The sequence below is a fragment of the Zea mays genome, chromosome 1 (genome assembly GCF_902167145.1).
Source record: "Zea mays cultivar B73 chromosome 1, Zm-B73-REFERENCE-NAM-5.0, whole genome shotgun sequence".
NCBI lineage: Eukaryota > Viridiplantae > Streptophyta > Magnoliopsida > Poales > Poaceae > Zea > Zea mays.
The window spans coordinates 47,894,260-47,955,207 of NC_050096.1; the positions used below are offsets into that span (position 1 = coordinate 47,894,260).

General features: G+C 46.0%; 3 protein-coding genes across 5 annotated transcripts; all 3 read right to left on the bottom strand.

Moving 5' to 3' along the window:
- Nucleotides 1–29,551: 29,551 nt before the first annotated feature.
- On the bottom strand, nt 29,552–35,052 carry LOC103634535 (myb-related protein P-like). The gene is made up of 3 exons (XM_020546172.2): nt 34,471–35,052; nt 34,221–34,350; nt 29,552–30,414 (listed from the first exon to the last, which is right to left on the bottom strand). The coding sequence occupies exons 1-3, from the start codon at nt 34,601–34,603 to the stop codon at nt 29,670–29,672; spliced, it is 1,008 nt and encodes a 335-aa protein (XP_020401761.1). The 5' UTR covers nt 34,604–35,052; the 3' UTR covers nt 29,552–29,669.
- Nucleotides 35,053–41,214: 6,162 nt separating this feature from the next.
- LOC118473584 (myb-related protein P-like) lies at nt 41,215–47,439 on the bottom strand. The gene is made up of 3 exons (XM_035963466.1): nt 47,095–47,439; nt 46,845–46,974; nt 41,215–42,261 (listed from the first exon to the last, which is right to left on the bottom strand). Exons 1-3 carry the CDS (start codon nt 47,225–47,227, stop codon nt 41,517–41,519), a joined length of 1,008 nt encoding a protein of 335 aa, XP_035819359.1. The 5' UTR covers nt 47,228–47,439; the 3' UTR covers nt 41,215–41,516.
- A 4,914-nt stretch (nt 47,440–52,353) lies between these two features.
- Nucleotides 52,354–60,565, bottom strand: P (pericarp color 1). 3 transcript variants are annotated; one of them, NM_001398257.1, is made up of 3 exons: nt 60,117–60,565; nt 59,867–59,996; nt 52,354–52,688 (listed from the first exon to the last, which is right to left on the bottom strand). In NM_001398257.1, exons 1-3 carry the CDS (start codon nt 60,247–60,249, stop codon nt 52,487–52,489), a joined length of 465 nt encoding a protein of 154 aa, NP_001385186.1. In that variant the 5' UTR covers nt 60,250–60,565; the 3' UTR covers nt 52,354–52,486. The 3 variants fall into 3 exon arrangements, with proteins under 3 accessions (NP_001385186.1, NP_001278607.3, NP_001385187.1); NM_001291678.3 differs by lacking the exon at nt 52,354–52,688 and adding an exon at nt 54,231–55,275; NM_001398258.1 differs by lacking the exon at nt 52,354–52,688 and adding an exon at nt 56,575–57,186.
- Nucleotides 60,566–60,948: the final 383 nt, after the last annotated feature.

Below are 60,948 nucleotides of genomic sequence, written 5' to 3' on the forward strand. Positions count from 1 at the left end.
CCTTTGCCATGAGGCAGGTGTGATGCTCATTGGAGAAGAGGGACGCTTTGTTGAAGGCGGTGGCGGCGAGTCCTTCGTTGTCGGAGTCGGACGACGAACAATCCGAGTCCCACTCCTTTCCAAGGTGTGCCTCGCCCTTAGCTTTCTTGTAAGCCTTCTTCTTTTCCCTCTTGTTTCCTTGTTCCTGGTCACTATCATTATCGGGACAATTAGCGATAAAATGACCAATCTTACCACATTTGAAGCATGAGTGCTTCCCCTTTGTCTTGGTCTTGTTTGGATGCTCCTTGCGACCCCTTAGCGCCGTCTTGAAGCGCTTGATGATGAGGGCCATCTCTTCCTCATTGAGTCCTGCTGCCTCAACTTGTGCCACCTTGCTAGGTAGCGCCTCCTTGCTCCTCGTTGCTTTGAGAGCAACGGTTTGAGGCTCGTGGATTGGCCCATTCAAAGCATCATCAACGTATCTAGCCTCCTTGATCATCATCCGCCCGCTTACGAACTTTCCAAGTATCTCCTCGGGCGTCATCTTGGTGTACCTAGGATTTTCACGAATATTGTTCACAAGATGCGGATCAAGGACAGTAAAAGACCTTAGCATTAGGCGGACGACGTCGTGGTCCGTCCATCGCGTGCTTCCATAGCTCCTTATTTTGTTGACGAGGGTCTTGAGCCGGTTGTATGTTTGGGTTGGCTCCTTGCCCTTGATCATTGCGAATCTCCCAAGTTCGCCCTCCACCAACTCCATCTTGGTGAGCATGGTGACGTCGTTCCCCTCATGTGAGATCTTGAGGGTGTCCCAAATCTTCTTGGCGTTATCCAAGCCGCTCGCCTTATGGTATTCATCCTTGCACAATGATGCTAGAAGAACAGTAGTAGCTTGTGCATTTTTGTGAATTTGCTCATTGATAAACATGGGACTATCACTACTATCAAATTGCATTCCACTCTCTACTATCTCCCATATGCTTGGATGGAGAGAGAACAAGTGACTACGCATTTTGTGACTCCAAAATCCGTAGTCCTCTCCATCAAAGTGAGGAGGTTTACCAAGTGGAATGGAGAGTAAATGAGCATTTGTATTTTGTGGAATACGAGAATAATCAAAAGAAAAGTTTGAATTGACCGTTTTCTTTTTCTCGTAGTTGTCGTCGTCCTTTTGGGAAGAAGAGGACTCGTCGCTGTCGTCGTAGTAAACGATCTCCTTGATGCGCCTTGTTTTCTTCTTCTTCCCGTCTTTTCTCTTGTGGCTTGAGCCCGAGTCAGTAGGCTTGTCATCTTTTGGATCATTGACGAAGGACTCCTTCTCCTTATCATTGACCACCATCCCCTTGCCCTTAGGATCCATCTCTTCGGGCGATTAGTCCCTTTCTTGAAGAGAACGGCTCTAATACCAATTGAGAGCACCTAGAGGGGGGGTGAATAGGTGATCCTGTAAAAACTTGAAACTTAATCCACAAAACTTGATTAGGAGTTAGCACAATTAAGCCAAGTGGCTAGAGAGGAGAGCTTGCACAACACGATAACCACAAAGAGATCAACACAGAGATGGCACAGTGGTTTATCCCGTGGTTCGGCCAAGTCCAACACTTGCCTACTCCATGTTGTGGCGTCCCAATGAACGAGGGTTGCAATCAACCCCTTTCAAGCGGTCCAAAGACCCACTTGAATACCACGATGTTTTGCTTTCACTTTACTATATCCCACTTACGAGGAATCTCCACAACTTGGAGCCTCTCGCCCTTACACTCTGATGTTCACAAAGAAGCACGGAGTAAGGGAGGGATGAGCAACACACACAAGACACTAAATCAGAGTACCAACACGCACACAAGTCACAACAAGAGCTCACAACACAACCCGACGAGTTCACAACTCAAATGGAGCTCTAGTTGCAATCACAAAGAATCAAATGCGCGGAATCGAAGTCTTGGTGCTTAGGAATGCTTAGAGAATGCTTGGTGTACTCCTCCATGTGCCTAGGGCTCCCTTTTATAGCCCAAGACAGCTAGGAGCCGTTGAGAGCATTTCAAGAAGGCAATTCTTGCCTTCTGTCGCCTGGCGCACCGGACAGTCCGGTGCACCACCGGACACTGTCCGGTGCGGATCTCTTTCCTTATTTGGCGAAGCCGACCGTTGCAGATTTCTAGCCGTTGGCGCACCGAACACTGTCCGGTGCACACCGGACACTGTCCGGTGCACACCGGACAGTCCGGTGCCCCCTTCTGACCGTTGGCTCTGCCACGCGTCGCGCGCAGATTACGCGGCCAACCGTTGGCCCGGCCGACTGATGGCTCACCGGACAGTCCGGTGTACCACCGGACAGTCCGGTGATTTATAGCCGTACGTCGTTAATTACTTCCTGAGAGCAGCCAGTTCGCCTGAGTCGGCCTGGCGCACCGGACACTGTCCGGTGCACCACCGGACAGTCCGGTGCACCCAAACTGAGCTGACTTCGACTGAACAAAGCCATCTTTAATTCCAACTTGATTTTTCCTGTTTCCAGCACTTAGACATAATACATTAGTCTTCAAAACAATATACTAAGTCTTAGAAACATACCTTTATACTTGATTTATACTTTGTCCACCATTTAACACTTGGACACTTGTGTTGGACACTAAATCACCAAAATACTTAGAAATGGCCCAAGGGCGCATTTCCCTTTCAGCGTTACGGTCATGCCCTTTAATATCTATTCATGAACTCACTAGAGAGAAAACCCCATTCTCTCCCGGACTGCGACCCCACAGTCAGCTCATATAGGTGAAATCATTAAGGAAATTCTGTAGGACAATTTCCCTGCTTATAGCATTGACTTCATTAAGAGCATATCGCTCAACCTGCCATATAGACAGAGCACAACAGCTAATGAGACTCTTTGTCTTTTGTGCTCTTGGTTCCACAATGCTTCGTTTCCTAGAGCCTGGATCTCGGGATCTTCGGTCACACAGGACAGTTATCCGTAGTTGAAACCGCTAACAGGGTACGAGTCCCATTCCCATGCACGCTGCTTGGATTGGCTTTTGAGCCAGTCCTTTGGTGAAAGGATCAGCAAGGTTCCTTTCAGACTTGATGTAATCTACGGTTATTACACCTGTCTCTCTAGCATGCCGACATGAATCAAGTCGTCTTCTGATATGCCTCGAGTATTTTTGGTTGTCCTTTCTACTGTTCACTTTTAGCAACACAGAAGTGTTGTCACAGTATACTAGGACAGCCGGTATCGGCTTTGCTAGCATTGGAAGGTCTGACAACAGGTCTCTCAACCATTCAGCCTCCAATGCTGCTGAATCAAGTGCAACTAATTCAGCCTCCTTGGTGGAACGTGTCGACACTGATTGTTTAGACGATCTCCATGACACGGCCCCACCAGCTAAAGTGAACACATAGCCACTTGTAGACTTCATTTGATCCGAGTCAGAGATCCAGTTTGCATCACTGAATCCTTCAAGTACTGACGAAAATCCGGTATATTTAATACCAAGATTCATCGCTCCCTTCAAATACCGAAGCACTCTGTACAAGGCTACCCAGTGTCTATCTCCTGGACTGGCCGAATAACGAGCCAGTCTGCATACTGCATATGAGATATCTGATCTAGTTGCACTGCTCAGGTACATGAGAGATCCGATGATCTATGAATATAGTAGTTGGTTCACAGGCTCGCCTTCATGTTTACTGAGCGTGTAGGATGGATCATAGGGCGTGGTGACTGGTTTACAGTCCATATGTCCAAAGTGAGTCAGGACTTTTTCCACATAATGGGATTGTGACAAAGTAATCCCATCTTCACCCTTTATCAGCTTGATGTTCAGTATAACATCAGCTTCACCCAAGTCCTTCATATCAAAGTTCTTGGAGAGGAATACTTTTGTCTCCATGATAGCCTCCAAATCGGTCTCAAATATCAATATGTCATCAACGTATAAACACATGATGACACCTTTGCCCCCAGAGAAGCGATAATACACACACTTGTCGACTTCATTTACACAAACCCGGCAGTGGTCAGAGTATTATTAAACTTCTCATGCCATTGTCTGGGAGCTTGCTTAAGACCGTATAAGGATTTAATCAAGCGACACACTTTGCTCTCTTGTCCTTTAACCACAAATCCTTCTGGTTGTTGCATATAAATTTCCTCTTCCCGCTCTCCATTTAGGAATGCTGTCTTTACGTCCATTTGATGGACAAGAAGTTTATAAGCAGCTGCCAGCGCTAAAAGCGCACGGATTGTGGGCAATCGAGCCACCAGAGAATAAGTATCAAAGTAATCCTCCTCTTTCTTTTGAGTAAAACCCTTAGCCACAAGACGGGCCTTGTACTTTTCAATAGTACCATCGGGTCTCCTCTTCCTCCTAAAGATCCATTTGCAGCCCACAGGCTTGCAACCAGCTGGGAGATCAGTTATCTCCCAAGTTCCGTTCGAGATGATTGAATCCATCTCGCTACGGACAGCCTCCCTCCAGTACTCTGCATCCGGAGATGTATATGCCTCTGTGAGGGAGCGTGGTTCTTCATCCACTAGATAGATAATATAATCATCACCCAGAGACTTTTCAGTCCTTTGTCTCTTACTCCTCCTTAACTCCAGATCTGGAGTCTGGTCATGGACACTCGAGGGCAAAGAATATGTCCGAGATGGACCATCTGGGGCTACTACTTCCTTATCCCGCATAGGGAAGATGCTCTCAAAGAATGTCACATCCCGAGACTCCATTATTATGTTTATAGTGACTTCGCTCGTCTCGGAACGGACCACTAGAAATCTATAAGCTGCACTGTTATGTGCATAACCCAGGAAGACACAGTCTACGGTCTTAGGGCCTAGCTTTCTCTTCTTCGGCAACGGGACATTCACCTTTGCAAGGCAACCCCAAGTCCGAATATGCGAAAGATTTGGCTTCCTTCCTTTAAATCCTTCATAGGGTGTGGCCTCACGGTTGCGAGGCGGCACCCTGTTCAGGACATAGCATACTGTGAGTACTGCCTCGCCCCACCAGATATCAGGCATCCTCGAACTTTGCAACAAAGCATTTGCTAAGTCACACACTGTTCGGTTCTTCCTTTCAGCTACCCCATTTGACTGAGGTGAATATGGAGCGGTGGTTTCATGAATGATTCCACACTCTTTGCAATACTCATCAAAAAGGTTGGAAAGGTATTCGCCTCCTCTATCAGACCGCAGCCTTTTAATTTTCTTGTCTAACTGGTTTTCAACTTTAGTCTTATAGATCTTAAAGTGTTCTAGTGCCTCATCTTTAGTTCTGAGTAAGTAAATATAACAGAACCTGGTAGCATCATCTATCAAGGTAAGAAAGTATCTTTTACCGCCTTTTGTGATTATACCATTCATCTCACAGATATCTGAGTGAATTAGTTCTAAAGGAGTAGTACTTCTGCCTTCAACCGTATGAAACGGTTTTCTAGGCTGCTTAGCTTGCACACAAATACCACATTTTACACCTTTAACATGTTTATATTCAGGAATTAAAGACATGTCACTTAATCTCTTAATGGCCTCAAAATTCACATGACACAAACGAGAATGCCATATATTATTAATGGAGTCGTTATTACAGACCACATTAACATGGTAAGAAGAATGATTGTTCAAAACAGAAAGACGGAACAAACCGTCTGACTCATATGACTTTCTAACAAAAGTATCAAACTTAGACAGGACCACTTTATTAGACTCAAACACTAATTTGAGACCCTGTCGACATAGCAGCGACACTGATATGAGGTTCCGGCTCATCGATGGCACATAGAGTACGTCCTTCAGCACGAGCGTCTTTCCTGAAGTTAACTTCAGGTAGACCTGTCCAGTACCTCGAACCGCTGCCGGAACACCATTTCCCATCAAGACTGGTGCGCTGCTGTATCCCTGGAATGAAGAGAACATGGATCGATCAGCACAAATATGAACAGTAGCACCGGAATCCATCCACTAGTCATCTGATGGACTTGCCATAAAGGCCTGAGGTGCTGTCACACCCAGTTTTAGAAGGTAAACCGAATGCGAACCATGTACGTGCCAGGATCAGAAATTCACGTACACGGCGATTACATAAATGACTCATCATAGCACAATGCTTCGAATAACAATAAAGATAAGTAATAATATGAAAGACTAGAGTCATTTACATAATATAATCAAAGTACACAGAACAGAAACGTAGCCAACGTAAATAAACCCACCACAGGCAGCTGACTGGGGGAGGTCGCTAGCCTAATCCTCGAACTCGTCGAAGTCCTGGAACTCCTGGAGATTCGCCTCGACGCCTTCTTCTTTACCTGAGCATATATTGCACCAAAGGCAACCTGGTGTTTTGTGAAAGCAAGGGTGAGTACACATCAACGTACTCAGCAAATGTCCCGTTTGGCTGTAGTGGACTAGCTTTATTTGGGGTTAAGGTCAAGCAGTTGCTTTTAGTTGGTCAGGTTATTATTACTAATTGAGAGCCAGGTTTTAACATTGACCCAAGTTATTAACCCAAAGTACCCTTTCCAAACGAAAAGAATACCACTTACCATTACCATAGTCAAACCATCATCCTTGTCACCACCTGTGAACCAACCATCTCTGATCAAGTATCTCTAATCAAAGAGGATCCCAAGGCCGCTCATAACCGTGAGCACGGCTGATATATCAGTTTCTAACCCTCTGCAGAGGTCACTTTACCCATGAGCCGTGATTCCCGTTTTGCCCGGGGATCATGACTCCCCATTGATCACTTCCTAGGTGGTCCGGCCGGGTATCACTACGTAGCCTTTACAAAGATTCTCTAGAGGTCATAGCCGCACGTTAGGTTTCTCCAGTTTGATAAACACAGTACCTCTCCCCGCAGGAGGGTGACTAACAAAAGCAAAACGAAAGAACCTCAGCACTCAGCCTCGGTAGAGCAAGCACTGTGCCTGGACCCCATTGACGGCACGACGGCGAAGCAACTACACCTCTAGTTCCTCTAATTAATTAGCTAAGGGCATCCCATTTCACCCTCATGGTTGCACTGTTATCCCGGGTGGTCTCTCAACGAACAGGTCCTTACGGAGAGGTACTCGGGAAACAGCCCGAGTCCCCTTAAATGCCACAAGTATATCATCATATCCAGAATAAAATCATAGTATCATCATTGTATCTCATCATGTTCATCGATTAAAGTAAAGCTCTAGCATGTAGCTAACCATAGTAACCCAAAAGGTAAATCAAGGACAAGGTAAATAGAAAGCTAGTAAATCCTTAGGTTTCAATTAAATAGTGCAGGACAGTGAATTATAAATAGATAGGACATAATGGGTCAGACCGTCAGAGGACACTTGCCTTCACCAAACAGATGCTCAGGGTCTTCAATCTCGTAGAACTCAAAGAGTTTTGATCTCTTGGTCACCAACGCTTGATCATCGATTCCTGGAAGCTTGGAGATGGATCACATTCTAATCGCAACGCGAAGTGAAGACGAACAGACACAAGCAAGCAAACACATACATATGCATAAGAACATTACACCATACAAGATAAAACATCATAAAAACGAGCAATATAAAGTAGAGAGCGCTTCTCCGGTTACGTGAGGAAAAGAAACGCGACGGTCGAGGCTACAGTCGAGGAGTTATCGTGTTTACGTTAAACAAATGTTAAAAATAACATTTAATTCGACATTAACAAACATAAATGTTATATATCAGTTAGTTCGATTAATCTGCTACACTAACAAATATCAGTTAATTAAATAATTTAATTAAAACAAGAGATCCTAAGCGAGATGGATTTATGACGCGTGAAACATCACGATAGCATGCAAACGACGCGCGGACACGCGCGACATAGCACGCTAACGACACACGAAAATAGCGCGCGCGACGAGCGCGAATGCGCACGAACCAGCACGCGACCACGAGCCCATCACGCACGAACAACGCGCAGACAACACGTGAACGACGCACGAAGTAGCACGCAACCGTGTGCTGAACAGCACGCGCGATATACGAGAAAAGCTAAATCGGTGACAGGTTTATACTAAACAAGTGTTAGTTAAATAAAAAAACGAGTTAAGCTAATATTAGCCCGGTTAATGTTTATTATAAAAGCGCGAGATAAACACTACACATTTAATTTAATTGAAATGTTAGTCTAATAAATATCAGTCGAGCGAACTATTGGGGGCCTTCGGCTTCCGAAGGTCCTCAAAAACATAATTTAACAATGTTTCTGGAGTATAATGTGTGAACATGTATCTTCGGACTCGAATCGGCACCACAGCCGAAGCCCAAAGAATACGAAGGTTGATACAGCGCCGAAGATGTGAGCAGGAAAGCTTCGGCGTGATAGCAGAAAAGGAAACCGACTTAAAGATGAAAAGGCTATTCAGACCTCGGTGGATTACTATAGAATTACTACCAAATGTAAAGGGCATGGGTGTAATTTTACATGGGCTGTGTCCCGCGCCTATAAATAGGTGAACAGTGCCCCCGTACTGTTCACGCTGACTTGGCATTTGCTCTTGCGTCACGCTTGTACTCTTACCTTCTTTTAAGCCGAAGGTACATTTGTAATTTGATATCATTTCTATTTTTCCATAATAGTAATATAAAAATGAGTTGATAATGATTGTTTATATTGTTCCTTATATTTCATATGCTTCTTCTTTTATTAACATATACTGCGATCGTGAAGGTATGTCCTTCATAACCTTCGTCTGAAGATCATTATATCCTAAGGGAAATAATGCTTCGTAGGACGAAGGGCAATAGCATTTAACATTATGTGTTGCCTTGTTCTCAATTCATAGCATTTGAGAACAAGTCCCCAACATTGGCGCCCACCTCCGGTGAACTCACTTCCACTCTTTGAGTTTTGAACACCTTCGGCAATCATAAACCTTCGCTATGGCGCCGAAGAAAGCTTCAGCAACTGGGGCTGCAGCTCTGCAACCACTGGACCCCAATCAGGAGACTCTCTCCCTTCGGGAGGCCCGAAGCCAGAAGAGGAAGGTTGTCAGCCCGACACCGCCAGAGGATAAGCTAGACCAAGAAATTAGAGACATGGAGATGCTTCATCAACAGGTGCAGAGGAAGAAGGAAAAGATGGCCAGGCTAGCTGAACTGCAAAGGCAGATAGACGAAGCCTCTGAAGAAGTTCGTCATCTTACTCAGGATGAGCAGAACCGAAGGCCTCAGCATAAAGACCTTCATCAGGAGGATTTCTTCAACGAAGATGACTGGTATGAGAATTTCCATCATGGAAATTTTGCTTTTGATGATGCTTCTCCTCTGTCCGCTGAGCTGTAGGCTACACCTTGGCCTCCGTCCTACAAGCCACCTCAGCTTCCCATATTCGACGGCCATTCAGACCCGAAGCAGTTTTTGATGAGCTACGAAGCAACAGTATCTTCGTATGGTGGCAATACTGCAGTCATGGCAAAATCTTTTGTTATGGCTGTCAGGAGTGTTGCTCAAACCTGGTATTCCTCTCTTCGACCAGGAACGATCACTTCATGGCAAAAGCTGAAGGACATGTTGTTAACCAGCTTTCAAGGGTTTCAGACGAAGCCGGTCACTGCTCAAGCTCTATTCCAGTGCACCCAGGATCACGAAGAATACCTTCAGGCGTATGTCCGGAGGTTCTTGCGTTTGAGGGCGCAGGCACCAACAGTGCCCAACGAAATTGTCATTGAGGGCATGATCAAGGGACTTCGGCCAGGACCTTCAGCTCAGTACTTTGCCAGGAAGCCTCCTCAAACTTTGGAGAAGCTGCTCCAGAAGATGGACGAGTATATTCATGCCGACAATGATTTTCGTCAAAGAAGGGAGGAGGCTTTCAGGTTTTCCGAAATGACTAGGGGCTTCGGAGGAAGATTTTATCCGAGGCATGTTAGGTCAATTCACAACTCTAATCAAAATGATGATAAGGGGAGTCAGCAGCAAAGGCCACAGTGCTCCTCACAGGCTTCGGGGCAACAACAAAGCTCCTTCCGGCCGCCAGCTCCAAGAGGCAGAGGCGCCAGGGGCTTCGGCGGAAGATTTGGAGATCAACCAAGGAGAATATTTTGCTTGTTCTGTGGTGAAAACAAGGGCCATACCACCAGGATGTGCCATGTTACCATCCAGAAGCAAAAGGAGATAGCCGAAGCTGCAGCACAACAGGGTCAGCTGAAGCAGGTCATGCACACTGCTTCGTATCATTCGCCTTATATCCCAGAATATGTAGGCAATCACCCTGCAGTTTCTGTTGCTTCGGCGAGTCAACCTCAAGCTTCCTGGCAACAGCCTCCGCCTCCACCACCGATGCAACAAGGCCAGCAGCCAGAAGGGGGCCAATATGCTCAACAACAAAGGGACTTCAGAGAACAGTCCGAAGCTCGCACAGTCAATAGCACTGTGCCTGAGTCGAAGCACATTTATTGACAAATATCCTACCTTGATAGTAGTCTTTTCCATTCAGTTTTATTTTCTGTGTAATAAAGGACACTTTTTAAATCTCATGTAATAGTTTCATTGTTTGCCACAAGGAAAATATATCTTCCCCACAGGCTTAAGCTGTTGAAGCTTAAAGATTTGCGATAGCAAGGAGGACCTTCGAATTATCAAAAAATTATTTTAAAAGGCACGGTATGAATTCTTCGAAGCAACAAAAAGTCGTTCTAAGGAACGCAGAGTAAGTTTGCTGAAGTTACAAAAAGCCGTTCCAAAGGGAGCGCAGTGTAAGTTTTCTGCTCCAAAGTCGTTCCAAAGGGAATGCAGAGCTTACAGCGAAAAATAAACGCTGATACCGCCTAAGTAAAAGGCTAAGCGCGAAAAGTCAACGCGAATACCGCCGAAAGTAAAAGGCGAAGAAGCTCCTAAGGGAGGCTTACAGCGAAAAATAAACGCTGATTCCGCTGAAGTAAAAGGCGAAGAAGCTCCTAAGGGAGGCTTACAGCGAAAAGTCAACGCTGATTTAAAAAGATTGTGTGTTTTATTGCAGGGATGTGCGTGTATCTTCGGAATAAATACCATTTTACATAGCATAACATCATCATATCATTTCGCATAGCATAAGCATCATACATCATGCTGCATATGGCACAAGAAGGGGACACAATATCGATCTTCGGAAGAATGCTTTGAAAAAGGGAAAACATGTTAAGTCACAAGGAGATACAATATTGATCTTCGGAATGTAGCTTCGGAGAATATTTTCACGAAGCTTGGATATTCTTCATCAGAACACTATGGGTATTTTGTTGTGATAAATGAAAATTCTTCTTCACGAAGCATGAAAAGAAGGGAAGGTGTTTTTTCGTCAAAGACTCAAAAAAGGTACGTATGTAAAATTTCATGCATCGTAAAGAATTGAACCATAAAAAACAAGTATATTACATTCAGAGTTATAAGATATCACACATATTACATTTCAGAAATTTTTACAATAACACTTAGTCTTCCCTAAGTACAACTTCTGCAGCTTGGTTCAGGAGTTGATTAACAACTTGATCCATGATAGCTTCAGCCATCTTTTTAATTTCGTCGTCTTCTTTCGGGTGAGGGTCCGGAGACGCTTTAGTAGGATCTGAAGGAGGACAGGATATGGCTACATTGTTATTACAAATTGCGAACGAAGCTTAAAATCAAAAATTACAACACAATAAAAACCATTAGTTAATACCTATTTGCCCTTCGGGCTCTACGCTTTTCTCAGCAGCCTCTGCTACTTATCTAGCATCATGGATGCCCTTTTCGCTTTTTTGGATAATTTCTCGGGCCATTTCTCGACCACCATTGTCCCAGACATCGGTGAAAAATTTTCCACCAGCCATGCTAGCTTCGGCTGAAGGATCTTTTGCATCTTCGAAGGACAAGGTAGCTTCGGATTGCGCTAAAATCTTTACATGCTCGCAGCCCTTTTTCTCCAAAATGGTGGCAATCCCCCTGGCACCCGAAAAAGCACATATGTCTCTGCGGCTATTTAAAATTTCCTCAAAGGCCTCAGCTTCGTGATTAATCCATTCGATGAGACCTTCAGGGTTGCCTCTTGTAAAGTTTTCTACGCTCGAGAATGCGCCAACGCTGGCGAAGCTAGCTTTCATTTTCTTAACACACTCCATAGATTTGACATAGCATATTTTCTTGGACGAACGAAGCTCTTCAACAGTTCCTTCTAAATGATTTGCCCATTGGTCGCTAAGTTCTCGCTTCGTTTCTTCAAGTATGCGTTCCTCTTTAGCTCTGGCTAGTTGTTTTTCGAAGATCTTCAATTTCACGCTTCTGAGCCTCAACTTGACCTTTAAAAGTAGCTTCGTCTTCTTTTATTCTATTTATCAATGAATGTAATATTTTATCTTTTTCGAGACCTTCGTTCCTTAGTTCAATTACTTCGGAACGAAGGTTGCTCAGGGCCATAACACACCCTTCGTCTTCGACATCTTTTTGGGCCCTGAGGGCATTGCTAAGTATAAGGCCCTGCAAAGAAAAATGTGTGTGCGTCAATAAATTTAAGCAAACGAAAAATTTTGGTCTCAAGAAAAAAATACAAAGACTTCATTTTTTGCACCTTTAAGCTATTGTACGCCAAGCTGTCGGCCAGCTCGTTTTTCGACAACACCGAGAGCCCGTCTTCTAGTGTTGAGAATCCGAAGCTCTTGCTCATCTCCCGACAGACAGAAATCTCCTTACTGTCAGGGAGACAATACAAGAAGTCTTCTTCTCCGCTGCCGTTGAATATCAACGCCCCCTTTGGATATTTCAGTTTTTGGGCGTAAAACTGGGCCTCTTGCTTTTCTTTTTCAGACAACTTTTTTCCCGAAGCATGACGAACAATATAATCAAGGGTTTTGGGGGATGCTTCGGGGGCAATAGCACTGATTTCTTCAACAAGAATTGGCTCCGTCATTTTTTCTTCCTCGGTTTTCAAGGATTTTACCTTCGTGGGCTCTGAAGGCCCAGCTTCAGCCTCAGTTTGTTTCTTTGGAGCTTTAGTATCAAAAAATTCAGTTTCCGCTTCGGAAGTTTCAACAGTCTTCTTCGGAGTTGTGCTTGAGGACTTAATTGTCTCCAGAACATCTAGCACATTGACCATTCTTTTTCTTTTTGGGGTCACTGTTGGCCCCTTCTTAATTCCTGCTACTTCAATTTCTACTGAAGGACTTAAAATTTCTGATATTTTTGATCCCTTAGTTGATCCTTTTGCTTCTTCCATCTTTTCTGTCGATGGCGCTTCGGCCATCTCTTTGGTTTCTGGTAATAAAAATCTTTGGTTCCTCCAATTCTGTTGTTGTTGGCGCTTCGGCCATTTCTGCGACTTCTGGTAGCAAGGTTGGCTCTTCAGCCTCGGTGGCCGAAGAGGTCTCTTCGGTGAACTCAGGCACCGAGGCTGGTTCAATATAGCGTGGCCGATGTGTGAGGACCTTTATCCTTTTTCTTTTCGGTGCTGGCTCACTAGGAACAGCTGCAGCTTCTTCTTTCGCAGAAGTCGTGACTTTTCTTTTCTGCTCTCGAATGGGATAACGATAGTCAGGGTAGACGAACCCGATTGCATCAAATACCCGGTTGAGTCTTTTCCTTTTTCGGCCTCCGAAGGCCGCTGACAATGCAGTGTCTTCGGCCTTCGAGTATGCCCCAAGCAATTCATCACTTACAGTCTCAATGCTCTTTAACCAATCATCATCTGGTTCAACGAATTTGTCTCCATACTTGAATGTGTACTTCAGCCGGACTAGCCCACTTTCGTCAGTTTCTTTAATAATTTCTTGCGGCATTTCCCAATTATCCACAAGAGGCCACACTCTGAAGGCTATATGCTCTTGGACCAAATCCCTCGTTCCAATAAAAGAGCAAATAACTCCGAAGGCTCTCTGGCATTCTTCGGCAGCTTCATTCATTTCAACCTTCGGCCTCCGTAGGCCGAAGCTTTGCCAAATAGGGCGCATAATTATACCTTTAATATCTTCCCGTGTTTTAAGGTCATTCTTCACATAAAACCATTCTGTCATCCAGTCGCCGGGCCATCTCTTCCGAAAGGTCGGCACTGGGCAGCTTGACCCAGAGCGAGAGCCGAAGCTATAGCAGCCAAAGTTGTTGTGATATTGTTCCTTACCCCAGGGTTTTGTCTCGTATAACAATTCGTGTATATTGCAGAAGCTCTTTGCATCAGGCTCCAAGCCTTGGCTCCTTACAGCCCACACGAAAATATTCATCCTTATGATCGCTTCGGGGATAAGCTGGTGAAGATAAATTTCAAATATTTTCAGCACCTCTACGACAAAGCTGCTCAGGGGAAATCATAGTCCAGCTTTCAAAAAGCTTCGGAACACTACGACTTCATTTTCCTCAGGGGACGGGCAAGTCTTCTCTCCTTCGTCGGCCCTCACAATGGATAAGTCCCGGAAATATCTTCCCCTCATGTTGACAAGATGACTTTCTTTAATACTTGATTTGCCGAAAACCGCATGGCTTGGTCGCCAAGGTCGATCTTCGGAGTCTTCGCCACCACTATCTGCATCATAGCTGTCGCTATCATCAGTATCTTCAGATAAACCTTCTAAAATCTCTTTGGTGATTTTTTCTGTATTGGTCTTCGACATTGCTATAAGAAACCCCAGGTTTTTCTCTTCAGAGAGACTCAGCTTCATCTCGGCAGCAGCCTTCTTGTCTTCAGACATCTTCGAAAACGCTAAAAAACTGTTTTCAAATCCGAAGCTTAAAAACTTTAAAAGCTAAGCAAGTCTTGGTGCGCAAGAGCTAAAAATTGAGTAAGCAAGAGCAGATGGCAAGAGATCGTACCAAATGAGCTCGCGGTATGCTCTTATTTATACGCCCAGTGCATTGAAAGTTGGAAGACCCCGCTTGTCAGTGAATGATTACTATTCTAGCAAAGGGAAGGTGTTTTTTTGGACCTTCGGCTTAAGGCCTTCGTCCATGTCGCAATCTAAATTTATCATTCTAACAAATTAATATTGCGAGGGGCTACTGTTGGGGGCCTTCGGCTTCCGAAGGTCCTCAAAAACATGATTTAACAATGTTTCTGGAGTACAATGTGTGAACAGGTATCTTCGGACTCGAATCGGCACCACAGCCGAAGCCCAAAGAATACGAAGGTTGATACAACGCCGAAGATGTGAGCAGGAAAGCTTCAACGTGATAGCAGAAAAGGAAACCGACTTAAAGATGAAAAGGCTATTCAGACCTCGGTGGATTACTATAGAATTACTACCAAATGTAAAGGGCATGGGTGTAATTTTACATGGGCTGTGTCCCGCGCCTATAAATAGGTGAACAGTGCCCCCGTACTGTTCACGTTGACTTGGCATTTGCTCTTGCGTCACGCTTGTACTCTTACCTTCTTTTAAGCCGAAGGTACATTTGTAATTTGATATCATTTCTATTTTTCCATAATAGTAATATAAAAATGAGTTGATAATGATTGTTTATATTGTTCCTTATATTTCATATGCTTCTTCTTTTATTAACATATACTGCGATCGTGAAGGTATGTCCTTCATAACCTTCGTCTGAAGATCATTATATCCTAAGGGAAATAATGCTTCATAGGACGAAGGGCAATAGCATTTAACATTCTGTGTTGCCTTGTTCTCAATTCATAGCATTTGAGAACAAGTCCCCAACACGAACCTTAAGTTAATTTCTAAGATGTATGACTTGACGAATTAATGTCACTAACATGAATATTCATAAGTGGCAAACTATTTATTATCACACGCAGACGTCGTGCGACACACGTAAAACAACACGCACGAGCCAACGCGACTACGCGCGTGAATGGCTTGCTGACGCGCAAACGATGCCGCGCGCGAACAACAACAACAAATAATTAAATAAAATTATTTAGGTTGGTATTAATCAAGTTAATTAACAATTGTATTGATAAAGGAACGAATTAAAGCTAAAGTCTCATTCTAATTAAATCGTTATTTTAGATAACCGACAACTAAACCAGAATTGACTAAATAGCGCGAGCAACCATAATGGAAACAATTAAAGAATGCGCGGATAGCGCGCGAGACACACATGAGCAGCAAGAGACGACACACGCGGCAGAGGAACCGAGGCGATCGACACAATGGTCGAGAGATATCGCATGCATGCTAGGCGGATATGAATTACAATATTTTAACTCGACCTAGTCATACTAACAGGCAACTATCACATGCAAAGATAAAATCGACGCTTAGCTTCGATGGGTTTGCTACTCGGTTACTCGCTGTTTAATTACGTAAATTAATTAACTTGAGTGATTCTAGGTGAAACAGTTAATTGTCGTACGACACGGCGCATGGCCCAGTAAACAAGGCGCGCGGAACGGCGCACGCAACAACGCGCGTCGACACGTGTGAACGACACGCACGGTGCGCGCGAACGGCACACGATGACTCAAACGCGCTACGCGAATATTAATTATGATATCTTATTTTATTTGACTTAGGCATATTAGCAAGTAATTATGGTAAGCACCAATAAAAATCATTACTTAATTCTGATTGTGCTGTTACTCAAATAATCGTCGTTTTAGTACGTAGTTAATTAGCACGAGCGATTACAGATAGAGTGGTTTTACTAAATCGTGATAAGACGTGCAACGCATGAAGACGATGAGCGTGCTACGCGCGAGATAGCGCACGTGATCACACGGATGGACAACACGTCCGACGCGCGACGAATGACGAAGACCTCCACAGCGAACGCGCGGTGACGACAATGCGACAACAAGTGAAAAACAGGAACGGGCTTGCGGCGCGAGGTCGGCTGCTAGGGCGCAGCGGGGCAAGCCGTGCGTGAGGCAGGCTCGCCAAGGGAAGGCATAGGGAGGGGTAGACGAAGGAGAGAGAGTATGCGGGAAGGGGGTGGACGCTCACCACGCGGACGTGCTGCGCAGCACGACGGCGACGAAGCGACTGCGAGGGCGAGTTTGCCGATACCTCCGCTTCCGAGTGCAGGGGTGCGAGCGAGCTCGCTGGTCGGTCGGCCGGCTACCGCACCATGCATCGCCGCCGGGGCTGGCCGGGCGCGCAGGGGGCAGGGATGGCTCGACCGCGAGAACTCGCCGGGGGAGCCATAGAGCAGACGCAATGGTGTGGTGGAGGTAGTTGTCTCGGGCGCGGCGACTGCTGCTTGCGGGCGGTTCTGCGCGAAGCCGAGAGAATGGGGGCCGAGGAGCGTGCATTGTGGGGAAGCAGGGAGAGAAGACGGGAAAGAGAGAGATATATAGCAAGTGGGTCCCACGGCAGCGGCGGCATTGGGCAACCACCCATGTGCGCGGCAGGCACGATAGAATGGAGCCGCGGAGCGCGAAGCCACGCGGGACGTGCAGTGCATGCGTGCGTGGGCCAACCGGGGCACAGCGGCGCAAGGCATGGTGGCGGCAGCAGCTGGCGAGCGCGCACACGCGAGCGAGGCGAGCGAGCAGGGGCTTGGGAAGCTGGCACGCTGGGCTGGCGCTGCTGCTTGCGCGCGAGGGCAACACGCAGGCGGCCGAGCGAGCGCGCGCAGGTGGCGGCGCTGAGCGCGACGGCGCGCGCTAGGGTTGGGGCGCACTGGTGGGCTGGCTGGGGCGCGCGCTGGCTATGGGGCACAGTTTGGGGGGAAAGGAGGTGAGGCCGCGTGGGCCGGAGTAGCCGAGCGGCCCAGGAGGGGGGCGCTGTCAAGATGGGCCAAGGGGAGAGAGAAAGAAAGGTGGGCTTCTTTGTTGTTTTCCCATTTTGCTATTTTCTCTTCCTTTATATTCATATTCAAATCTAAATATAGTATTTGAACCAAAGATTCAAATATATGTAATGAGTTTAAATTGATGCACGAACACAACAATTCGACATAAGAAAAACTTGGCATGATGTGCAACAATCAAGGATTCTTTTTATGGTTTCATTTTACTAGGCTTACATATATATAAAACAAAATAATTTCTCCATTTTTAGGAAAAAGAGAAGAAAAGCAAAGAACTGAGAGAGTGACACCTGAATTTGGTGGATTTTAGAAAAGAAATTTTATACCTCCAAATTCAGGGTGTTACAGGTGCATACCCTAGGGTGGAGTTAACCACCACGTTCCCTTCTTTGCGCTGAGGTGGAGGACCTTTTCCCTTTCTAAGTTTGCACCTCCGAGCTGTATGCTCGGAGACACCACAAACGTAGCAGATAAAGTCCTCCTTTTTCTTCTTCATCTTTTTGGACTTAGGTTGGTTCATATTCTTCTGTGGAGAGTTCTTCTTCTTCTTCTGGAATTTTCTATCTCCACCCTTCTCAACAACGTGAGCCTGGAGTTGCTGGGATGGCTTGTTACTGGACCTTGCACGCTCTTCCACATTAATCGTAGCTGACAACTCAGTGAGAGTCATTTGCTTCTTCATGTGGCGGCGTGAAGTCACAAAGTCTCGCCAAGACGGCGGGAGCTTTGCCAGTATTGCATTCACCTGAAAACTGTCTGGTAGGACGCAGCCATATTGGACCAAGTCCCTAACAAGGAGTTGAATCTCCTGTAGCTGCTCCATAACAGACCTTCCCTCAACCATTTTATAGTTGAGGTAGTTTTCTGTTGTGAATGACTCATTGCCATTGTCAACTTCAGAGAACTCGTTCTCAAGTTCAGTCCATAGACCCTTAGCGGAGGTAAAACTAGAGTACACGTCAAATAAGCGGTTCGACAAGACGTTCACCAGACGAGACAAGCATGCCTCATCGGCTTCGTCCCACTTGGCCTTCTCCGCTAGTGCGGCGGCCTTTGCTGCATCATCAGCATTATCTGATGCAGCCTCGGGAACAGCCAACGTCACTACCTAAAATAATTTTAGGTCAATGAGCCACATGCGAGTCTTAATCTGCCAGCGCTTAAAGCTAGCGCCGTCGAACGCTTCAGGCTTAATGACATCAGAACTGGAGGCCATAATACGGATTGGTTTTCTGGATTGTTGTAAATTTAGAGAAATAAGTGACATGCTTCCTTCAGATTTAAATAAATTAAATATTCTAATTCTGAATAAAACAGGCATATAACTCAGATAAATGCCATATGTAATTATTGCAGCAATGAACAGTAACAATTCTAGAACATGTAAACATGTAAAATAGCTACTCAGATCCATTTCATAATTAAACATGGCTTGCAGATGAAGAAGGCAGATTAAATTAATAAACATAATTGTTTATATTAAAATATTGCTCTCAAAATAGCGGGTTACTGTAATAAACAGCCCTCCAACGCTAATAGGTGATCAGAGATCCTCGACTAACGTGACAGCCCTATCTTACCAAATCAGGGTTTTAGATCAGATGTAATAAGCCTAATAATCAAATATAAAAACTAATAGTAAGGAGCTGTGTACTAAATAAAATAACAGAATTTAACACAGGTAAACAGCCTCAACAAAGAGAGATTTAATTAGGCACAAATAATATCAATGCTGAAAATGATAATACACTAAAACCCAGACTGTCACGTTGTCTCACTACACCGATCATCGAGCACACAAATCCGCCCACAACAGTGCAATCACACCCAAGTATTTAATACTAGCAGATTGCACAAAATTAAACAGTAAATAAAGTGAGGCAACAAATAACTCACAGCACGTAGATTGTCTACGTGGGAAGACCAGCTCAGCGAACACAAGGTTCTGTCCCAGAAAACCAATTCCGCCGCCCACGTCCGGCCCTGCACGGCGGGAGGTTGACGGAGATACTAGAGCCGCTGCCGGAGCCGAGGGAGACGTCCACGGTGAAAGTCGCCTAGAGGGGGGGTGAATAGGGCGAAACTGAAATTTACAAAATTAATCACAACTACAAGCCAGGTTAGCGTTAGAAATATAATCGAGTCCGGGAGAAAGGGTACAAAACAAATCGCAAGCGAATAAGGAGTGTGACACGCGGATTTGTTTTACCGAGGTTCGGTTCTCGCAAACCTACTCCCCGTTGAGGAGGCCACAAAGGCCGGGTCTTTTTCAACTCCTTCCCTCTCTCAAACGGCCCCTCGGACCGAGTGAGCTTCTTCTTCTCAATCAAACGGGAACAAACTTCCCCGCAAGGACCACCACACAATTGGTGTCTCTTGCCTTGGTTACAATTGAGTTGATCGTAAGAAAGATCGAAAGAAAGCACGATTGCAAAAGCCAAGCGACAAGAGCGACAAATAACACACGGATCTCTCTCTCTCTCAAGTTACTAATCACTAATGATCACTTGTCTCAACTTTGGAACTTAGAGAGATTGGAGGCTTTGAATGTGTCTTGGAATGGATTGCTAGCTCTTGTATTGAATGTTGAAGGTTGGAATGCTTGGGTGTGGTGAATGGAGGTGGTTGGGGTTGTATTTATAGCCACCAACCACTTCCTAGCCGTTGCTCCATTCTGCCGACCGCGGACGGTCCGCGCCTGTAGATCAACGGCTGAAAACGCAACGGTCAGCAGTAATGGCTATATTGCATTTAATGTGTTGTCAGATGTCAGATAAAGCCAGTCGCGGACGGTCCGGTCGTGCACCCCGGACGGTCCGCGAGGACGCTATAATTCATTTTTCCGAACCCGTCACCTTCGGGTTTTCGGTTCCTCACCTACCGGACGGTCCGCGCCTGAGGCCGGACGGTCCGCGCGAGGTCTTGGACGGTCCTTGCTTTTTCCTTCGGACGGTCTGTAGTGTAGACTTAGATTTTTGCATTGGTTCTGTCCGAGGGTCATCCTGGTGTTGCGGACGGTCCGCCGCAAGGGCCCGGACGGTCCGCGCTTGGCCTATTTTTCCAAAAAGCTTCTCCTGTCCGGAATAATCTACGGTATTTCGGACAGTCGATTTAGTATAGTTGTAGATGAACCTTTGACACCTGTAGAACATATAATCTAGAGCAAACTAGTTAGTCCAATTATTTGTGTTGGGCAATTCAACCACCAAAATCAATTAGGAAATAGGTGTAAGCCTAATTCCCTTTCAATCTCCCCCTTTTTGGTGATTGATGCCAACACAAACCAAAGCAATTATAAAAGTGCATAATTGAACTAGTTTGCATAATTGTGAGTGCAAAGGTTACTTAGAATTGAGTTAATATAAATTCATAAGATATGCATGGATTGTTTCTTTAATTTTAACATTTTGGACCACGCTTGCACCACATGTTTTGTTTTTGTAAATTCTTTTGTAAATCCTCTTCAAAGTTCTTTTGCAAATAGTCAAAGATAAATGAATAAGATTTTGCGAAGCATTTTCAAGATTTGAAATTTTCTCCCCCTGTTTCAAATGCTTTTCCTTTGACTAAACAAAACTCCCCCTAAATAACATTCTCCTCTTAGTGTTCAAGAGGGTTTTGATATATCAATTTTGAAATGCTACTTTCTCCCCCTTTTGAACACAATAAGATACCAATTTGAAATTTATCAATTGAGAATCATACCAATTGAAAAACTCTTTTTAAAATAGGTGGTGGTGCGGTCCTTTTGCTTTGGGCTAATACTTTCTCCCCCTTTGGCATGAATCGCCAAAAACGGAGTCATTAGAGCCCTTAGAAATACTCTCTCCCCCTTTGGTCATAAATAAATGAGTGAAGATTATACCAAAGAACGGAGTCCTTATCTCCCCAAAGATGGAGAGTTGCTCGGAGTGATGGCAAAGGATGAGTTATGGAGTGGAAGCCTTTGTCTTCACCGAAGACTCCAATTCCCTTTCAATACACCTATGACTTGGTTTGAAATAGACTTGAAAACACATTAGTCATAGCATAGGAAAGAGACATGATCAAAGGTATATAAATGAGCGATGTGTGCAAATCAACAAAAGAAGTTCCTAGAATCAAGAATATTTAGCTCATGCCTAAGTTTGTTAAAGGTTTGTTCGTCAAGAGGCTTGGTAAAGATATCGGCTAATTGATCTTTAGTATTAATGTATGAAATCTCGATATCTCCCTTTTGTTGGTGATCCCTTAAAAAGTGATACCGAATGGCTATGTGTTTAGTGCGGCTATGCTCAATGGGATTATCCGCCATGCGGATTGCACTCTCATTATCACATAGAAAAGGGACTTTGGTTAATTTGTAACCGTAGTCCCTAAGGGTTTGCCTCATCCAAAGTAGTTGCGCGCAACAATGGCCTGCGGCAATGTACTCGGCTTCGGCGGTAGAAAGAGTTACGGAATTTTGCTTCTTTGAAGCCCAAGACACCAAGGATCTTCCCAAGAACTGGCAAGTCCCCGATGTGCTCTTTCTATTGATTTTACACCCCGCCCAATCGGCATCCGAATAACCAATCAAATCAAAAGTGGATCCCCTAGGATACCAAAGCCCAAACTTAGGAGTATAAACTAAATATCTCAAGATTCGTTTTACGACCGTAAGGTGAGCTTCCTTAGGGTCGGCTTAAAATCTTGCACACATGCATACGGAAAGCATTATATCCGATCGAGATGCACATAAATAGAGTAAAGAACCTATCATCGACCGGTATACCTTTTGATCGACGGATTTACCTCCTTCGTCGAGGTCGAGATGCCCATTGGTTCCCATGGGTGTCTTGATGGGTTTGGCATCCTTCATCCCAAACTTGCTTAGAATATCTTGAGTATACTTCGTTTGGCTTAGGAAGGTGCCCTCTTGGAGTTGCTTCACTTGAAATCCTAAGAAATACTTCAACTCCCCCATCATAGACATCTCGAATTTTTGTGTCATGATCCTACTAAATTCTTCACATGTAGACTCGTTAGTAGACCCAAATATAATATCATCAACATAAATTTGGCATACAAACAAGTCATTTTCAAGAGTTTTAGTGAATAAAGTAGGATCGGCCTTTCCGACTTTGAATCCATTAGTGATAAGAAAATCCCTAAGGCATTCATACCATGCTCTTGGGGCTTGCTTGAGCCCATAAAGCGCCTTAGAGAGCTTATAGACATGGTTAGGATACTCACTGTCTTCAAAGCCGAGAGGTTGCTCAACATAGACCTCTTCCTTGATTGGTCCATTGAAGCCATGGTAAGTAGCATAGGCCAATAATATACGAATTGACTCAAGCCTAGCTACGGGTGCATAGGTTTCACCGAAATCCAAACCTTCGACTTGGGATTATCCCTTGGCCACAAGTCGAGCTTTGTTCCTTGTCACCACACCATGCTCATCTTGCTTGTTGCAGAAGACCCATTTGGTTCCTACAACATTTTGATTAGGACGTGGAACTAAATGCCATACCTCATTCCTAGTGAAGTTGTTGAGCTCCTCTTGCATTGCCACCACCCAATCCGAATCTTGAAGTGCTTCCTCTATCCTGTGTGGCTCAATAGAGGAAACAAAAGAGTAATGCTCACAAAAATGTGCAACACGAGATCTAGTGGTTACCCCCTTTTGAATGTCGCCGAGGATGGTGTCGATGGGGTGATCTCGTTGGATTGCTTGGTGGACTCTTGGGTGTGGCGACCTTTGTTCTTCATCCTCCTCATCTTGGTCATTTGCATCTCCCCTTTGATCATTGCCGTCATCTTGAGGTGGCTCATTTGCTTGATCTTCTATTTCATCAACTTGAGCTTCATCCTCATTTTGAGTTGGTGGAGATGCTTGAGTGGAGAAGGATGGTTGATCTTGTGCATTTGGAGGCTCTTCGGATTCCTTAGGACACACATCCCCAATGGACATGTTCCTTAGCGCGATGCACGGAGCCTCTTCAATACCTATCTCATCAAGATCAACTTGCTCTACTTGAGAGCCGTTAGTCTCATCAAACACACGTCACAAGAAACTTCAACTTGTCCGGAGGACTTGTTAAAGACTCTATATGCCCTTGTGTTTGAATCATATCCTAGTAAAAAGCCTTCTACAGTCTTAGGAGCAAACTTAGATTTTCTACCTCTTTTAACAAGTATAAAGCATTTGCTACCAAAGACTCTAAAATATGAAATATTGGGCTTTTTACCGGTAAGGAGTTCGTATGAGGTCTTCTTGAGGATTCGGTGTAGATATAGCCGGTTGATGGCGTAGCAGGCGGTGTTGACTGCCTCCGCCCAAAACCGATCTGAAGTCTTGTACTCATCAAGCATGGTCCTTGCCATGTCCAATAGAGTTCTATTCTTCCTCTCCACTACACCATTTTGTTATGGGGTGTAGGGAGAAGAGAACTCATGCTTGATGCCCTCCTCCTCAAGGAAGCCTTCAATTTGAGAGTTCTTGAACTCCGTCCCGTTGTCGCTTCTAATTTTCTTAATCCTCAAGTCGAACTCATTTTGAGCCCGTCTCAAGAATCCCTTTAATGTTTCTTGGGTATGAGATTTTTCCTGCAAAAAGAACACTCAAGTGAAGCGAGTATAATCATCCACAATAACAAGACAGTACTTACTCCCGCCGATGCTTATGTAAGTGATCGGGCCGAATAGATCCATGTGTAGGAGCTCCAGTGGCATGTCAGTTGTCATGATGTTCTTGTGTGGATGGTGAGCACCAACTTGCTTTCCTGCTTGGCATGCGCTACAAACCCTGTCTTTCTCAAAATGAACATTGGTTAATCCTAAAATGTGCTCTCCCTTTAGAAGCTTATGAAGATTCTTCATCCCAACATGTGCTAGTCGGCGATGCCAGAGCCAGCCCATGTTAGTCTTAGCAATTAAGAAAGTGTCGAGTTCAGCTCTATCAAAATTCACTAAGTATAGCTGACCCTCTAACACTCCCTTAAATGCTATTGAATCATCACTTCTTCTAAAGACAGTGACACCTACATCAGTGAATAGACAGTTGTAGCCCATTTTGCATAATTGAGATACAGAAAGCAAATTGTAATCTAAAGAATCTACAAGAAAAACATTGGAAATAGAATGGTCAGGAGATATAGCAATTTTACCCAATCCTTTGACCAAACCTTGATTTCCATCCCCAAATGTGATAGCTCGTTGGGGATCTTGGTTTTTCTCGTAGGAGGAGAACATCTTCTTCTCCCCTGTCATGTGGTTTGTGCACCCGCTGTCGATAATCCAACTTGAGCCCCCGGATGCATAAACCTACAAAACAAGTTTAGTTCTTGACTTTAGGTACCCAAATGGTTTTGGGTCCTTTGGCATTAGACACAAGAACTTTGGGTACCCAAACACAAGTCTTTGACCCCTTGTGCTTGCCCCCAACATATTTGGCAACTACCTTGCCGGATTTGTTAGTTAACACATATGATGCATCAAAAGTTTTGAATGAAAAGCTATGTTCATTTGATGCACTAGGAGTTTTCTTCTTAGGCAACTTAGCATGGGTTGGTTGCCTAGAGCTAGATGTCTCACCCTTATACATGAAAGCATGGTTAGGGCCAGAGTGAGACTTCCTAGAATGAATTCTCCTAATTTTGTCCTCGGGATAACCGGCAGGGTATAAAATGTAACCCTCGTTATCCTGAGGCATGGGAGCCTTGCCCTTAACAAAGTTGGACAATTTCTTAGGAGGGGCATTAAGTTTGACATTGCCTCCCTGTTGGAAGCCAATGCCATCCTTAATGCCAGGGCGTCTCCCACTATAAAGCATACTACGAGCAAATTTAAAATTTTCATTTTCAATTTCATGTTCGGCAATTTTAGCATCTAATTTTGCTATATGATCATTTTGTTGTTTAATTAAAGCCATGTGATCATGTATAGCATTAACACCAACATCTCTACATCTAGTACAAATAGAAGTGTGCTCAACGGTAGATGTAGAGGGTTTGCAAGATTTTAATTCTACAACCTTAGCATGCAATATATCATTTTTAGTTCTAAGGTCGGAAATTGTAGCATTGCAAACATCAAAATCTTTAGCCTTAGCAAGCAATTTTTCATTCTCAATTCTAAGGCTAGCAAGAGAAATGTTTAATTCTTCAATCCTAGCAAGCAAATCATCATTATCATTCCTAAGATTGGGAATTGAAACATTACAAGCAATAGAATCAACCTTAGCTAACAAATTAGAATTCTCATTTCTAAGTTTGTCTATAGTCTCATGGCAAGTGCTTAGCTCACTAGATAATTTTTCACATTTTTCAACTTCTAGAGCATAAGCATTTTTAACCTTAACATGCTTTTTGTTTTCCTTGATTAGGAAGTCCTCTTGGGTGTCCAAGAGGTCATCCTTCTCATGGATGGCACTAATTAATTCATTTAACTTTTCTTTTTGTTGCATGTTTAGGTTGGCAAAAAGAGTGCACAAGTTATCTTCCTCATCACTAGCATTTTCATCACTAGAGGATTCATATCTAGTGGAGGATTTAGATTTAACCTTCTTCTTTTTGCCGTCCTTTGCCATGAGGCACTTGTGGCCGACGTTGGGGAAGAGAAGGCCCTTGGTGACGGCGATGTTGGCGGCGTCCTCGTCGTCGGAGGAGTCGCTAGAGCTTTCGTCGAAGTCCCACTCCCGACAAACATGGGCATCGCCGCCCCTCTTCTTGTAGTATCTCTTCTTCTCCTTTCTTCTCCCCTTCTTGTCGTCGCCTCTGTCACTGTCACTAGATATAGGACATTTTGCAATAAAATGACCGGGCTTACCACATTTGTAACACACTTTCTTGGAGCGAGGTTTGTAGTCCTTCCCCCTCCTTTGTTTGAGGATTTGGCGGAAGCTCTTGATGACGAGCGCCATTTCCTCATTGTCGAGCTTGGAGGCATCGATTGGTTGTCTACTTGGTGTAGACTCCTCCTTCTTCTCCTCCGTCGCCTTGAATGCAACCGGTTGAGCTTCGGACGTGGAGGGACCGTCAAGCTCGTTGTTCTTCCGTGAGCCTTTGATCATAAATTCAAAGCTCACAAAATTCCCGATAACTTCCTCGGGAGTCATTAGTGTATATCTTGGATTGCCACGAATTAATTGTACTTGAGTAGGGTTAAGGAAAATAAGTGATCTTAGAATAACCTTAACCACCTCGTGGTCATCCCATTTTTTGCTCCCGAGGTTGCGCACACTTGGTTCACCAAGGTTTTGAGCCGGTTGTACATATCTTGTGGTTCCTCCCCTTGGCGAAGGCGGAAGCGACCGAGCTTCCCTTCGATTGTTTCCCGCTTGGTGATCTTGGTGAGTTCATCACCCTCGTGCGTCGTCTTGAGCACGTCCCAAACTTCCTTGGCGCTTTTTAGTCCTTGCACCATGTTGTACTCCTCCCTACTTAGAGAGGCGAGGAGTATGGTTGTGGCTTGGGAGTTGAAGTGCTCGATTTGGGCCACCTCGTCCTCATCATAATCCTCATCCCCTACGGATGGTACCTGTGCTCCAAACTCAACAACATTCCATATACTTTTGTGGAGTGAGGTTAGATGAAATTTCATTAAATCACTCCACCTAGCATAATCTTCACCGTCAAAGGTTGGCGGTTTGCCTAATGGAACGGAAAGTAATGGAGTATGTCTAGAGGTACGAGGATAATGTAAGGGGATCTTACTAAACTTCTTGCGCTCATGGCGCTTAGAAGTTATGGAGGGCGCGTCGGAGCCAGAGGTAGAAGGTGACGAAGTGTCGGTCTCGTAGTAGACCACCTTCCTCATCTTCTTTATTTTGTCGCCACTCTGATGCGACTTGTGAGAAGAAGTCTTCTTCTCCTTCTTCTCCTTCATCTTCTCCTTGTTGTGGGACTCTCCCGATGAAGCCTTCCCGTGGCTTGTAGCGGGCTTGTCGCCGGTCTCCATCTCCTTCTTGGCGAGTTCTCCCGACATCACTTCGAGCGGTTAGGCTCTAATGAAGCACTGTCCTCTGATACCAATTGAAAGTTGCCTAGAGGGGGGGTGAATAGGGCGAAACTGAAATTTACAAAATTAATCACAAATACAAGCCAGGTTAGCGTTAGAAATATAATCGAGTCCGCGAGAGAGGGTACAAAACAAATCGCAAGCGAATAAGGAGTGTGACACGCGGATTTGTTTTACCGAAGTTCGGTTCTCGCAAACCTACTCCCCATTGAGGAGGCCACAAAGGCCGGGTCTTTTTCAACCCCTTCCCTCTCTCAAACGGTCCCTCGGACCGAGTGAGCTTCTTCTTCTCAATCAAACGGGAACGAACTTCCCCGCAAGGACCACCACACAATTGGTGTCTCTTGCCTTGGTTACAATTGAGTTGATCGTAAGAAAGATCGAAAGAAAGCACGATTGCAAAAGCCAAGCGACAAGAGCGACAAATAACACACAGATCTCTCTCAAGTTACTAATCACTAATGATCACTTGTCTCAACTTTGGAACTTGGAGAGATTGGAGGCTTTGAATGTGTCTTGGAATGGATTGCTAGCTCTTGTATTGAATGTTGAAGGTTGGAATGCTTGGGTGTGGTGAATGGAGGTGGTTGGGGTTGTATTTATAGCCACCAACCACTTCCTAGCCGTTGCTCCATTCTGCCGACCGCGGACGGTCCGCCTGCCTGGTCCGGACGGTCCGCGCCTGTAGATCAACGGCTGAAAACGCAACGGTCAGCAGTAACGGCTATATCAACGGCTATATTGCATTTAATGCGTCGTCAGATGTCAGATAAAGCCAGTCACGGACGGTCCGGTCGTGCACCCCGGACGGTCTGCGAGGACGTTATAATTCATTTTTCCGAACCCGTCACCTTCGGGTTTTCGGTTCCTCACCTACCGGACGGTCCGCGCCTGAGGCCGGACGGTCCGCGCGAGGTCTCGGACGGTCCTTGCTTTTCCTTCGGACGGTCTGTAGTGTAGACTTAGATTTTTGCATTGGTTCTGTCCGAGGGTCATCCTGGTGTTGCGGACGGTCCGTCGCAAGGGCCCGGACGGTCCGTGCTTGGCCTGTTTTTCCAAAAAGCTTCTCCTGTCCGGAATAATCTACGGTATTCCGGACAGTCGATTTAGTATAGTTGTAGATGAACCTTTGACACCTGTAGAACATATAATCTAGAGCAAACTAGTTAGTCCAATTATTTGTGTTGGGCAATTCAACCACCAAAATCAATTAGGAAATAGATGTAAGCCTAATTCCCTTTCACACGGCACCAGCCCGAGAAGACGAACACCGCGCATCAGGGAGCCCAGGCACCAGGCCACGGTGGACAATAATCAGAACAGACTGGGCACCACACAGGTACACTGGTGAGACAACAGAGCTTAGGAGAACCGCGTTGCGCACAAGTAGGGCCACCTCTACCTTCTTCCACCAGCAGGATTAACACCAGAACACCAAGAATCGAAGGAATCGATCCAAACCGTGACTGGAACCGAGAGGAAGAATAGGAACATAGAGCTAGCGATTTTTGGCGAGATGCAGAGCAGGGAACAAGTCTCCATATTTAAGGAACCGAGGGAGAAACAGTTGCAGAAGGGCGGCGTAGAGATCGGCGAGCGCAGAACTGCTAGTCTCCAGAACGCCGCCGCCACCCTGACTTTCCTCCGCTCGCTTGCTCAAGCACGGCTGCTGCTGCCCTAGAAAACATGCCTCTGTGGTGGGCTGCTCGGCCACCGGGCCTTGAAGCGGCCCACCCAGCTGGTTTCTTTTAATAATAAGGTGAAAACACAAAATCGGACAGTTGTCTTCACTTCACCGGCGGGAGAACTACCTTTACACGCCAATCCATACGACTCTCTGCTCTCTATTCTACATGCCAGTACGTCATACACGAAACAGCACGTCAGCACGAGCTAAGAACAACATCTACAATAAAAAAAGAAAAAAAAAACTGTACACACGAGCAACGCCTACTAGCGGCGTCGACCATATGGCCGGGCCACCTTGGTTGGTCTGTCTGTCTGTCTGATCGGTCCGATGACCGGAGCCGTCAGAACGAGTCGGACAGGAGCCAAGTCTCGAACGCCTCCAGCTCGCGATCGTCCGGGGTGCAGGCCGCCGTCGCAGCGGCAGCGGCAGCGGCAACAGCAGCCGCTTCCATCGGCTCGGCGGCCTGCCGCAGCTGCGCGCTGTGGTCGTCCTGCTCCGGCCCGCCCCACAGATGGGCCGCGAAGCCATCCCAGTCCATGTCGAACAGGTCGTCCACCTGGGCCTCGCCGCCGACCGCGCCAAGCCCTTGGAGGGCAGCCGAGTCGTGGCCGCCGGGCCCAATAGGCATCAGGGCGTCCATCTCGCTGTCGGCCTCCCCCCAGAGGTCCCCGAGCTCTATCGGCTCCAGCACCCACGGCCCGCTCGCGTCCTCGCTGCTGGGCCCTTCCTCCTCGGCCGTGCCCGTGCTGCCGCTGCTGCTGTTGGGCTGGTTCGGGCCCGGGTTCACCGCGTCGCTGTGCCGCGGGCTCGACGCCGCCGCGCCTTTCGCCTCGCCGCCGGGCTGATCGGCGTCTGAATGCTTGGTCCTGCTGGCGCTAGTCTTCGGCGGCCGGCCCGGGGTCCTGCCGCCGCGCCGCCTGTCGGCGCTCTGCAGCTTGCTCATGTCGATGGCGATGGCGGTGTCGTCCGGCCCGGCGGTGTATTTCCGGCGGTACGTGTGGATCTGCCGGCTGAGGTGCGAGTTCCAGTAGTTCTTAATCTCGTTGTCTGTTCGGCCGGGGAGGTGGCTGGCGATCAGGGACCACCTGCATGCGGATGCGGATACATACGTAATTAATTTAAACCGCAAGGACGCAGGATGGTGAGCGTACGTGATCATCGCTGCTGGTTGGGCAGCTGCAGCTTCGTAATGAGAACCGAATGCGTGGTATCTATCGTGTTTCTTAGCCTGCCTAGTACATATATATATATAGAGAGAGTATACAGTACTCTACTGTCTGATGCAACTTGATCGACAATTTGGTGCAACAAACTAGCTCACTCATTGATCGCGCCGCTCACGACGTATAGGCCGTAGTAATCATGTGCCGGCGTGTGTTTATATATGGCGCTAAATGTACGCATCGTTCGCGAAGGACGATGGGCCCCCGATAGATCTCGCCGTACGTCCACAGCCGCGCCTCTCACCGTCCGCAGTGTCAACGTTAAGGCGGGGGAAATCATTAGGGAGGGCCGGCGTGGGCCCGTCATTAATCCCACTGTGTGCCACGGACATGGACCCCTCTATGATCAGATCAAGGCAACAGGGAAGCTAGCCAATGCGCGCTTTGCACAGTACCGGCCGGCGGTGATGGCGAGGCAGCAAAGCGAAATGGACCTGACGCCAACGCCACGGACATGGACCGTGACCTGTCCGCTCGGCAGCAGGCAGGCTCTGCCATGCGACGCGAGTTCGCTCCCAGCGCTAGCTAGCTTGAATGAAGAGGGAGTGTTGGACCAGATTGTCGTTTATTTCGCGTGGTCCTCTCACTCTCACTGTCAGCTAGTAATTAATTAAGCTGCTTTCACAAACCATGTTTCCATGAGTGTGTGGCACCGCTAGCTCTCGCAACACCATGTGGGTTGTAGGGGCAATAGCGCAATATCTATCATTACGGCGCTACAGTGGCATGCATTGCACGAGGGATTATTGTATAATTATTTATTCTCTCTCGTGTCCTGTTTGATAGCTCGCCAGTTTTGTTAGAGGATTTCTTCAGCGACTTCTAATCTATCAGTTTGGGGTTTTTTTTTCCCTATCTTGTTCTTCCTTGCATTAATTAATTTACTGTACATATCATCAGTTTGGGTAGATGGTAGAAATAAAGTCTGAGCATCGAAGAAGCTCCATCTATCGTCCTTGAATAGTGTGGTCATGTGGTGAGACGATGCTGTCGACGAATCGCATGCTTTTGTGTGCTTGTTTATATATTTTTTGAAAGATTTTTTGTACTGTACTAGGATAAGATATAGCTATGTATATACGCTACTCATTGATCGTTTTGGTTCCCCTAAATTTACGGCAAACCAAATCAGTTTAATTTAATGAAAACCCGTTGTTAATAAATGCCATGACATTGTTTTTTTGGGTATTATATTATAAATACTATGGCCAGTATATTTTTATCCAAGTTCAGTCAAAATCACATAAGTTGCTTGGGAAAAAAAGGTTAAACAAAACTGATGTAACAAAAAAAAACTGCATTTTATGGAGTGGAAGGTGTTTGTGTGTATATATATGCATGCATGACGCTATCACAGTACTGCTCAGTAGTAGCTTTCTAATCTTCCTTCAGTTGCACATATCTTTGAGCACGAGAAAGTGCCTAGATCGAGCATTTCCTCGTGCTGCTGCTTCTCGTCTTAGAGATGTAATGTAACGACTATATATATGACGGATCAACTTAGAGAGTGTTTGGTTTCTGAGGATTAATTTTTATCCCACCTATTTTATTTTATGTTAGTCTTTAAATTGGCAAAATACGGAAAGTTAAAACTCTATTTTAGTTTTCGTATTTGACAATTTAGAAACTAAAATAGAATAAAATGAAGGACTAAAAATTAGTCCATATATACCAAACACCCCACTAGCTTTATACCTCATCAATTACCACAGTGGCGAAGCTAGAGTGTAGAATTGAGAGGGTGTATTTAGCCTTGTGGGTACATAAGAACTTTTTTGTAGGAGTGCATATATAGTGACATTTTAACTGAATTTATAGAAATTGTATTTTATAGGGTGCATTTGCATCCACATCAAGCAACCTAGTTTCGCCCCCGTTGCCACATATGCGAAGCCATAAGAAGTGGCGGGCATCATCGGGACTGTTTGGTTGAACTTTTTTCTAACCAGCTTTTCAGAGAATTTGGCTGTGGAGATAATCTGAGCATTGTGGGATTATGTGCAGAGAAAGATGAATGTGTACATATGGTTCATGATCTAGAAAGTGACGGAATCCTACTATATTGCAACGACCCGACCAATTTTGTGTTCATGCGACTTTGTTGTTTGATTTTTACCAAATCGATTTTTTTTAGAAGCGAGCTGAAAAGCTGAGTGTTTGACAGTTTGTAGCAGATTTTGATGGCCATAAACCGAAAAAAAAGCCTAAACAAAGAGGGCTATCATACCATGTTGGCGTCATGCATGCTCGTGCACGTGGCCTCGGAAATCACAGGCATCTGACTGGACAGTAAACTTACACACGCAGCACGCCCTTTTGGCTGCTGCCACACGTACGGGCAACTTCAGAGACACATGCTGAGCCAGTGACTGACAAGGACCGGACTGATAGTGTAGTAAAGTAGCACTGCTCAATGCTAGAGCAAGCGTGCGTAGAGCCCGCGTGTACATAAACATACTACAGCACATCGATCGGAGGGACCAGATGGCCTCAGCCATGTCTCTATTTAGGCCCTATAGATTGTATTAGCTCAATAGCTCCGGTTCTTTCTCACATATATGCACTGTAGTAATATGCACCATTCTAGCACTATAGCAACACTACTCTTTATAGGAGTCTTTCTTTCTCTCTCTCTTCTCTCTTCTCTCTTCTCTCTTCTCTCTCTTTTGTCTTTCGCTGATGAAACCATCTTTTTGGACATTATCACTACAGTAGCTAAACAGTGATAAAGCCGATTGGAACCCATACCAAGCATAGAAAAAAGGACATTAGCCTACTATTGCTGCTGCGCGCGCCTCAATTCCAGCAGCGTGTGCCCCTACATCATTTAATTCTTTATTTAGTACTGTGTACGTGTATGGTATACGGTGTCTTAACTCTCAACCGATCGGGCCAGCCATCGAAATTATAAGATCAAGTTTAATAATATAGCTAACCGCTGGTTGTAAGTAAGGAACATTATAGTCTACTTCTTAGCCTATCCGTATAGTAGTTAGCTCTTCACTGTTAATTTATGATTTGCATGTCTTTCTCACAAAAAAGTTTTTAGTTCTGTGTCTAAGCCCCGGCTTTAAGTTTGCAGTCCGATTCTGCTCTCTCTCTCATCAATCTCAATATTGAGCCGGCTTATATCCATTTATTATACTTGCTCTAAGATTTCAGTAATTGAGAGAGCATATAGAGCAGGCAATTGTTACTACACTGCTCTCCTATGAATGAAAACGAGATTTCCATCGGAGTAGCCCTTTATTGTCTGTGCTGACTGTTCTAGTCTTCTGCCAGAAATCCTTTTCTCCAAATTTGTACGTCGAGAAGCGTTTGAGTAGTATATATAAGTATACATGGTACCTCACAATTTAAGAAAACTCTCAATCAACTATATTTATAGTACTATCAACATTTATATATTTATGGAAGTTTCTTATAAAATATATTTCATAATATATATGCGAAGTTAGTAGTTGTATTTTTATATGAATGTCTTGATCAAAGTTGATATTGTTGGACTAGATTTCCGTTCTTCGTGTGAAGGAGGAAGTACGTATACCAAGTTTTTCGGGACTGCGTGCATTGACTCCCATGCATAAAGGAAGGAAGTAGTAGTAGTACTACTCTCTAGTCGGATGCACAGTCGATCAGCGTTGAGATTAGGGCGCGCTTATTGTTACCTGTTCCCGAGGGTGGCGTGGAGCTTGATGATGATGTCTTCTTCCTCCTTGGAGATGTTCCCCCTCTTGACGTCCGCCCGAAGGTAGTTGATCCAACGGAGCCGGCAGCTCTTGCCGCACCGGAGCAGGCCTGCATGCGCGTCCTAACTAGCTAAGAACGACGACGGCGACGAAGAAGAAGCTCATATATGCATGGATCGGAGATTGATGGTACGTGGCGATGCATGGCGCGCGGCCGGCTTTGGTTTACCTGCATTCTTGGGCAGCGACCTCCAGGACCCCTCGCCGTGCTCCGCAATGTAGTTGGCAAGTAACTGGTCCTCCTCCGCCGTCCACCTCCCTCGCTTGAGCCCCACCTTCTCGCAGCACGGCGCCCTCCCCATCGCGCGCCGGCTAGCTCCCGGCAACAGCTAGCGTCTGCCCTCGCTCGCTCGCAGCACGTGCGTTCCCCGGCCCGGCCGCCGCTGGCCACACCGGAGTCGTATGTGGTCCCGCCGATCGATCGAGCTAGCGATCCCGGCCGGCGGCGAAGTCGCACTACTACTTGCGCACGGTTAGCAGCTGGTCGCGCGCGCGCGTGCGTCCAAGGGAGTTGGTGGCCGTGCGGGCCGACGACCGCGCGCTACGCTCCTTGCCGCGCGGATACACGCTGGCAGTCGCGCAGGTCTCACTACAGCTTGCACTTTCCAGTGTGTGTGCTGTGCTGGCTAGAGAGGGCACGCCACGGCCGGCCATAATATAGCAGCGGACGGAGTACGTACGTACGTACACTAGCGCTTAGTAGAGTGCAGAGTGCACGTTTGTATTTTAGCCCTTAAACAGAAGTAAAATCACGTTTAGACCTAAAAAAATTTTAAATGCAGTTTTGGACCCTTTGCTCGGCGCCATAGGCTATGGCGCCGAGCTAACACAGCTCGGCGCCATAGCCATAGGCTATGGCGCCGAGGTCGTGTTGCGTTGGCACAACCCAGACGCGTGGCGTCGACGTGGAACCGAGCTCGGCGCCAAGATCTTGGCGCCGAGCTCGGTTGTGTTATTAAAATATTTGTTGCAGACATGAGCACAAAGCCCATCTAGCCCACTTGGTAGAGCACAAGGCTTCTAACCATGTGGTCGTGGGTTCAAACCCCATAGTTTGCATTTTTTTTGTTTTTTTTTTGTTTATGTCGTTGGTGTGTCCGCTTAAATTTATTTCTCGCCTAGATTTTTTTTATGTCGTTGTGCCTAGTGTTGCCTTCCATACTTGCACTGCATGCGCGCGCATTTCAATCTACAGTTTCCGAATTTAAAATGCGCGTAAATAATCGACTAGCTCAAATCATGCATGTGCAATACAAAAGCAATGTAGTAATTTTATAAAATGTCATCCGTGCATTATTCAAAATTTGCATTACGAATCATTAACTATTTCTAAATCACTATAAATATTTTTATACATTTTTTTCTTCCTTATATACATTTGCTTTGATAAACAGCATGCCCTACTTATTATTATTCTCCACAACCTTTCACATACAGAGATATTGGCCGATCAGTACATGAGCATATATTTTGGGTCGATTTTTTCAATTGTGAAAAAAAAATCTAGGCGAGAAATAAATTTAAGCGGAACTATGGGGCTTGAACCCACGACATAAACAAAAAAACAAAAATAATGCAAACTATGGGGCTTGAACCCACGACCACATGGTTAGAAGCCTTGTGCTCTACCAAGTGGGCTAGATGAGCTTTGTGATCATGTCTGCAACAAATATTTTAATAACACAACCGAGCAGGCCGCACTCCCGCAGGCCGCACTCCCGCACAGCGTTGCCTGCTCGCTTGCAATCCCAGGCCGATATATGCCGTCCTTGTTACTGCGGTGAAAAAAACGCTTTTGAATACGGCTGAAATAAGGGCCTCTTGAGAAGCACCGCAGGTGTAAGAAACAGTTTTAGAACTTGCCATACTTTACCTAACTTTTCTGTACATGGTTAGTTCTTTAATTCGAACGACTAAGCTTAGACAAAGTGTAACGCAGTTAGTCACGAACCAAACAGACTCTTAATCTTCAGTTTCTAGAAACTGGTTTATGGAAACAAACTAAAAGTACGTGTTTGTAAGCTAGCTCTCACAGCTAGTCACGAACCAAACAGACTCTTAATCTTCAGTTTCTAGAAACTGGTTTATGGAAACAAACTAAAAGTACGTGTTTGTAAGCCAGCTCTCACTCCATTTTAAAAATAATTGATTCAATTATCTTTTTTTGTTTGATGCCAACTTTAACTATAGAATAAACTTATATTATTATTTTAAAATTTTAAATAATAATTATACATTTAAATAGGACAGTGCATGCATTGAGGGTAGCGGTGGCAATTATCGTAATTTTCACTAAACTCACTAGGGACTGCTAGGGACTGTTTGGTTATTTTCAATCCATATGGATTGGAGGGGATTGATACGGATTGAGGGAGATTTTGATTTACTAGGGATTGAAACCCTCTCAATCCCCCCTCAATCCATGGATTGAGGTAGAACCGAACAAGCTCTAAGTGTGGTACTTAAATTGTCATGCACAAACTGGTTTTAGCAAGGGTTGGCTAACTTCTTAGTTTCTAAGAAACATGGAATACAATTTCTAGAAACTAAAGTAGAAATTGACATGTTTGGAAGCACACCGATTTCTTAAAAACTAGGTGCTTCCAAACATGATCTAAGTAGGCACGTGCTAGTTTGTAAACTCTAGAAGTTGTGCTCTCTCGGTCCGAGAGAGTAGAACTCATCGGTTAAAAGATTTAGAAGTAATGTTTATATTTATTTATTTAAATTAATTTATTATAAATCACATCTTTAAGATATAGAGCAATACATGGAATTATCTAACCGTACGGTTAGTCCTCACGTGAGCATCATTGCAAAGGATTTTGATAAGAACCAGCGAGAAGATTGCACATTTTTTTATGCCTCCGTAAAAATATCAGAGTCGCCAACAAGAGTTTATATCTCTATCAAGCTTAAAATTTTGCATTTATATTGTATATCTTGTTTGGATGCTTTACATTTCTATTTTAGTTGTTAGGCTAATGGATATGTTTAGAACCTAGGTTGTGTAACTATTTGCGGTAGGGATAGTATTATACTTATTTAAAACTATAGTTATACATGAATAGTTTATTTGTTACATGGATTTTTGACAAGGCGGATATTAGAGACCATAATTTGCAGAATAGATTGCCTAGTTCAGCTCCTTATGAGTCAGGTGTCCTACAACGACACTTTAACAAGCCACTTATATGGCATCTCCTCACATATAGGTCCACAAGTTAGGGGATCCTGCCATCACTCCAACACTACTAGCAATAGCTACAATACTCATGGTTGGGGTAGTCACCTATTGGGGAAAATGCCTCTGGCCGAAGGTCCATATCGACAAAATCAAGGTCTAGACATTTTCTTAATCAAAGCCAAAGGCCATCATGCTTAGGGGAGCTTCGAACGTCAGATAATTTGAAGCATGCACGAAGCCGGAGAAGAAGAAAGTGTGACTTAACATGGCCAAAAAAGGCTTCGGATAAAGAAAACAAAGGTCTCCAAGGTAAAGAAAATGTGTACATGACATGTCAAGGTTGTAAAAAATGTCAAAAATATACTCCCTCATTTACGAAGAATTACCATGTAGTAACTAGGGTAAAATTGTAATTTCGTACAAAGGTGTATATGGACACATCCATATAAATAGATAAACAATGCCACAGCTAAAGGGATTGACCATTTATAAATATCGTTGGTGGCATTCTTGTGTGTGAAGAGCCTTTGATGGTACTAATGTACTAAAGCTCCTCCATTAGTATCTGTCTATAACATTCTCACATATATATGAGTGGAAACTATAACCATTGGAGTAATGATCAATCAAATGGTGTCGAACTCTTATTGTTGTTCTTATTTTACACACTTGTTAAAATAGTCGCAACTCTATTTGATACCTTCTCCTTCTAAAACCTTTGTAAGAAAGAAGGATTTTTAAATTAATGTTGTTGTCCTAATGTTGTTCTTTTCAAAAATTTGATAGGTATCCAACATTTGGCATTCATCTACGGTGAACTCACAACGACCATAACCATGACTCCTAGAAGTGTAAGGGATGTTAGCGTAACAGATTGTCATAACAATGTCGAATAACAAGGCTATAGTGAAGACAAGCATATCGAATCTAACAACTGAAGGCATGAGAAGAGAACAGTCGTAAAGTTATTGGTTGAATAGGATGGTGTCAATTTGGAGATTGAGGGGGCTAGAAACTATCTAAAGGCACATGGAGATCAAAAAACAAAAGCTACTTTAGGTTGTTCAGCTTTGGAGATAGATAGAAGAAGCTTCTGAAGAGCTTTATCATATGAGAAGAGAAGACGATGTAGACAAAGACAAAAAACACTCTAGATGTCTCAACATAAGAACCGTCTTCCAAGAAGAGCAAGGCCACTCTCAAGGGATTTACAGTTAGTCCCTTGGCATGTTTCATATAAGCAACATTTGCTTCCATCTTATGATGGGCAGTCTGATCCGAAGAAAATTCTCATGAGCTATGAAGCAGCTATTACATCCTTCAGTGGAAACACGGTGGTCCTGGCCAAGTCATTCATCATGGTTGCAAGAGGAATACCTTAGACTTGGTACCTGTACCTTCGCCTAGATTGGTAAATACATGTGAACAAACTCAAGAACCAGTTGATTACAAGTTTTCAAGGCTTTCCAAGCAAACCACTTATGACATATGCATTGCTCAATAAGCCCAAGAGGTAGACGAATCCCTCAAAAGATATATATGAAGGTTTGTTTGGATTAGAATATATGAGTGCCAGATGAAGTAGTCATTGAGGTAATCATCGAGACTCGAGAGGCTCAAAATTGTTTCATGCTCTTAATACTTTGCTAAAAATCCTCTAAATATCCTATAGAGAAGTTGTTTTAGAAGATGGATGAGTACATCCATATAGCCAATGGCTTTCGACATCAGTGTCATATCTAAGGTGGACGGGGACTCCGGTCCCCCTTCATCCAAGATACAACCGGTTTGTTTGTGCTGCCTCCGCCAGTGGTCAATTAGAAATTAGCTCAGTACATTCTAAGAGCTCAGAATTTAATTAAATATGTGTTGTCTTTTCCCATAAAAGATACAAGTACATGCATATATACGTGCCAGTTAACTTAAACAAGCATATATATATTATTGAAGTACTATTCATTCAACGGGTCACACAGTAGTCAGTATCTAACAGCGAGGTTTTTGACATACAATGCACAGTATCTCAGAGTATAGCAACACCAACCGAAGCCCCTGGAACAACACGTTGATGAGTTTGCCGCTACTCGATCGCATCGCGTCGCGATCCGTGCATGCAAGTGACAAATTATCATGATGGCATCGAACAGCCGAGGGCGGTGAGTAATCCGCTTCGATCATCAGGTGGCGCCTGCAAACAATGATTTCTCCTCGTTTAATTAGCACGAACAAACTCGACCGCACACTGGCCAGCTAGCGACGACACACACCGAGAAGCCGCTGCTACGTCACCGATCACCCATGCATCCATGCATATGACCGTCGATGTGCGGAAGCAAACAAAGCATGCAACGCAACGCTTTGGTTTTGAGGACGGAGGAGGAGGTGTGAGCCGGTGAGACGTCGTCAGCCTGCCTGGGGCTCATCATGTGGGAAGCATGTGGTGGCTCTCCGCAAGCTGACAAGACAAGCGCGTGGTGGTGGCACTCACTGGGCACTGCTGCAGCGGCGATTGGTCCCTCCCTGCAATTATTTGGCCATCTGAACCAAGACCCACGCGACGGCAGCGAGCGAGCGAGCGAGCACACACATATCTTGGGGTCTCTTGGATCGCCAAACTTGAATAATAATTGCGCAAGGGAGCAGTAGCCGACACATGGATGGCAAGACAAAGTGGGAGCAGGCAACAAACCACATAGGTTGGGGTTGGGCGATGGATCGAGCTCTCCTCATCGTCTGCCTTCCCCATTCCACACCTCGCTTTCGGTCGAGCGAGCCTAATTCATCACGGACGCGCGCGGCGTCTCTAGGCTAGCTAGGCTGGCCGAGAATGTAATGTAACGGCGGCAAGGCAAATCGACTGACAAACAACATGGATGCATCGATCGATCTGATGCCGGGAACACTCCGAGAGCGAGACGTTTCGACTGGGAAGCCTGATGCTGATGCCTGCGGCCTGCCCCAACCACAACACATGCGCCAATCGCGCGACCCGGACGCGCGATCGGCCTGCCCCCCCGGCCGTGCCGGGCACGCGGTGACTGTTTTGGCTGCCGCGGACACTGACAGGCCACCGAACCGAACGCGGACCGGAATACAAGGCAGGCAGTTGACAGTTCGCAGTTGGGTTGGGCCGGCATGGAGCCAGGCCACTGGCGGTGTGCAGTGCTGCCGAGCGAGACCTGACGACGGGAGAACGTGCTCGGGCAGAGGCGTCGTCGCTTCGAATCCTGCCTTCATTTTTGCCCGCCGTCGTGTGTACCGACGACCTGCTTGATATGATATGATCGTCAGGCAATACGTGAAGTGCTTGGTGAATGGTTACCCACGCCGACGGCGAAAGCGTCGGGCGACATGCACTGTGAGTCCCGCTGAGCAGAGCTTATCAGGTTGTACGCAGTACACGGTACTACTGACTGGCCTTTTCCGCGTGGACACGAAAACCATGTGTCATTGCTTGCTGTCGGCTACTATCCCCTTGGTTGAAGGAGGAATGGGTCTCACTATGCCCACGAGCGCAGCGCAGATGGGTGCTTGTTGTAACAGTTGGAGTAGCAAGTGCCTAGCAGAGCAGTGAAAGTTCGACGCACTGATTCATGCTTTCACAGCTCGGAGACAGTCCAGCGCTGCTCACTCATTCGTTCTGTCGCCGGGTCTCCGCGTACATTCTTCTCCAACGAGGAGACTGTCGGTCAGGACTCAGGGCAGAAGGAACAACATTCCCATCACTGTTCACAAAAAGCCAAAGCACGCGCTGCCAAAACGCCGCCGTGCAGGCTGCAGCAGCGCCTACTGCTGCGCTGCTTTTTTTTATTGGTCTTCACTTCACCGGCGGGAGAACTACCTTTACAATGCCATACGACTCTCTGCTCTCTATTCTACATGCCATACACGAAACAGCAAGAGCTAAGAACAAAATCTACAAAAAAGAAAAAAAAAACTGTACACACGAGCAACGCCTACTAGCGGCGTCGACCATATGGCCGGGCCACCTTGGTTGGTCTGTCTGATCGGTCCGGTGACCGGAGCCGTCAGAACGAGTCGGACAGGAGCCAAGTCTCGAACGCCTCCAGCTCGCGATCGTCCGGGGTGCGGGCCGCCGTCGCAGCAGCAGCAGCAGCAGCAACTTCCAGCGGCTCGGCGGCCTGCCGCAGCTGCGCGCTGTGCTCGTCCTGCTCCGGCCCGCCCCACAGATGGGCCGCGAAGCCATCCCAGTCCATGTCGAACAGGTCGTCCACCTGGGCCTCGCAGCCGACCGCGCCAAGCCCTTCGAGGGCAGCCGAGTCGTGGCCGCCGGGCCCGATAGGCATCAGGGCGTCCATCTCGCTGTCGGCCTCCCCCCAGACTAGGTCCCCGAGCTCTATCGGCTCCAGCACCCACGGCCCGCTCGCGTCCTCGCTGCTGGGCCCCTCCTCCTCGGCCGTGCCCGTGCTGCCGCTGCTGCTGTTGGGCTGGTTCGGGCCCGGGTTCACCACGTCGCTGTGCCGCGGGCTCGACGCCGCCGCGGCCGGGCCTTTCGCCTCGCCGCCGGGCTGATCGGCGTCCGCCTGCTTGGTCCTGCTGGCGCTAGCCTTCGGCGGCCGGCCCGGGGTCCTGCCGCCGCGCCGCCTGTCGGCGCTCTGCAGCTTGCTCATGTCGATGGCGATGGCGGTGTCGTCAGGCCCGGCGGTGTATTTCCGGCGGTACGTGTGGATCTGCCGGCTGAGGTGCGAGTTCCAGTAGTTCTTGATCTCGTTGTCTGTTCGGCCGGGGAGGTGGCTGGCGATCAGGGACCACCTGCATGCGGATGCGGATACATACGTAATTAATTTAAACCGCAAGGACGCAGGATGGTGAGCGTACGTGATCATCGCTGCTGGTTGGGCAGCTGCAGCTTCGTAATGAGAACCGAATGCGTGGTATCTATCGTGTTTCTTAGCCTGCCTAGTACATACTCCCTCCGTTTCTTTTTATTTGTCGCAGGATAGTGTAAAATTGCACTATCCAGCGACAAATAAAAAGAAACGGAGGGAGTATATATATAGAGAGAGTATACAGTACTCTACTGTCTGATGCAACTTGATCGACAATTTGGTGCAACGAACTAGCTCACTCATTGATCGCGCCGCTCACGACGCGCGTATATAGGCCGTAGTAATCATGTGCCGGCGTGTGTTTATATATGGCGCTAAATGTACGCATCGTTCGCGAAGGACGATGGGCCCCCGATAGATCTCGCCGTACGTCCACAGCCGCGCCTCTCACCGTCCGCAGTGTCAACGTTAAGGCGGGGGAAATCATTAGGGAGGGCCGGCGTGGGCCCGTCATTAATCCCACTGTGTGCCACGGACAGGGACCCCTCTATGATCAGATCAAGGCAACAGGGAAGCTAGCCAATGCGCGCTTTGCACAGTACCGGCCGGCGGTGATGGCGAGGCAGCAAAGCGAAATGGACAGGACGCCAACCAACGCCATGGACTGTGCGTGCGTCAAGAAGACCGTGACCTGTCCGCTCGGCAGCAGGCAGGCTCTGCCATGCGACGCGAGTTCGCTCCCAGCGCTAGCTAGCTTGAATGAAGAGCGAGTGTTGGACCAGATTATTGTCGTTTCTTTCGCGTGGTCCTCTCACTCTCACTCTCCGCTAGCCGCTGACGACTCACAGCTAGCTAGTAATTAGTTAAGCTGCTTTCACAAACCATGTTTCCATGACTGTGTGGCACCGCTAGCTCTCGCAACACCATGTGGGTTGTAGTTGTAGGAGCAATAGCGCATATCTATCATTATATTACGGCGCTACAGTGGCATGCATTGCACGAGGGATTATTGTTTAATCATCTATTCTCTCCCGTGTCCTGTTTGATAGCTCGCCAGTTTTGTTAGATGATTTCTTCAGCGACTTCTAATCTATCAGTTTGGGTTTTTTTTCTCTATCTTGTTCTTCCTTCCATTTACTGTACATATCAGTTTGGGTTGTAGATGGTAGAAATAAAGTCTGAGCACCGAAGAAGCTCCATCGTCCTTGAATGGTGTGGTGAGACCGTGAGACGATGCTGTCGACGAATCGCATGCTTTTGTGTGCTGTTTATATATTTTTTTCAAAGATTTTTCTGTACTGTAAGATATACGCTACTCATTGATCATATTGGTTCTCCTAAATTTACGGCAAACCAAATCAGTTTAATTTAATGAAAACCCGTTGTTAATAAATGCCATGACATTGTTTTTTTGGGTATTATAAATACTATGACCAGTATATTTTATCCAAGTTCAGTCAAAATCAGGGGCGGATCCACAATGTGGGCAAAGTAGGCCATGGCGCCACCTTAATTTTTGGAACTGTTTATACCTACCTTTTATATATACTATAAAATAAAAAATATAAGGTATATGCGACTAAATTAGATAAACACCGGGTCCACCACATCATACCATCGACTAACCCACAAGATCTAGCCCATCATCTTAGGTCACGACCTATATCGAATAAAACACAGAATGAGAAAGGCATCAACCGCACGTTTGTAGCATCCAACCCCCGCTTAGCGCTCGTCCTAGCGTTGTGCCCGCTGTCCAATTGACGTCCAACAGTCAGTTCATCATCGTTGGCCGCCCACCCAACCGTCATCGCCAGCTGTCAGGACACTGTCGCTAGCTTGCTGCTCGTCTTCCTGCCTCCACTCGGCCACGGCCCCGCACTAGAGTGCAAGCTGCCACAACCACAAGATTGATGGTTTAATGGTGTTTTCGATGTTTTTTCTATATAGTTTTGTCTTTTACTTACATTGATGCTTACCTAATACTTTTTCTTCTAATTGTAGATTGAATTTTCTATCGATGATTTGGCGTCGCTAAAAAGATTTTCGATATCCACATTATTTTATAATAGTCATGATATTACAACTTAATTTCATGCTATTACCAAAAAACCACTTATAGTTTAGCATTTTTTCTTGTGATTTCTTTATTACGGATTGGCCTCACCTGGACTTTCGTCCCGCCACTGGTCAAAATCAAAGAAGTTGCTTGGGAAAAAATAGGTTAAACAAAACTGATGGAGCAAAAAAAACCCTGCATTTTATGGAGTGGAAGGTGTGTGTGTATATGCACGCATGACGCTATCACAGTACTGCTCAGTAGTAGCTTTCTAATCTTCCCTTAGTTGCACAAATCTTTGAGCACGAGAAAGTGCCTAGATCATTTCCTCGTGCTGCTGCTTTTCGTCTTAGAGATGAAATGTAACGAATATATGACGGATCAGCTTAGAGAGTGTTTGGTTTCTAAAGATTAATTTTTAGCCTATCTATTTTATTTTATTTTAGTCCTTAAATTGTCAAATACAGAAACTAAAATTAGTCCATATAAACCAAACACCCCCTAGTTTTAGACCTCATTACCACATAATAGCGAAGCTAGATTATAATTGAGAGGGTGTATTTAGTCTTGTGGGTAGATAAGAACTTTTTCTAGGAGTGCATATATAGTGAAATTGTGACTGAATTTATAGAAATTGTATTTTACAGGGTGCATTTGCATCCACAGTTAGCAACCTATTTCGCCCCTCTTGCCACATATGCGAAGTCATAAGAAGTGGCGAGCATCATCGAGCCTGTTTGGTTCATTTTTTTCTTACCAGTTTTTTAAAAGAATTTGGCTGCAGAGAGAATATGAGTATTGTGAGGATTATGTGCGGAGGAAGATTAATGTGTCTATAGGGTTAACAATCTAGAAAGTGATAGATTCCTACTATTGCAACGTCCGACCGATTTTGTGTTTATGTTGATTTTGTTGGATGATTTTTACCAAATCGATTTTTATAGAAGTGGACTAAAAATTGAATATTTGACTGTCTGTACCAGATTTTGGTAGCCAAAATCTAAAAAAAAGGCCGAAACAAACATCACATCATGCCATGTTGGCGCCATGCATGCTCGTGCACGTGGCCTCGGAAATCACACGCATCTGACTGGACAGTAAACTTACACACGCAGCACGCCCTTTTGGCTGCTGCCACACGTACGGGCAACTTCAGAGACACATGCTGAGCCAGTGACTGACAAGGACCGGACTGATAGTAGTGTAGTAAAGTAGCACTGCTCAATGCTAGAGCAAGCGTGCGTAGAGCCCGCGTGTACATAAACATACTACAGCACATCGATCGGAGGGACCAGATGGCCATATTGTTTTCAGCCATGTCTCTATTAATTTAGGCCCTATAGATTGTATTAGCTCAATAGCTCCGGCTCTTTCTCACATATATGCATTGTAGTAATATGCACCATTCTAGCACTATAGCAACACTACTCTTTATAGGAGTCTCTCTCTCTCTCTCTTCTCTCTTCTCTCTTCTCTCTTCTCTCTTCTCTCTTCTCTCTCTTTTGTCTTTCGCTGATGAAACCATCTTTTTGGACATTATCACTACAGTAGCTAAACAGTGATAAAGCCGATCGGGACCCATACCATGCATAGAAAAAAAGGACATTAGCCTACTATTGCTGCGCGCGCCTCTATTCCAGCAGCGTGTGCCCCTACATCATTTAATTCTTTATTTAGTACTGTGTACGTGTATGGTATACGGTGTCTTAACTCTCAACCGATCGGGGCAGCTATCGAAATTATAAGATCAAGTTTAATAATATAGTCAACCGCTGGTTATAAGTAAGGAACCTTATAGTCTACTTCTTAGTCTATCTGTGTAGTAGTTAGCTCTTTACTATTAATTTATGATTTACATTAGCCTATCCGTGTAGTGGTTAGCTCTTCACTATTAATTTATAATTTGCATGTCTTTCTCACAAAAAAAGTTTTTAGTTCTGTGTCTAAGCCCCGACTTTAAGTTTGCAGTCCGATTCTGCTCTCTCTCTCATCAATCTCAATATTTGCTCTAAGATTTCAGTAATTGAGAGAGCATATAGAGCAGGCAATTGTTACTACACTACTCTATACTCCTATGAATGAAAACGAGATTTTCATCGGAGTAGCCCTTTATTGTCTGTGCTGACTGTTCTAGTCTTGTGCCAGAGATCCTTTTCCCCAAATTTGTACGTCGAGAAGCGTTTAAGTAGTATATATAAAAGTATACATGGTACCTCACAATTTAAGAAAACTCTCTCAATCAACTATATTTATAGTACTATCAACATTTATATATTTATGGAAGTTTCTTATAAAATATATTTCATAATATATATGAATGCCTTGATCAAAGTTGATATTGTTGGACTAGATTTCCGTTCTTCGTGTGAAGGAGGAAGTACGTATACCAAGTTTTTTGGGACTGCGTGCATTGACTCCCATGCATAAAGGAAGGAAGTAGTAGTACTACTACTCTCTAGTCGGATGCACAGTGATCAGCGTTGAGATTAGGGCGCGCTTATTGTTACCTGTTGCCGAGGGTGGCGTGGAGCTTGATGATGATGTCTTCTTCCTCCTTGGAGATGTTCCCCCTCTTGACGTCCGCCCGAAGGTAGTTGATCCACCGGAGCCGGCAGCTCTTGCCGCACCGGAGCAGGCCTGCATGCGCGTCCTAACTAGCTAAGAACGACGACGGCGACGAAGAAGAAGCTCATATATGCATGGATCGGAGATTGATGCTACGTGGCGATGCATGGCGCGCGGCCGGCTTTGGTTTACCTGCATTCTTGGGCAGCGACCTCCAGGACCCCTCGCCGTGCTCCGCAATGTAGTTGGCAAGTAACTGGTCCTCTTCCGCCGTCCACCTCCCTCGCTTGAGCCCCACCTTCTCGCAGCACGGCGCCCTCCCCATCGCGCGCCGGCTAGCTCCCGGCAACAGCTAGCGTCTGCCCTCGCTCGCTCGCAGCACGTGCGTTCCCCGGCCCGGCCGCCGCTGGCCACACCGGAGTCGTATGTGGTCCCGCCGATCGATCGAGCTAGCGATCCCGGCCGGCGGCGAAGTCGCACTACTACTTGCGCACGGTTAGCAGCTGGTCGCGCGCGCGCGTGCGTCCAAGGGAGTTGGTGGCCGTTAGAGATGGCCAAACGGGCCGCCCGGCCCGGCCCGGCCCGGGCCCGGTGAAGCCCGGCCAAAAACCGGGCCGGGCCTGCTGTGCCATCGTGCTCAAGTTTCTGTCCAAGCCCGGCCCGCAGCGGGCCTAAACGGGCCAGGCCGGCCCGTTTAGCACGAAAAAAACGGGCCGAAAACGTGCTAAACGGGCCGGTAAGCACGTTTTAGTGTAAAAAAACCGGGCTTAACGGGCTTAGAGGTAAACGGGCCGTGCCGGGCTAGCCCGCCGTGCCTAGTTTCCTGTCCAAGCCCGCCCGCTTATTCTACCGTGCCGGGTTCGGACCGGGCCCAAAAACCGGGCTTCGTGCCGGGCTCACGGGCCTCGTGCTTTTTGGCCATCTATAGTGGCCGTGCGGGCCGACGACCGCGCGCTACGCTCCTTGCCGCGCGGATACACGCTGGCAGTCGCGCAGGTCTCACTACAGCTTGCACTTTCCAGTGTGTGTGCTGTGCTGGCTAGAGAGGGCACGCCACGGCCGGCCATAATATAGCAGCGGACGGAGTACGTACGTACGTACACTAGCGCTTAGTAGAGTGCAGAGTGCACGTTACGGACCGACCGAATTTTTTGTATTTTAGCCCTTAAACAGAAGTAAAATCACGTTTAGACCTAAAAAAATTTTAAATGCAGTTTTGGACCCTTTGCTCGGCGCCATAGGCTATGGCGCCGAGCTAACACAGCTCGGCGCCATAGGCTATGGCGCCGAGGTCGTGTTGCGTTGGCACAACCCAGACGCGTGGCGTCGACGTGGAACCGAGCTCGGCGCCACAGATCTTGGCGCCGAGCTCGGTTGTGTTATTAAAATATTTGTTGCAGACATGAGCACAAAGCCCATCTAGCCCACTTGGTAGAGCACAAGGCTTCTAACCATGTGGTCGTGGGTTCAAACCCCATAGTTTGCATTTTTTTTGTTTTTTTTTGTTTATGTCGTTGGTGTGTCCACTTAAATTTATTTCTCGCCTAGATTTTTTTTATGTCGTTGTGCCTAGTGTTGCCTTCCATACTTGCACTGCATGCGCGCGCATTTCAATCTACAGTTTCCGAATTTAAAATGCGCGTAAATAATCGACTAGCTCAAATCATGCATGTGCAATACAAAAGCAATGTAGTAATTTTATAAAATGTCATCCGTGCATTATTCAAAATTTGCATTATGAATCATTAACTATTTCTAAATCACTATAAATATTTTTATACATTTTTTTCTTCCTTATATACATTTGCTTTGATAAACAGCATGCCCTACTTATTATTATTCTCCACAACCTTTCACATACAGAGATATTGGCCGATCAGTACATGAGCATATATTTTGGGTCGATTTTTTCAATTGTGAAAAAAAAATCTAGGCGAGAAATAAATTTAAGCGGAACTATGGGGCTTGAACCCACGACATAAACAAAAAAACAAAAAAATGCAAACTATGGGGCTTGAAACCCACGACCACATGGTTAGAAGCCTTGTGCTCTACCAAGTGGGCTAGATGAGCTTTGTGCTCATGTCTGCAACAAATATTTTAATAACACAACCGAGCAGGCCGCACTCCCGCACAGCGTTGCCTGCTCGCTTGCAATCCCAGGCCGATATATGCCGTCCTTGTTACTGCGGTGAAAAAAACGCTTTTGAATACGGCTGAAATAAGGGCCTCTTGAGAAGCACCGCAGGTGTAAGAAACAGTTTTAGAACTTGCCATACTTTACCTAACTTTTCTGTACATGGTTAGTTCTTTAATTCGAACGACTAAGCTTAGACAAAGTGTAACGCAGCTAGTCACGAACCAAACAGACTCTTAATCTTCAGTTTCTAGAAACTGGTTTATGGAAACAAACTAAAAGTACGTGTTTGTAAGCCAGCTCTCACAGCTAGTCACGAACCAAACAGACTCTTAATCTTCAGTTTCTAGAAACTGGTTTATGGAAACAAACTAAAAGTACGTGTTTGTAAGCCAGCTCTCACTCCATTTTAAAAATAATTGATTCAATTATCTTTTTTTGTTTGATGCCAACTTTAACTATAGAATAAACTTATATTATTATTTTAAAATTTTAAATAATAATTATACATTTAAATAGGACAGTGCATGCATTGAGGGTAGCGGTGGCAATTATCGTAATTTTCACTAAACTCACTAGGGACTGCTAGGGACTGTTTGGTTATTTTCAATCCATATGGATTGGAGGGGATTGATACGGATTGAGGGAGATTTTGATTTACTAGGGATTGAAACCCTCTCAATCCCCCCTCAATCCATGGATTGAGGTAGAACCGAACAAGCTCTAAGTGTGGTACTTAAATTGTCATGCACAAACTGGTTTTAGCAAGGGTTGGCTAACTTCTTAGTTTCTAAGAAACATGGAATACAATTTCTAGAAACTAAAGTAGAAATTGACATGTTTGGAAGCACACCGATTTCTTAAAAACTAGGTGCTTCCAAACATGATCTAAGTAGGCACGTGCTAGTTTGTAAACTCTAGAAGTTGTGCTCTCTCGGTCCGAGAGAGTAGAACTCATCGGTTAAAAGATTTAGAAGTAATGTTTATATTTATTTATTTAAATTAATTTATTATAAATCACATCTTTAAGATATAGAGCAATACATGGAATTATCTAACCGTACGGTTAGTCCTCACGTGAGCATCATTGCAAAGGATTTTGATAAGAACCAGCGAGAAGATTGCACATTTTTTTATGCCTCCGTAAAAATATCAGAGTCGCCAACAAGAGTTTATATCTCTATCAAGCTTAAAATTTTGCATTTATATTGTATATCTTGTTTGGATGCTTTACATTTCTATTTTAGTTGTTAGGCTAATGGATATGTTTAGAACCTAGGTTGTGTAACTATTTGCGGTAGGGATAGTATTATACTTATTTAAAACTATAGTTATACATGAATAGTTTATTTGTTACATGGATTTTTGACAAGGCGGATATTAGAGACCATAATTTGCAGAATAGATTGCCTAGTTCAGCTCCTTATGAGTCAGGTGTCCTACAACGACACTTTAACAAGCCACTTATATGGCATCTCCTCACATATAGGTCCACAAGTTAGGGGATCCTGCCATCACTCCAACACTACTAGCAATAGCTACAATACTCATGGTTGGGGTAGTCACCTATTGGGGAAAATGCCTCTGGCCGAAGGTCCATATCGACAAAATCAAGGTCTAGACATTTTCTTAATCAAAGCCAAAGGCCATCATGCTTAGGGGAGCTTCGAACGTCAGATAATTTGAAGCATGCACGAAGCCGGAGAAGAAGAAAGTGTGACTTAACATGGCCAAAAAAGGCTTCGGATAAAGAAAACAAAGGTCTCCAAGGTAAAGAAAATGTGTACATGACATGTCAAGGTTGTAAAAAATGTCAAAAATATACTCCCTCATTTACGAAGAATTACCATGTAGTAACTAGGGTAAAATTGTAATTTCGTACAAAGGTGTATATGGACACATCCATATAAATAGATAAACAATGCCACAGCTAAAGGGATTGACCATTTATAAATATCGTTGGTGGCATTCTTGTGTGTGAAGAGCCTTTGATGGTACTAATGTACTAAAGCTCCTCCATTAGTATCTGTCTATAACATTCTCACATATATATGAGTGGAAACTATAACCATTGGAGTAATGATCAATCAAATGGTGTCGAACTCTTATTGTTGTTCTTATTTTACACACTTGTTAAAATAGTCGCAACTCTATTTGATACCTTCTCCTTCTAAAACCTTTGTAAGAAAGAAGGATTTTTAAATTAATGTTGTTGTCCTAATGTTGTTCTTTTCAAAAATTTGATAGGTATCCAACATTTGGCATTCATCTACGGTGAACTCACAACGACCATAACCATGACTCCTAGAAGTGTAAGGGATGTTAGCGTAACAGATTGTCATAACAATGTCGAATAACAAGGCTATAGTGAAGACAAGCATATCGAATCTAACAACTGAAGGCATGAGAAGAGAACAGTCGTAAAGTTATTGGTTGAATAGGATGGTGTCAATTTGGAGATTGAGGGGGCTAGAAACTATCTAAAGGCACATGGAGATCAAAAAACAAAAGCTACTTTAGGTTGTTCAGCTTTGGAGATAGATAGAAGAAGCTTCTGAAGAGCTTTATCATATGAGAAGAGAAGACGATGTAGACAAAGACAAAAAACACTCTAGATGTCTCAACATAAGAACCGTCTTCCAAGAAGAGCAAGGCCACTCTCAAGGGATTTACAGTTAGTCCCTTGGCATGTTTCATATAAGCAACATTTGCTTCCATCTTATGATGGGCAGTCTGATCCGAAGAAAATTCTCATGAGCTATGAAGCAGCTATTACATCCTTCAGTGGAAACACGGTGGTCCTGGCCAAGTCATTCATCATGGTTGCAAGAGGAATACCTTAGACTTGGTACCTGTACCTTCGCCTAGATTGGTAAATACATGTGAACAAACTCAAGAACCAGTTGATTACAAGTTTTCAAGGCTTTCCAAGCAAACCACTTATGACATATGCATTGCTCAATAAGCCCAAGAGGTAGACGAATCCCTCAAAAGATATATATGAAGGTTTGTTTGGATTAGAATATATGAGTGCCAGATGAAGTAGTCATTGAGGTAATCATCGAGACTCGAGAGGCTCAAAATTGTTTCATGCTCTTAATACTTTGCTAAAAATCCTCTAAATATCCTATAGAGAAGTTGTTTTAGAAGATGGATGAGTACATCCATATAGCCAATGGCTTTCGACATCAGTGTCATATCTAAGGTGGACGGGGACTCCGGTCCCCCTTCATCCAAGATACAACCGGTTTGTTTGTGCTGCCTCCGCCAGTGGTCAATTAGAAATTAGCTCAGTACAGTCTAAGAGCTCAGAATTTAATTAAATATGTGTTGTCTTTTCCCATAAAAGATACAAGTACATGCATATATACGTGCCAGTTAACTTAAACAAGCATATATATATTATTGAAGTACTATTCATTCAACGGGTCACACAGTAGTCAGTATCTAACAGCGAGGTTTTTGACATACAATGCACAGTATCTCAGAGTATAGCAACACCAACCGAAGCCCCTGGAACAGCACGTTGATGAGTTTGCCGCTACTCGATCGCATCGCGTCGCGATCCGTGCATGCAAGTGACAAATTATCATGATGGCATCGAACAGCCGAGGGCGGTGAGTAATCCGCTTCGATCATCAGGTGGCGCCTGCAAACAATGATTTCTCCTCGTTTAATTAGCACGAACAAACTCGACCGCACACTGGCCAGCTAGCGACGACACACACCGAGAAGCCGCTGCTACGTCACCGATCACCCATGCATCCATGCATATGACCGTCGATGTGCGGAAGCAAACAAAGCATGCAACGCAACGCTTTGGTTTTGAGGACGGAGGAGGAGGTGTGAGCCGGTGAGACGTCGTCAGCCTGCCTGGGGCTCATCATGTGGGAAGCATGTGGTGGCTCTCCGCAAGCTGACAAGACAAGCGCGTGGTGGTGGCACTCACTGGGCACTGCTGCAGCGGCGATTGGTCCCTCCCTGCAATTATTTGGCCATCTGAACCAAGACCCACGCGACGGCAGCGAGCGAGCGAGCGAGCACACACATATCTTGGGGTCTCTTGGATCGCCAAACTTGAATAATAATTGCGCAAGGGAGCAGTAGCCGACACATGGATGGCAAGACAAAGTGGGAGCAGGCAACAAACCACATAGGTTGGGGTTGGGCGATGGATCGAGCTCTCCTCATCGTCTGCCTTCCCCATTCCACACCTCGCTTTCGGTCGAGCGAGCCTAATTCATCACGGACGCGCGCGGCGTCTCTAGGCTAGCTAGGCTGGCCGAGAATGTAATGTAACGGCGGCAAGGCAAATCGACTGACAAACAACATGGATGCATCGATCGATCTGACGCCGGGAACACTCCGAGAGCGAGACGTTTCGACTGGGAAGCCTGATGCTGATGCCTGCGGCCTGCCCCAACCACAACACATGCGCCAATCGCGCGACCCGGACGCGCGATCGGCCTGCCCCCCCGGCCGTGCCGGGCACGCGGCGACTGTTTTGGCTGCCGCGGACACTGACAGGCCACCGAACCGAACGCGGACCGGAATACAAGGCAGGCAGTTGACAGTTCGCAGTTGGGTTGGGCCGGCATGGAGCCGGGCCACTGGCGGTGTGCAGTGCTGCCGAGCGAGACCTGACGACGGGAGAACGTGCTCGGGCAGAGGCGTCGTCGCTTCGAATCCTGCCTTCATTTTTGCCCGCCGTCGTGTGTACCGACGACCTGCTTGATATGATATGATCGTCAGGCAATACGTGAAGTGCTTGGTGAATGGTTACCCACGCCGACGGCGAAAGCGTCGGGCGACATGCACTGTGAGTCCCGCTGAGCAGAGCTTATCAGGTTGTACGCAGTACACGGTACTACTGACTGGCCTTTTCCGCGTGGACACGAAAACCATGTGTCATTGCTTGCTGTCGGCTACTATCCCCTTGGTTGAAGGAGGAATGGGTCTCACTATGCCCACGAGCGCAGCGCAGATGGGTGCTTGTTGTAACAGTTGGAGTAGCAAGTGCCTAGCAGAGCAGTGAAAGTTCGACGCACTGATTCATGCTTTCACAGCTCGGAGACAGTCCAGCGCTGCTCACTCATTCGTTCTGTCGCCGGGTCTCCGCGTACATTCTTCTCCAACGAGGAGACTGTCGGTCAGGACTCAGGGCAGAAGGAACAACATTCCCATCACTGTTCACAAAAAGCCAAAGCACGCGCTGCCAAAACGCCGCCGTGCAGGCTGCAGCAGCGCCTACTGCTGCGCTGCTTTTTTTTATTGGTCTTCACTTCACCGGCGGGAGAACTACCTTTACAATGCCATACGACTCTCTGCTCTCTATTCTACATGCCATACACGAAACAGCAAGAGCTAAGAACAAAATCTACAAAAAAGAAAAAAAAACTGTACACACGAGCAACGCCTACTAGCGGCGTCGACCATATGGCCGGGCCACCTTGGTTGGTCTGTCTGATCGGTCCGGTGACCGGAGCCGTCAGAACGAGTCGGACAGGAGCCAAGTCTCGAACGCCTCCAGCTCGCGATCGTCCGGGGTGCGGGCCGCCGTCGCAGCAGCAGCAGCAGCAGCAGCAACTTCCAGCGGCTCGGCGGCCTGCCGCAGCTGCGCGCTGTGCTCGTCCTGCTCCGGCCCGCCCCACAGATGGGCCGCGAAGCCATCCCAGTCCATGTCGAACAGGTCGTCCACCTGGGCCTCGCAGCCGACCGCGCCAAGCCCTTCGAGGGCAGCCGAGTCGTGGCCGCCGGGCCCGATAGGCATCAGGGCGTCCATCTCGCTGTCGGCCTCCCCCCAGACTAGGTCCCCGAGCTCTATCGGCTCCAGCACCCACGGCCCGCTCGCGTCCTCGCTGCTGGGCCCCTCCTCCTCGGCCGTGCCCGTGCTGCCGCTGCTGCTGTTGGGCTGGTTCGGGCCCGGGTTCACCACGTCGCTGTGCCGCGGGCTCGACGCCGCCGCGGCCGGGCCTTTCGCCTCGCCGCCGGGCTGATCGGCGTCCGCCTGCTTGGTCCTGCTGGCGCTAGCCTTCGGCGGCCGGCCCGGGGTCCTGCCGCCGCGCCGCCTGTCGGCGCTCTGCAGCTTGCTCATGTCGATGGCGATGGCGGTGTCGTCAGGCCCGGCGGTGTATTTCCGGCGGTACGTGTGGATCTGTCGGCTGAGGTGCGAGTTCCAGTAGTTCTTGATCTCGTTGTCTGTTCGGCCGGGGAGGTGGCTGGCGATCAGGGACCACCTGCATGCGGATGCGGATACATACGTAATTAATTTAAACCGCAAGGACGCAGGATGGTGAGCGTACGTGATCATCGCTGCTGGTTGGGCAGCTGCAGCTTCGTAATGAGAACCGAATGCGTGGTATCTATCGTGTTTCTTAGCCTGCCTAGTACATACTCCCTCCGTTTCTTTTTATTTGTCGCAGGATAGTGTAAAATTGCACTATCCAGCGACAAATAAAAAGAAACGGAGGGAGTATATATATAGAGAGAGTATACAGTACTCTACTGTCTGATGCAACTTGATCGACAATTTGGTGCAACGAACTAGCTCACTCATTGATCGCGCCGCTCACGACGCGCGTATATAGGCCGTAGTAATCATGTGCCGGCGTGTGTTTATATATGGCGCTAAATGTACGCATCGTTCGCGAAGGACGATGGGCCCCCGATAGATCTCGCCGTACGTCCACAGCCGCGCCTCTCACCGTCCGCAGTGTCAACGTTAAGGCGGGGGAAATCATTAGGGAGGGCCGGCGTGGGCCCGTCATTAATCCCACTGTTTGCCACGGACAGGGACCCCTCTATGATCAGATCAAGGCAACAGGGAAGCTAGCCAATGCGCGCTTTGCACAGTACCGGCCGGCGGTGATGGCGAGGCAGCAAAGCGAAATGGACAGGACGCCAACCAACGCCATGGACTGTGCGTGCGTCAAGAAGACCGTGACCTGTCCGCTCGGCAGCAGGCAGGCTCTGCCATGCGACGCGAGTTCGCTCCCAGCGCTAGCTAGCTTGAATGAAGAGCGAGTGTTGGACCAGATTATTGTCGTTTCTTTCGCGTGGTCCTCTCACTCTCACTCTCCGCTAGCCGCTGACGACTCACAGCTAGCTAGTAATTAGTTAAGCTGCTTTCACAAACCATGTTTCCATGACTGTGTGGCACCGCTAGCTCTCGCAACACCATGTGGGTTGTAGTTGTAGGAGCAATAGCGCATATCTATCATTATATTACGGCGCTACAGTGGCATGCATTGCACGAGGGATTATTGTTTAATCATCTATTCTCTCCCGTGTCCTGTTTGATAGCTCGCCAGTTTTGTTAGATGATTTCTTCAGCGACTTCTAATCTATCAGTTTGGGTTTTTTTTTCTCTATCTTGTTCTTCCTTCCATTTACTGTACATATCAGTTTGGGTTGTAGATGGTAGAAATAAAGTCTGAGCACCGAAGAAGCTCCATCGTCCTTGAATGGTGTGGTGAGACCGTGAGACGATGCTGTCGACGAATCGCATGCTTTTGTGTGCTGTTTATATATTTTTTTCAAAGATTTTTCTGTACTGTAAGATATACGCTACTCATTGATCATATTGGTTCTCCTAAATTTACGGCAAACCAAATCAGTTTAATTTAATGAAAACCCGTTGTTAATAAATGCCATGACATTGTTTTTTTGGGTATTATAAATACTATGACCAGTATATTTTATCCAAGTTCAGTCAAAATCAGGGGCGGATCCACAATGTGGGCAAAGTAGGCCATGGCGCCACCTTAATTTTTGGAACTGTTTATACCTACCTTTTATATATACTATAAAATAAAAAATATAAGGTATATGCGACTAAATTAGATAAACACCGGGTCCACCACATCATACCATCGACTAACCCACAAGATCTAGCCCATCATCTTAGGTCACGACCTATATCGAATAAAACACAGAATGAGAAAGGCATCAACCGCACGTTTGTAGCATCCAACCCCCGCTTAGCGCTCGTCCTAGCGTTGTGCCCGCTGTCCAATTGACGTCCAACCGTCAGTTCATCATCGTTGGCCGCCCACCCAACCGTCATCGCCAGCTGTCAGGACACTGTCGCTAGCTTGCTGCTCGTCTTCCTGCCTCCACTCGGCCACGGCCCCGCACTAGAGTGCAAGCTGCCACAACCACAAGATTGATGGTTTAATGGTGTTTTCGATGTTTTTTCTATATAGTTTTGTCTTTTACTTACATTGATGCTTACCTAATACTTTTTCTTCTAATTGTAGATTGAATTTTCTATCGATGATTTGGCGTCGCTAAAAAGATTTTCGATATCCACATTATTTTATAATAGTCATGATATTACAACTTAATTTCATGCTATTACCAAAAAACCACTTATAGTTTAGCATTTTTTCTTGTGATTTCTTTATTACGGATTGGCCTCACCTGGACTTTCGTCCCGCCACTGGTCAAAATCAAAGAAGTTGCTTGGGAAAAAATAGGTTAAACAAAACTGATGGAGCAAAAAAAACCCTGCATTTTATGGAGTGGAAGGTGTGTGTGTATATGCACGCATGACGCTATCACAGTACTGCTCAGTAGTAGCTTTCTAATCTTCCCTTAGTTGCACAAATCTTTGAGCACGAGAAAGTGCCTAGATCATTTCCTCGTGCTGCTGCTTTTCGTCTTAGAGATGAAATGTAACGAATATATGACGGATCAGCTTAGAGAGTGTTTGGTTTCTAAAGATTAATTTTTAGCCTATCTATTTTATTTTATTTTAGTCCTTAAATTGTCAAATACAGAAACTAAAATTAGTCCATATAAACCAAACACCCCCTAGTTTTAGACCTCATTACCACATAATAGCGAAGCTAGATTATAATTGAGAGGGTGTATTTAGTCTTGTGGGTAGATAAGAACTTTTTCTAGGAGTGCATATATAGTGAAATTGTGACTGAATTTATAGAAATTGTATTTTACAGGGTGCATTTGCATCCACAGTTAGCAACCTATTTCGCCCCTCTTGCCACATATGCGAAGTCATAAGAAGTGGCGAGCATCATCGAGCCTGTTTGGTTCATCTTTTTTCTTACCAGTTTTTTAAAAGAATTTGGCTGCAGAGAGAATATGAGTATTGTGAGGATTATGTGCGGAGGAAGATTAATGTGTCTATAGGGTTAACAATCTAGAAAGTGATAGATTCCTACTATTGCAACGTCCGACCGATTTTGTGTTTATGTTGATTTTGTTGGATGATTTTTACCAAATCGATTTTTATAGAAGTGGACTAAAAATTGAATATTTGACTGTCTGTACCAGATTTTGGTAGCCAAAATCTAAAAAAAAGGCCGAAACAAACATCACATCATGCCATGTTGGCGCCATGCATGCTCGTGCACGTGGCCTCGGAAATCACACGCATCTGACTGGACAGTAAACTTACACACGCAGCACGCCCTTTTGGCTGCTGCCACACGTACGGGCAACTTCAGAGACACATGCTGAGCCAGTGACTGACAAGGACCGGACTGATAGTAGTGTAGTAAAGTAGCACTGCTCAATGCTAGAGCAAGCGTGCGTAGAGCCCGCGTGTACATAAACATACTACAGCACATCGATCGGAGGGACCAGATGGCCATATTGTTTTCAGCCATGTCTCTATTAATTTAGGCCCTATAGATTGTATTAGCTCAATAGCTCCGGCTCTTTCTCACATATATGCACTGTAGTAATATGCACCATTCTAGCACTATAGCAACACTACTCTTTATAGGAGTCTCTCTCTCTCTCTCTCTCTCTTCTCTCTTCTCTCTTCTCTCTTCTCTCTTCTCTCTTCTCTCTCTTTTGTCTTTCGCTGATGAAACCATCTTTTTGGACATTATCACTACAGTAGCTAAACAGTGATAAAGCCGATCGGGACCCATACCATGCATAGAAAAAAAGGACATTAGCCTACTATTGCTGCGCGCGCCTCTATTCCAGCAGCGTGTGCCCCTACATCATTTAATTCTTTATTTAGTACTGTGTACGTGTATGGTATACGGTGTCTTAACTCTCAACCGATCGGGGCAGCTATCGAAATTATAAGATCAAGTTTAATAATATAGTCAACCGCTGGTTATAAGTAAGGAACCTTATAGTCTACTTCTTAGTCTATCTGTGTAGTAGTTAGCTCTTTACTATTAATTTATGATTTACATTAGCCTATCCGTGTAGTGGTTAGCTCTTCACTATTAATTTATAATTTGCATGTCTTTCTCACAAAAAAAGTTTTTAGTTCTGTGTCTAAGCCCCGACTTTAAGTTTGCAGTCCGATTCTGCTCTCTCTCTCATCAATCTCAATATTTGCTCTAAGATTTCAGTAATTGAGAGAGCATATAGAGCAGGCAATTGTTACTACACTACTCTATACTCCTATGAATGAAAACGAGATTTTCATCGGAGTAGCCCTTTATTGTCTGTGCTGACTGTTCTAGTCTTGTGCCAGAGATCCTTTTCCCCAAATTTGTACGTCGAGAAGCGTTTAAGTAGTATATATAAAAGTATACATGGTACCTCACAATTTAAGAAAACTCTCTCAATCAACTATATTTATAGTACTATCAACATTTATATATTTATGGAAGTTTCTTATAAAATATATTTCATAATATATATGAATGCCTTGATCAAAGTTGATATTGTTGGACTAGATTTCCGTTCTTCGTGTGAAGGAGGAAGTACGTATACCAAGTTTTTTGGGACTGCGTGCATTGACTCCCATGCATAAAGGAAGGAAGTAGTAGTACTACTACTCTCTAGTCGGATGCACAGTGATCAGCGTTGAGATTAGGGCGCGCTTATTGTTACCTGTTGCCGAGGGTGGCGTGGAGCTTGATGATGATGTCTTCTTCCTCCTTGGAGATGTTCCCCCTCTTGACGTCCGCCCGAAGGTAGTTGATCCACCGGAGCCGGCAGCTCTTGCCGCACCGGAGCAGGCCTGCATGCGCGTCCTAACTAGCTAAGAACGACGACGGCGACGAAGAAGAAGCTCATATATGCATGGATCGGAGATTGATGCTACGTGGCGATGCATGGCGCGCGGCCGGCTTTGGTTTACCTGCATTCTTGGGCAGCGACCTCCAGGACCCCTCGCCGTGCTCCGCAATGTAGTTGGCAAGTAACTGGTCCTCTTCCGCCGTCCACCTCCCTCGCTTGAGCCCCACCTTCTCGCAGCACGGCGCCCTCCCCATCGCGCGCCGGCTAGCTCCCGGCAACAGCTAGCGTCTGCCCTCGCTCGCTCGCAGCACGTGCGTTCCCCGGCCCGGCCGCCGCTGGCCACACCGGAGTCGTATGTGGTCCCGCCGATCGATCGAGCTAGCGATCCCGGCCGGCGGCGAAGTCGCACTACTACTTGCGCACGGTTAGCAGCTGGTCGCGCGCGCGCGTGCGTCCAAGGGAGTTGGTGGCCGTGCGGGCCGACGACCGCGCGCTACGCTCCTTGCCGCGCGGATACACGCTGGCAGTCGCGCAGGTCTCACTACAGCTTGCACTTTCCAGTGTGTGTGCTGTGCTGGCTAGAGAGGGCACGCCACGGCCGGCCATAATATAGCAGCGGACGGAGTACGTACGTACGTACACTAGCGCTTAGTAGAGTGCAGAGTGCACGTTACGGACCGACCGAATTTTTTGTATTTTAGCCCTTAAACAGAAGTAAAATCACGTTTAGACCTAAAAAAATTTTAAATGCAGTTTTGGACCCTTTGCTCGGCGCCATAGGCTATGGCGCCGAGCTAACACAGCTCGGCGCCATAGGCTATGGCGCCGAGGTCGTGTTGCGTTGGCACAACCCAGACGCGTGGCGTCGACGTGGAACCGAGCTCGGCGCCACAGATCTTGGCGCCGAGCTCGGTTGTGTTATTAAAATATTTGTTGCAGATATGAGCACAAAG

What these genes read in the sequence shown, in the direction of transcription:
- LOC103634535 (XM_020546172.2), bottom strand. Translation starts at nt 34,603, where the DNA reads ATGGGGAGGGCGCCGTGCTGCGAGAAGGTGGGGCTCAAGCGAGGGAGG. An exon ending in GTCGCTGCCCAAGAATGCAG is followed by an intron (nt 34,351 to 34,470) that starts GTAAACCAAAGC and finishes ACGCGCATGCAG; the next exon opens with GCCTGCTCCGGTGCGGCAAG. An exon ending in CACGCCACCCTCGGGAACAG is followed by an intron (nt 30,415 to 34,220) that starts GTAACAATAAGC and finishes ATCCGCATGCAG; the next exon opens with GTGGTCCCTGATCGCCAGCC.
- LOC118473584 (XM_035963466.1), bottom strand. Translation starts at nt 47,227, where the DNA reads ATGGGGAGGGCGCCGTGCTGCGAGAAGGTGGGGCTCAAGCGAGGGAGG. An exon ending in GTCGCTGCCCAAGAATGCAG is followed by an intron (nt 46,975 to 47,094) that starts GTAAACCAAAGC and finishes ACGCGCATGCAG; the next exon opens with GCCTGCTCCGGTGCGGCAAG. An exon ending in CACGCCACCCTCGGCAACAG is followed by an intron (nt 42,262 to 46,844) that starts GTAACAATAAGC and finishes ATCCGCATGCAG; the next exon opens with GTGGTCCCTGATCGCCAGCC.
- P (NM_001291678.3), bottom strand. Translation starts at nt 60,249, where the DNA reads ATGGGGAGGGCGCCGTGCTGCGAGAAGGTGGGGCTCAAGCGAGGGAGG. An exon ending in GTCGCTGCCCAAGAATGCAG is followed by an intron (nt 59,997 to 60,116) that starts GTAAACCAAAGC and finishes ACGCGCATGCAG; the next exon opens with GCCTGCTCCGGTGCGGCAAG. An exon ending in CACGCCACCCTCGGCAACAG is followed by an intron (nt 55,276 to 59,866) that starts GTAACAATAAGC and finishes ATCCGCATGCAG; the next exon opens with GTGGTCCCTGATCGCCAGCC.